We start from the raw sequence: 71,192 nt of genomic DNA on the forward strand, positions 1-71,192 counted from the left end.
GCTCTCCAAGAGCAGCCATTGCAGGATTTGGTTCATGGTACACATCCACCACCTCCAGCAGACAGCTGTGTGTTATGCTACTAACCCACAAACACAGTCTGGGGATGTGGGGCCATGCTGACCACCAATTGGCAGTGCCTCTGTTCCTCCATTATTCATGCTCTGCCTCCAGATAAGGGACCATGTTTGCTCCTCTGGGGTGGATGATCTTCCCAGGGTGTGACAGCTGAGCCTGGGGTGGCAGGGAGACACTCAGGATGCTCTGCCACGGAGCCCACTTGTAATGCAGAGCCTTGCAAGCTCTGCTTTGCCATCAGACCGCAGTGCCACATCAAGACTCACATTTTTTCATGGGAGAACAAAATGCCACACTCCCACACTCAGGCATTCATATTTGTGCATGCAGCTTTTCCCGTGTAATAGGAGCAAAGTCACATCAGCTGCCAGTGAAATACCCTTTGGACAGATGTTTTTTAAGTGGCCTGCTGTGTTGAATCCCTAATTGCACTAATGGACCTAATGAACCAAGACTTCTGGGGGAAACAGGGGAAGCCACAATGAGAGTCATTCAAAATTGAACCGAACTAAGTGCTTGGAAATATGCTTCTGGGAACAGCTCTGCCTCAGAGGCGGCAGTGGTCCATAGGTTCTCTTCACCTTCTGCTCGCTTTAATCTTCAAAAGAGCTTGTGTCCCCCTTGGTAGGAAAACCCAGATATACCTCACCTGGGACTGTAGAAAGCAATAGGAGATGGCTCTGCACCATCAAAGCCACAGTGCCTATGCTCTCCCAGGTTGCAGGAAGGGTTTCCTGCACTAGCACCCTCTTCTTCCAGGATGCTCCTCATAGCTTTATCCCATTTCACCCTAGCTATAAGGTACTGGTGAAAGACCAGGGCATTCCAGGTCTTGCCACTCCAAGGCCTGGTTCTGAGGAGATGAATCTGTACAAGTCTGCCTTTGCTGTTTCTACAGGATTTGCTACTGGCAGTCATGAATCTCTGCAGATTTCCCAGCACAGCTTTGCACTGGCAGTGCTCTCAGCCCCAGAGAGGTGTGTGAACTATGCCATTTCTTCATGTCAAAAACTGCAAACAAACAGAAAAATCTCTAATTTCCTAATATGCCAAGCCTGATGGTTATTAACCTGCTATTTTTAGTATCTGTTTTAAGATATTTTCTATAATCGTTCTGCCTGAAATGGGAGTGTATAGTACACTGCTTGGTTCACGGTCCTGAGGTGATTTTTAGTTGATGAGTGGCCTAGCACTCCTTGGATGCTCAGAGCTATCTTTTGATAATAAAACAGATTATGTCTGTATCTCCCTTGCTGTAACTGCCTGGCATTCATTTCCATAACTTTTTCAGTTCAGTCTGTTTTGGTTTTTTAACTTGGTCAAAGAAAGAAGCAGAACCAACTCATGCAGATGTGTGCTTTGGCTAGAACACTGGCAGCCACTGAGACTCAATGACTAACCAGCATTTCGGAGCTTGTCAAAGTAACTGAGTGGAAGCGGATGTGGGGTTTGTAGTGCTGTGGTTGCTGTAGAAATGTTTAAAAGGTATTTCATCCCAGGAAAGCAAACTTTAAAAGACAACATAAAATCACGAGTCTTTCACATTTTCTCCAGTTACTCTTGTTCCTGTTTGTAGCAGCAAATATTTATATGTGAGCCAGAATGGTTTATTCCTCATGCCTTCTTAACAGCAACAGAACATTACTTGGAGATCTTTCGGCCCACTCACACAGAGACTTTAGCCCACTTCAGGAAAGAAAGCTGTTAACCCTTCAAGAAGGACAGGAAATGTAACCTAATTACCTGCAGATAACACTGCTCAGAGCTGGCAGTGGAACCAGAAGTGGAGCTTGGGAACAGTGGTTGTGAGGGCTCTTGGTACAGCTGCCAGCCTACCTTCCTCCCACCTCATCCTGCAAAACAAGAAGGATGAAAGTCTTAGAGCCTCAACTGGGTATCTGCAATAACACAGGAAAGTCTCAGAACACAGCACCGGAAAAAAACCTAAGATTATTCTGTCTAAATTGATAAACCTAACCATACCTGGAGGCTCCACGTACCCACTCATCTCTTCTCTTTTAAAAACACCCAGTAATGGTGTTTATCCTCCCTTAAGGGGGGACAGGTATAAGTGCCCAGCTTGAGTCCTTCAGCCTTTCCTCATTGGTCCTATTTTCTACAGCTGCCAGGTATGTTGCTGTCCTCTGGACACCTCCCAGTTTACTCAGAAACTTCAACCCAGTGTCCTGGATGTGGCCTCCTGCTGTCAAGCAAAACAAGATACCCCATGCTGCGGGTGGGTGCAACTGTCCCATTAATGTAATTTCTTTTCTTTCCTTGCAAGAGTCCAACATCACTGTTATATATTCAGTTTGTGACCCATTTTTCACTGCCTGTTTTTTTGTTCGGGCTGGTTTTATTTTTTTTTGTTTTGGGATGTTCTTTGCTTTGTGATAGCCTTTTCTATTTTTGCACTCAATTTGTCTTCAAAATGCAAGGCTTCCCTCATCTTTTCACTATCCCCACCTGGACCAGATGCCCAAAGCCACTGGGGATTCACAGACAGGAATCTGAGGCAGACAAAGAGATGTGTGTTGGGGAAAGAAAGGGTTGCATGAAAATATGGTGATGGGAAAAGAAAAATCAGAGTCTGATGGAAAGAAATTAGAAAGAAGAAAAGAAAGCCTATACGCTTATAGAAGAAATTAAAAACTTGTCATGGGAAAGAAAAGAAGGGAAGGAAATGAATAAAAGAAAGGTACAGAGAATGACACTTGAAGATAATGTAGAAAAATTACACAGGGATCTTTGAAAGAACAATGCAGACAAAAAAGGAAACATGAAGTCTTACAGAACAAGAACTTTGTCTAATTTTAAGTTGTCATTAATCAACTCCAAACCAAATGAATTCTTACATCCCATAAACAGCTGCTAGCTAGGTGTGACCTGCCCTGGGTAGTAGAATGAGTCCTAACCGTAAGATGTACTGAACACTTTCCAAACCTACATGACAAAGCTGTGAATCTTAGCTCAGTCTGCAATGTTTTAATCTTGCAAAGAGAGGAGAGCAAATGGCCTGGCAATGTGCTTTACCATCAGTCTTGTTCTTTGGCTCTGGACAGCCCCTCCATGCACTAGTTGGGCTTCCCCACTAATCTGGAGTTGCTGTTCATAGGAGGCAATTTGTCTGCCTGGGTAGTTTATGCAGCCTTTGAGGATGCTGTGTACTGGGTGGACTTGCTTTGAGCTGTTGGTTGCTGCATCCCTCACCTCTCCACCTGCTGAATACAAAGGGAGCTACAGAGACAGCCTTTCCCAGGTCTGCAGTAATGCACTCCTTGACTTGCAACTGCTGCTCCGTTAGGCAGCATTTTCTCCCCCCATGCTTTAGCAACCTTATGCCTTGTTCACCATCCCAGACATCACCTCTCCCCCAAGCTTACCAGTGCTGAAGGTCTATGCAACATCACTTGTTGCTGTAAAAGATTAGCTGGGGAGGCACCTCTGCAAGTTCTGCAGCAAAGGCACATTAAAAGCATGCACAAAGGCAGTGGGGGGTTTGCAAAGCATTGCTCAGTGAAATGGAAAAAACTCGGGAGACAAAAGAAAATAATTAATTTTCCCAGCCAATGATGATGCAGCTCTGAGAAGATCCAGCAGACATTTAGACTCCAATAGGGAAGGAATCAAAAGACCTTCAGTAGTCAGAGGAAAGGAGCATTTAGCAAACACTGGTGATTTCATTCCTTTCTGTTTTATCTTCAGCCTCCTTCTTACAGGATTCCTGCATTGAGGTGCCACATTAATCGTACCAAAGCATTGTCCCTGGCAACTGACAGCAAGACTCACACACACCCTTAGCTCAAAACACACAGCAGCAGTCCCGAAGTCAACATTTCTACACTTACTAGCAATATCCCTGGGATTTCCTATTCAGTCCAAGTCCTCTGCAATAACTTGCAGCAGCTACTGTTTCTTTCTCAAGGACACTTTCACTTGTAGGAACATGTGGCACCTCACAATTACTGAAATTAGATAAGACAATCCTGATAAGATACAGTTTTATATAGGTTACAGTTTCCTAATTGGAAACCAGCCCTTTTATTTTTACTTCCCCTTCACTAGCATTATAAAAACTCCCTGCTCCCAGCATTTAGGTGTTTCATTTTAGTTAAACATACCTGTTACTTTCAAGTACAGAACTAAAGGCAGGTCCATTAGCCCACAGACCCCTCTAAAGCTCTGGCCCTAAGGCCTGGGAAGCGACTCAAGGCAGCAGCACGGCAGAAAGCCAGCCTGGGCATGCCTGTCTTAAGCCAAAGTCTGATGTTCTCCCTTCCTGCCCCTTTGGTTACCATCTCCTTGAGGCAGGCACAAGTGGTTGTGACTTACCCCACATTGCAGCTTTACATCCCCTCTGCCAATTCAGGTGGAGAAATGAGCAGCAGGAGAAGGAGGACCCTTGGCATTCATGTTGTGCACCTATCCCCTCCAAAACCCACCATCAGGACAGGGCACAGTGAGGCCACCCTGGAGTGGCCCTGCTTTGGGCGAAGGGGGCTGCTGGAGGAGACGTGCTGCCAGACGTCAGTGCTGCGTTAGCCATTGCCAGGGGGACAAAGGCAGCCCAAACCTGCAGCTGCCTGCCCTCACCCAGAGCTTAATCTTTTTTAAATAGGGAGGGTGAATGCCATGACCTGCAATTATTCATCTTTTGTGTTGGTAGCTACAGCTCCTTGTGCTGTGCCAAATCACATGGTTCCAGACCGGTTTGGTGGTTGAAGCTTTATCAACAGCCCCCATCTTCCCACTGCTCTGCCTGCCCTCCCCCTCAACTACCCCATCACCCCACTGCCCAGCACCCAGTGAGGGGTTTGAGGCACTGGGCAGGATCAGTGCTGTATGGGGAAGCCCCCAGGGTGGAGAGGGAGCCCTTGGGGTGGCACATGGCCAGTGGGCACCAAACCATGACACTGCCGAGGCACTGGGCCATGCCAGCAGGCCCAGGACGAGGGGTGGCCCGGGAGCGCTGTGTACTGTGCAGGGACATGCTGTGCCACCCTCCCAGCGCAGCTCCTGCCGCCCGCCCCATGGCAGCAGCAAGGGTGCTAGTGCTACTGGGGAAAAGGAAAGAAGAAACAAACCCCACACCACAAAAGTGCCTTACCTGGCAGCAGGTTGCAGTTGTTGCTACCAGAAAGAGCCCACACCCCAGCACAACTTCCTCCCATGTTAGCCCTAAAATGTATTTCTTCTACACAGTGTTTATACATCCCCGATTTTGAGCATGGAGATGCCCGTGCAGTGCCAGGAGAGCTGCTGGTGCTGCCGATGTGTCTTCCAGCTGCTGCAAGGCACCGCTCACCTCTGTGCCTCCATGTGGAGCATGCCAAGGGCACCTTGTGGGCACCACAGCATCACCTCTGCGCCTGCTGGGCTGTGCTCAGAACTGTGCTCTTCAGTAGTTTTCCAGGCAGGTTGAAGGACCAGCAGGTGCCGAGCTCACAGGGACAGAGGTGCAAGAGCAGCCACAACCATGGAGAGGGTGCCCAAGCCTCCTGCAGACATACAGCTTGTCTGTGTGCAGCACTGCAGAGCTGCAATGTTGCAGAACCTCTTTGGTTGGTTCCTTGTGTCAGGCTGAGGCTGGGAGGCTCCCCAGGGAAATACAGTCCATTAGATGATGCTTATTAATGGGACCCCTGACTTCAAGAAGTCTTCAGGATGACTCAATTAATATAAACAATGCTCCATTTAATTTGTTGTCCCAAGTATCACTCATATTTAAGTGCACTATTCTCTATGGAACTGTAATTTTCACTTCTAACTGAAACATAGGACTTGGTTAAGGATATCTCCTGCTTCATGAGCTATGCTTATAGTATGAGTTTTGCATTGTCATGAAGTCATTTGGGTTACACAGACGGTGGAAGATGGGTTTGACTCAAGCAACATTTCTTTATCCTGTGTGAAGCAGCCTGGTCATAGGTGCTGTCACTCAGATTTAGGGAACAACCATGCAGAATGCCGAGGCCGGATTTACACAGAGGGCTATGTATTTGTACACAGGTTATAAACAATAATGTGACAGTGTTTAAACCAGGAATAAGCAAATAATTGCACCTGAAATCATAGATGTATACAACCGCCCTCCTATTCAGCAGTAAAAAGCCAGGGTGACTATAAATAGTAACATTCCTAACATCACATCCAAAGAAAGCTTTATCGTAACAAAACTTGGCTTATCTTTGGTGGTATCAGGTTTTACCACTTTTTGAAGACGACTAAATAAGACCTTTGACAGCTGCTACTGTCAGACAGTAGTATTTTTGCTGCTGGAACCATGGCATTTAACAGATGGAAAAGCAGATAATGTAATAACATAGCATTCACAAGTAACATTTCAGAAGTGGTAGTCGTGGTCTTTAAATAAAACTGGGCAAAGCAGAGCTGAGTCAACTTCACCCCTGGATCAAAGCAAGTTCCAGTTGCCTCAACTTTGACAATGCCAAAAATGTTCCTTAAAAACGAGAGGCACAAACCCCCCCTAATTGGAAAGATGTGTTTGTGGCTGCGGGCTCTCCAGGAGAGGGCTGGTGTGGAACCTGCGAAGACCCCACATGTGGGTGGGAACCAGACGCTGAACGCTGGCTGACCAGGATCATCAGTACCCCATCAGCACCCCATCAGCAATGCCACCCACCAGCTCTCCTTGTCACCTCCAAAACACGGCAGGAATTGTGTGGAGCTCCCAGCTGCACTTGATGGGCAGGCATCCCAGTCACTGCGGCATCTCCAGAAGCCTGAGGTCCTCCTCACAGCTGCATCTCCCACTTTAGCCTATGCAGAAGAGAGCGCACAGAAACCAAGTGAGCAGAACACAGAAGTGCCACCCCCTCACAGAATGGTTTTAGTTTACTGTTCATAAAGATAACACACGACAAGAACATTGCCTGTCTCCCAGCCAAACATGGGAGACCAAATAAAGCATTAGCAAAACCCCATTTTGCTGGGCTGGGTGAGGCGCTGGTTGTGTCATCTTTGGCATGTTGATACAAATACATACTGGATCCAGCTTGACTTTTGAAATAATAGCTCACTCAATCTTCATTGTGGGACTAAATGAATCAACAACCCTTCAGGGCAGATCCTGATGGAGCCTGTTTCTACCATTTGTATCAAACCAGTGCATACCAGCACACAGGAAATTACTGTAGCAAGTCAAAATATTCCGTGCGGCTGCCACAAGGAAGGACGAGCTGCTCCTACCAAATCCAAGTGTTATCTCATCCCTGGCACCTCTTCTGATCAACATTTGGCTTTACTTGCTGAAAGCTCTTTGCATTTCAACTTTGCAGCTTTTGCTGCTGCTGCAAAGGGTGAGAAGGGACAGAGGGCAAGAGGAGATGGGACAGAGAGAAATGAATTGTCATCCATATCAGATTCCTGTCTGGCAACCCTCAGCAAGTCATTTGGGCTTAATCCCTAAGGATATTGAGGTGTCACCTCTTATTATTCCTATAAGCTTCCTACCCTCGTGTCTGGGTGCTGAATGACAGTACCTGGTCCTGCCCCCCCTGAACATGGCAGCTGAGGCTGTGAACACCCACAGCACCACTAGGATGGCCTATTCCCATTCAAACAAGAAGGGCGTACAACCATAGCTCTTTTTCAGTTGAACAGCCCAATGAAGAGGCAATAGCATCAGGTTTAGTTAATAAGAGTAGCCCTCTGCACTAACCATCTCCTACTTCACCTCAGTAAGTCCTTCACAATTTCACTGGCTATAAAATGGTGTAAAGACGGCATATTTTGGTATTTTCCTGGCACTGACTGGGTGAGAAGATGAGTAGAGGTACAGAAGTGGTGGGATATCTTGGTGCTGGAGATTTGCTGTGAAGCAGCTCTGGGGATTGCCTTCATCCTCCCCCAAGGAGCCCTCACCTATGCAGAGTCAAGCATAAAATTACATTCACAACTTACATAGCTTGAACCAGAAAACAGTTTTATCCCTATTTCTGAATGGAATAAGACGTGCAGCTGTATTGCTTTTCACCTGACTAGTCCCTCATCATTTCTGAAATCAGTCACTTCCAATAAAGCTTGGCTGAGAGGAAGAGATCTAAAGGTATTGCCTCACCAACGGGTTTTGGGAAAATAGGTAGTTGGGTAGAGGAGAGCCTGCTTCTGCCTCCAAGGAAGGAAGGAAGGATGGATTGTGGTGCAGCCTCAGCTGCTGTGGGGAAAGGGGATACACGCACTTGCCAGAATGTCTCCAGCCAGAGCTGACGCCGTGTTCAGCAGCTCCTATATCCTTGGGCTTGGTTTTGTTTCCATGAAGACAGAAATGTGGGCCTGCCTGGATGCCCTCATGTGCTTTGCTCCAGTTCAGAGAGGAAGTAAGATTTCTTCAATTCTGCTGTTCAGAAAACTCACCAGTTCACAGTCTAGAACTCCCAACTCCCATTTTAACTGCAAAAGTCAGTCACAAGCTTAGGGTTACTTTTCTATTGCCAAAGTATTATTCTCCAATGTTTTAACTAATTCATGCAAACGTAACTTTTTTGTTGTTATTGTTGGTATTGTGACCTTGCAAAAACCCAAGACTAAAATCTCTGCTCAACCATATTTATTTCTTTTTGTGGCTCTCCGGTCTGTGAAATTAGAGGGTTGCTCTAGGACCCAATACTGCTGGAATTTATCTGTTTCGAGAGAAGTATGGTTTAATCTGTGCTTTGAAGAACAAAGCAGAACACACAAAAAATTACATGGACTGTGCAAAAAGATTATAAAGGACAAAATAGGACAAAACAACGTGGGTCAAATCTGGGACATAATCCAACATTGTAAATATGTGCTTATGGGCCTGAATGTTTCCTCTTTAAAATCAACAATTGTGTCTGGGAGGGACTGGTGTGTGAAGGAAGCCAGCCTGCTGCAGCTGCGCCTCTTGGTAAAGGGACAGCTTCCCATATAGCAGAAACTTACAGTCTAAAATGCGACATTAAGTGTCTTCATCTCACAAATGCCAGCATAAACAGGACTCCTTTCACAGAAGGGGGTCTACTGCAAGCAATGCAACTGTGCAGAAAGTTAAAGCTAAGCACGTGGGGTAAGCAATTGCGAGTTCAGAGTCTGCAGGCCCTTTATTCCTATGGCACAAACCCTTATGCTTCTAATTAAATTAACACTTTCATACCTGTGGGAAAATCCCAGGCCAGTATCACAGAGTGCCCTGCACTAACAAATACACTGGCATTCCTAACAACTGATGCGTTAACATGGGTTTGAATAGAATCATTTAAGCATTAATAACAGTTCCATCACTCCTGTGCATTTTGACATCCATTAGTAACTGAACATATTCCTAATAGAAACATAATTATTGCCAATACTTCAAACATTTGTTTGCATAAATACAAAAGGAAGCTGAGATAAAATTAACCCTGCAGTACTGCAAGAGTCTAGTATATGCAGGAGAATCTTAACATTAAGGGTCAAAACATTAGATATATATTCCTAACCATTACACATATGGAATGCAATAATGGGCAAGAACAACAACGATGGCTCCGAGCCAGTATTCTATCTGCTTCCCCAGCAGCTTTAGAGGAAAGCTAAAGAACCTCTCTAGATAAGAAGCACATCCCCAGGAGATCACCTACTGAAACCCCAAACAATTATTTCTGCTCAGAAACACAATTCCCTTACTTTTAGATATATCGGATCAAGTCAGGTAAACTAGAGGTTAGGGAAGATAAGCATGCTTACTTACTCCTTGCCTGCAGATATTCAGAGTTGTTTTGGGGTTGGGTTTTTTTGCTGTTTTTTAGGGAAGTCAGACCAGATCTACGGCTTCAATGGAGTTAACATTTAAGATACAGCTATTGGTGAGAAGAGATTAGTAAATTATTTGTACTTTTCTTATTCTGCGTGTTGATTTTCATATAGGGCTGTACATCAGAGTCCTAAGTGCACCACTGGGATACAAGTAAAGGTTAGTTCAGAAAAAAAAGCAGCTGTTCCTAGCACATTTATCTGTCATAAATATAGCAGAGGCTAGTTTGAAAATTAATTTAGTTCAGCACATAGAGGAGAAGATGCATAGATGTATTTACAAGACAATTCAAAACAGCATACCTATAGGCTGCAAAATAGCACTTCTAAGTAGGCTGGAAGAAAAGAGATGCTTCTGTCTGATACAGTGAAAAAAACACCCTCAATATTAGAAAAAGATGCATAAAAGAAGCCCAGGGACTGATTACTACTTGAAAGATAAGCAGGGTGTTTGAAAAATGGCTCAAAGCATAGAAATGTCTAAACTCCTTATCTTCCAAAAGACCTTGGCGGGGGGGAAGACTATCATGACCTAATTCCTTGTTTTCTAGATGGATTTTTCTTCCTTTTCCCCTGATAGAAGCATGCCTAGTCACTGCAAAGGGTGGCATTCAAGGAGGACTATATTTTATAGAGATTTCTAGAAAACAACTCATCTGTGGGACTCTAAATAACAAATCAAGGAAATAACACAGCTGCTGATTCATAGCAAGTGGAAAATCTTCTCTAGTTACTAGCAATGTGTATCATCTAGGGCTATTTTTCAGACCCTCTACAGTTCACCATATGGTCTCACAAATGGCTGCACCAGCATGAGGGAGTGGGTGCAAAGGGGAAAGTAGGATCACTTCTAAGTGATTTAAAACCTTCAGGCTTTAAAGGCTAGGATAAATCACAGCATTTCCCTGCCTCCTTCTTTTCAACGTTTCCATGTATTTTCACTTTTGGGCTCTATACTTGTAAGCAGCAGTTGCTTTGGAGCAGACAAAAGGGTGCCCGTGCACTGCATCTGCTAGGATAGTGGCCAAGAGCCAGAACTATAGGGAAAGAGCACAAGAAATACGACAAGTTTAAAATGACCCTTCCTCCATCAGCTTCCAACAACCAATAGTCCAGAAATGTCCATGAAGAGTTCACTAAACCCATGAAAGGATTATAGCAGAAATACTGCTCCTATAGTTAACTGCTACTTGGAAGAGAGTTTTAAGTTTAAAAAAAAAGAAAAGGAGGTAAATATATAAAAAATATAGATCTGGTCAGAGAAAGGCACCATCATGTCACATAGGTGCAGTAATTATTGTAGGTCACAGATACACACACAGGCTGTCCTATGCCCTTATACAGATGTATTCCACCAGTCTACAGTAACTGCTAAAAAAAACCCAACAAAATAGCCAAAGAGCCCCATACTTAGGGAACAGTAGTCATGGTAAAGCAGCCCCAAAGCTGTGGAGCAAGCCATGCCTCAGAGCTACTGAAGCTGTAGCTGTTTGGCTGCTCTCCCAGAGAGACTCATCACCAACTCCGCCTAGGTCAAACTGATAGCACAGATGTTAGAGAAACTTCTCTCCCATACACACAGTTATTAAACAGTGATCAGTCCACCTGCTTATCAAGAAAGATTCAAAAGATCTATCACGTAAAGTAAAACCCCATTGTTCCTGACTTTTAATAGCAGTTCTTTCAAAAGCATCTCTAATGATTGTGACCACACAGGCTTTATGAGAGAGCTAACCGCAGAGGACAGACCATACATCTTTACCCTGGGAAAAGCTGTGGAGCGTTTCTTCCTGACCACGCTGATCAACTGGAAGAGCAACTTTGGTTTGGGAGACAAACAGCTGGAAAGGTGGAAAGGGGGAGGGTATCACAAAGGTTTTCAAACCATAATTTCTGTGAAGATGTTGAATTAGACGCATCTGCTTGCTACTTACTGCAATACAGCAGCCTTCGAGGCACTCTCAGAGACAGAAAGGCTTCCAGCATCAGCAGGAGCATGCAAAACCTTGTAACTATCCAGATTAATGCTAACTCTACCCTTGCCTTCCTCTGCCTCCTAGGAATTAATGACCTCAGGTTTCTGTGAGTGTTCACCCTAAGGCCTTCCCCAAAAGAATGAATTTCATCTTGCACATCCATATATGAGCATACATAAATAGAAGCAGGCACATGCAAAGTCAACAGATACTGTTGTATTCCATTCTGGGATATTAGTGGAAACAGCAACAGGGAAACCCCATAGAACTTGCCTTCACTGTCTGCCCTTTCCTTTTTACTTTACTCAAATACAAATAGTGCTTTAATGTTTTTCTTGAGACAAACTATTCTGATAAATGTTTATGGAGTTAAAAAGGAACTCCCCACTGTGAGTAGCTGGATGTTTGGACAGTTTGGTATAGGAAACATTATACAGTCTCTGCTGTAGCAGTCTGTAGGAAAGTTTGATGCAAGATCAGTTTCCTGTTCCAGTTATGCCACATCGTAGTTTATAGTAGTAGACAATAAGGTAGCAGCTCTGAGGAAGCATCATGCCAAAATAGAGGGCAGGTCATTGCAAATAATACCATTCACAGAACACCAGTTTGCAAGCTTTTGGGGGTTGGTTGGTTGGTTTTATTGGGTTTTTTGTTTGTTGGGGTTTTTTGTTGTTTTATTTTTTTATGAGAATCACAGAATCATAGAAAACAGAAAGAAAAATGCAGATCTCAAACCTTCCCACTTACGTGTAGCAAAACGATTGATAGCACTTCTCAGATCTTAATCCAGACCAGAAATCCACTGTGCGAGGAGCTCTACAAAGCACACAGTCCTTAACCTTTACAGCAGTCACCTTTTCCTGCTTACCTGGAAAAATCATCCACATGTAATTATTTTGCAGCCCAAATCCCAGACTCTGCAGGAGAGACCCAGTATTTTCTTCACTGCCGCAGATGTTCCAGATCTTCATCCAAGCTCTCCCCGAATCATGCCAGCTCAGGGCCTGATTCAGCCAACTATGACACTGCCTTATACCACTAGTAAACATTAAAATCTTACTTAAACATCCCTCCCCGCACACACTCCATGGTAACCTGAAACAACACTTCCCCATCTTCCCTTTTATCTGCAGTTTGATCAGTTTTAACTTGGATGGATCTGTGGAAAGGAGTAAGAGTAACAGCGGCCATTTACTTCTGACTGGAGTGCCAGGTACTGTCCAATTAACATCCAAACAGGAAACAAGTATTTTAAGTAACATTTTATTTTCCATTAGCTTTGCATATGGAGCTTCAGCCTAGCTAACACAAGCTGTGCACTGCAGGTAGCTCTAAGGACAGGTATGCTTGAATACAGTGCCTTTACAATGCCACCTCTACTGCGTTTGCATGGCAAGATTTTGGTAGTGGGAGGGCTACAGAAGGCGGCTTCTGTTAGAAGCTGCTGGAAGCATCCCTTATGTCCAATAGAGCCAATGCCAGATGGTCCCAAGACAGACCCACTGCTGGCCAAAGCTGAGCCCATCGGTCCCAGTAGTACTGCCTCTGGCATAACGTGTTTAAGAAGAGGAAAAAAACCTGCACAACATGCAGCCAGACAGCATAGTGAGAATATGTGAGAGAAACAACTCTCCAGGTACCAAGGTCAGCACCTGTGGCAAAGACCATGCTGGGACAGGCTGATGCCCTGCAGCCATGGAGGTCCGTGGTAGAGCAGATATCCACCTGCAGCCCATAGAGGACCCCACACCAGAGCAGGTGGATGCCAAAAGGGGGCTGTGATCCCATGGGAAGTGCATCCTGGAGCAGCCTCCTGGCAGGACCACAGAACAGACCCACTCTGGAGCAGTTCATGGGAAGGACTCACATTGGAGAAGTTCACGGAGAACTATGTCCTGTAGGAGGGAACCCACACTGGAGCAGGGAAAGAAATGAGAAGCTCTCCCCGAGGAGGAGGAAGTGGCAGAGACAACCGGATGAAGTGACAGCAACCCCCCTTCCCCGTGCCCCTGCTCCACACTGGGGGAGGAGATAGAGAAAATCAGGAATAACATTAAGGCCAAGAAGAAGGGAAAGTGTTTTTCCTACTCTAATTGGTCATAAATTAAACTCATTTTTCCCCAAGTTGAGTCTGCTTTGCCTGTGATGGTGCTAGTGAGTGATCTCTCCCCATCCTTATCTTCACCAACAAGCCTTGTATTTTATTTTCTTGCCCCTGTCCAGCTGAGGGAGGGAGCAATAGAGCAGCTTTACTGGGCACCTGGTATCCAACCAGGGTCAACCCACCACAGCACCAGTTCTAGAAAGCACCACTTTATGTACTTCTCAAAACACCAAATGAAGTCGTATTTGCAGTGAAGTAGTATTTGCATTGTAATAGCAAAAAAACATGTATAAACCTTTTCAGCATTAGTCAAATACAGCATTCACCTTGAATTTTAGGCCATATGCCTACATGGCAACTTGTGCTACAGGAGAGCTCTCTGAAGAGGGGCTTCATGTGTTTGTAAGCTAAGGCCTGCTGTGAAATCCCACAGTGCATTCTACAAAACTGCAACTTGGCCTTTGAGCCAAGTGTTGGTTCTGCTTTGACCAATGCAATCCAACACGGAAGTTGTACCAAAGGAGGAATTTCCCTGTGCCACAGCCAGTCATCTTTCAGCCTCATAGAATATGCTCTCGGTGGTGTTCTCTGGCAATTGCCAGTGGTCAAAACTTCCCAACATAACCACTGGTTGCAATCACTTACTTGAATACCGGGGATCAGACTTTCTCTAGGACATAGGACAGACAGTTCCAAGGAGACTTAAGACAGGTAGCAGGGGGCTCACTGCTGCTGAAACAAGCCCGCAGGAGCCAGGTTATTGCAAGACTGAGAAATCTGCATTTGAATTTTTCATTTTGAAGTTAAATTAAAAAACTTGACTCGAGCTCCGAATTGCTGGATCCTCCATTAGAGCACAGTTTGTTAGCCAAAACTTCAACACTTTGGGCTGTGGCTGCATCAACACTAGACTTGATTAGTCATAATGCTGAAAGCCCTTCTGTTTCATGGCCTCTTCCTCAAGTATCCTGTTTGCAAATCAGAGGTTAAATGTGGCCCAGACAAGATCAGACAGTCAATGCGTACTGTACTTCTGTAGTGATTTTGGTTGGTTTCAGGTTTTTTTCCTGTAAATTACTTTCTATTTTAAATGGCTTTATTGAACCTGTATACATGTATATTTAAACTTCCTTTAAAAGTTCACCCTCTTAAAACAGAGCTTGGATTTCATTTCTTTCAGTGGCATAGCAGTTAAAGAGGAGTGAGCACACCCATTTGATGTTATCAGGTGAAGTAAGGAATGAGCATAATGAACACAGCTATACTGTCCTGTTAATCTACCCACAATGTCTGCCTAGGCAATAGCAGCAAAGAGTGCAATGTATCTCCTTGAGCATTCACTCCACTGTGGAAGTAATAATGGCTTTTGTGCTTCTTGTACTGATTCTGACAATCCACAGTCAGACTTGCTCATGTACACTGGTCTGGGCTTTTCATCACAGCCAGGTTTCTGGCATGGCTTTAATAAACCACCAAACTGCCTATTCTGAAAACAAGATAAGGAGGAGGAAGAGAGAAGGTAAGTATGGCCTATTTCACGAACTTTGTCAACCAAGAAAACAGGTCAACAATGTCAGTTCTGACCAACCAAGCCTGCAATCCTCCTCAAGAAGCACAGAAACTGTTTAATGCATAAATACTGAATGAGTGCTAAACCTGCACAGTGAGGCAGGCTTAATCTCTCTGTAGGAGTTTAAGGAGGGCCTCGCTATGCGGCTTACATTTTGTTTCCATGCAAAAGAAGTCTCTGAGGTGTATTTATTCCATTCATACGAAAAAACAATTTTGTGTACTTAAAAGAAGAAAAGGAGAAAGACGGCAGCACAGAAAGTTTTCTTCATTACAAAGTGTTTTTCCATCAGGCAATTATTTATAAGAACTTTTGTTAACACTGGAGTTTAGGCTCTGGAACAAAGTGGATATATTGTTTACTGGCTTTGCCAGTCAATCTCTTACAAACCTCTCCCTTCCCCCTCTCCTTTTCCAGCCAAGTCAGTTTCTCGAATAGCTCAGGAGTTTCCTTTGTCACCAAGATCTCCTTTTCCACAAATTGTCCCTTGAATAATGCCATCTTCAATGAAGTGCCCCGAGGTATCCATGCTCCTGCAGAGAACTGCTGAGGGGATCCGTGAAGAGCGTCTGTCCTGGCTCTTATCCTCAGAGGAGCAGCAAATCATCTTTTTCATGGTACCCCACATTTCATCATCTTTATATGAATAAATTATTGGGTTCATAACAGAGTTCAAGAGGGCTAGGAGAAGAAACCACCTCTTAACATTCTGAATCCCACAGTAGGTGCAGTTCAGACCATCCAGCAGTAAGACAACCAGGCCAGGAGTCCAGCAGACAACAAAGGCACCTAGAAATAAAGGAGAAAAAAAAAAATACTTTAAACTGGTAAGAGTTTGGGATTTTTTTGCCTCTTACAAGATTATTGGATTCATCAAAATTCTACAGAAAACTATAAAACCAGGAGAGGACAAAATTTTAATGACAGTAGCAAAATCCTATCTAATACAATTTCTCCATCAAGCCCTGAGTATAAGGCAGAGCAGCTCTCTCAGAAGGCTGCAGGGAGCAAGAATCCAGCTGCTGACAGCATCAGCTTGAACACAAGTGGGGAAAGGTCATCACAACAGTGATTTCTCCACACTGATAAATAAACAAGAGCTCTGGAGTATTAACAAGCAGAGAACTAGCACTCTGAACTCAGACTTCCTCTCCATCCCTCTTGCATGCTGGAGGTGTACATACCAGGTGGCTCACTTCCACCACTACCGCAATATGACCCAAAGAAGGGACACGTCTTCTGTCACGCTACAGCTGACTCTGAGACCTATGGGCACAATGCCCAATTCATAAAATAGGAATCATAACTTAAACACATCCTGGGTGGAAACCCCACAGGATACATGCCATTGCATGTGACACACAAGCACACTGCCAGCGCCTGTCAGGCCACCAGCCCACCTCTCTCCACCACTCCCTCCTGGCTTGTGCGTGTGGGGGACTTGAGACAAAACCACTCGGATCCAGGAAATAAGTCCAGTTGTGAATGAAGAGACAAAGAAACCAGATGAGTTAGCAAAGAGGAATCAAAGGATGTAAAAAGTGAGGGCAAAGAAATGAAGCAAAGAACAGAATAAAAAAAAGAAAAAAGACAAAAAATGATGAAGAAGTAAGAATGTAGTGATGGGGAACAAGAAAACTCTGTAGTGTAGCAAGAAACTGCAGGAAAAGCCCAGGAGCAAGAGTTCTCCTTGTATTTCAAAGCTGGGTAGGAACAATAACAGCACCTGTGAGGAAGAAGTGAGATACATGGTGATAATAAAAGCTGAAACACAAAGTAGGACAACACACTCCATTTCCACCAGAAAGAGGAAATAAGGGAGAGAGATCTTAACAGTGAAGACAACATGAAGAAATCATAAAAAGATTAGTTTAGGACAAAGTTCAATATAGCATTTGCATCTCTCCATGTTACTGCACATCCCCACCATGAAGGCAGGGGTATGGGCAGCACGGGTGGGGAGGGGGAACATGGCAACCAAGCGCAGCCCTTGGCCACAAGCTTGGGGGGTTCCCTGAGCTGCCCTATCTGCCCTCTTGTCTTCCCCATCACCACAGCCTGTCAGCCCTCGCCTCGAGCCCAAGGAAGGAGCAGCCATGTGCATGATAATGCTAACTTAGCACAAGCCACAATTGCTGTCTGACATACAGAAATAGAAAATTACAACTCTGCACAACAGTCACAGTTTGAACAACGTACTGAGGAAATTCCAATCATTTATAACAGCAGAGTTTCCCCTTTTTGGGGATTAGAAAAAATAGACAAACAAATAAGGATGATGGCAGCTACATGCTAAAAAGCTCTCCTGGGAGTGTTGGTATCTGTTCAACAATGTTTGTAGGGAAATCAAGTCCAGCTCACTCTTTTTAAAGCTGCTGGTTTTCCCATAGCTGAATTGTACAGGCAAGCACTGGGACCCAGGCAGCACCAGAGTCAGGATTCCACAGCACATGGGCTGGTTTCAGCAGCACTGGACACTTCTCCCCACCAAGGAGTTTAATAGAGTCTGTGCCATTCTGATGGGCAAGCCTTAATGGTATATAAAGTTGAATTCATGTGATTTATTAAGCATTAGGATTACTGAAAAATGTATCCGGGACAAGGTACCACAGATCTTGCTGCAAATCTGTGCTCCTGGGGACCAAAGAAAATTCAACCTACTTATTTACTATTTTCCAGGCAATATTTTACAGGACAGAAAGGCAAGAGACCACCTCCTTCAGAAACTGCACTTTCTACTCTGCTGTACCAAGATTTCTGTGATGCTAAGTACTACTTTCATGGTGTTAGTTTTGAGATACTGAGTTACATCAGTAACATTCCTCCATTGCCCGCTGGCATCAGGAGCTGCAAGCTTCTACCACAACACTTGTTTTCTCTGCTCAGTCTCTATATTACTGGTTTGGCTCCAGTATGCTGAGTAAGCAGTTGTGATACCAACTCTCTCTTACAGTCTACAATGCAGAGAACACTGTACTAATTTATTGCCCTGGGGTTCACCAGCAAAGCCCTGGAACCAGACCACCCAGACAACAATAGCTGAGTGTCTCGGTAAGTATTTGGACAGGGTGCTTTTGCTGGCCACCAAGGGTCACTGGCAACGTCACCAACACACCAGCTCCATGCAGGAATTAAGATGGTAACAAACGCTCCTCAGAGCAAGCACTGGAAGCATTGTGACCACTTGTTCCACAAAGCATGCAAGGTCCAACCCTGCTTTCATGGAAGTCAGCAGGAAATAGACCCCAAAGCCACATACAACAAAAGGCACAGAAATCTCCCCTTCAAACAAACCCCCAGGATTGCAGGGGGATTGGTCTGCAAACTCCTAGGATATATCCCTGTCTATCTAAACCCTAAAAGGTTTCAGTGACAAAAGTGAAGTTAAGACACCTGCAGACAAATCTCTGCACATTTCCCCCAGCCCATGACTGAAGATAAGGACAGGAGGCAATGCAGTGACAGTGTCAAAGTTACTGGCTGATGCTTCCATGGGGTGTTGCTTTCACTCCATCATGGAGACAGCACAAGCGATTCACACCCTCCTCTTAACACCGCAGAGATGAAAGCAAGGCATGGTTCATACTCACAGCCTTGCTTGGATTTTGCTATTTTTACAACAGATCTTCCAGAGGGAACCATGGTTCAGTCTAAATGCATATCTTTGTCTTGGCCCTTCAGCGATTCTCGTTTGCAGACATTATATCCCATGGGAATTCCTGTCCCTGACAAAGTGCAACACTCCAGGAAAAGTTTAATTTCTGTGTCTCTCTAAAATTCACAGAAGTGACTTGAAATACAGCCTGGCTGCAACATGGATCAGAAGAACAGCTCTGAGTCTTCCCACCAGATTACAGGAGATCAAGTGCCACAGTGACTCAAGGTTAGTCTAAGGATTTGCCATTAGATTTAAAATAGTATTTTCTTGCAGGCTACATTACCTCTGCTTGAAAGTGAATTCCTGCGTACCTGGAAGCACTACTGATGCTTTGACAGCACCATGTCATAAAGCTCCACACATCAAAGCTGTCCCTGAGCATGCCAACGCTGAGAAGCGTGCAGTAGCTTCCAGTTGCCTTTGCCACATGCACACCCGAGTTAAAACAGTAAGTTACCAATTAAACTATAAATTCACTGAAACTGAAAATCATCCGCCCCAAAGCAGCTATTTCAGCAGGAATCTCACTGCCAAATTCAGATGAGCTACCATATACAGACCATCTGAAAAATCATGTACCCGCACACCTGCAGCCACCCTTCTTCAAGGCTATAGTCACAGGCTTAGCTAGGACTATGCCACAAAGTCAGCCTAAGAGGATTTAGCCCCCTTTGCTAGGTTTCTTACCTTCCAGTTTCAATCAGATAACCTCCTATGGTTTAGCACACCAAAGGGAAAAAGCCTTGCTCCTATCCTGTGATGGACCATTTTAGGAGTTATGGTAGAAAAAGGTAAATGGCAGGGACCTGGGTCCCAGTCTCTGGAAGGTGTCATCCAAGGCCAAAAAGCCACCTTGAATCCACGAAGTCACACTGAAATTCCCTCAACTCTGAAGTGCAGGACCACAGGAGGAGAACACCCAGAGAGGACAGCCATGCTTTGCTGGAGGGGCAGCCAGACACAGGCCCAGGCTCCCCACAAATGGAGGTGGAGGCAGACGGGAGGAGCAGTGTGCCAGCAGGATTTTGTCCTGAACCTCCCATGAAACCAACAGAGCACATTAACAGGAACTCTGGTTCCCATAGTGCTTCATCCAACAACAGAGTATCTTGGAATTGCTTTTAGTTGAGACCGTATCAGGCATGTATTCCAAAGCATTTTCAGATGTTCTGGAACAAGCCATTAGAAATAATTGCCTTGGTCAAAATCTACATGTTGCATACAGCTGGAGGTTATTGCATCAGTGCACGTAAGCAAAATTTTGGAAGAATCAATTTGGTCACTTGGTAACTTCTTTGATAACAGGGAAGCCCAGAAAATGTGCTGTTCAGTTTCTAATACATTCTGCAGAGTGTGCTTGAATGACTTGGCTATGAATGCACATTTCAACCTGTTTCATAAAATAAACTCTCATTCCTAGAAATAAATGTTTATAAAAAAGCCTCTCAGAGTCAAAACTGGGAGAACTGATATGAAGGAACATGCCAAGATATGCTTTCCCTGACACAGGAATCTGAGATAGATCTTGCACCCAGCAACACATGCACTGAGTCCACTTCTTTGGAAGCAGGCTCTTTTTTGGTGTCGTTTCTGACTGACAGTATACAAAATTATGATCTCTAAAGTAGGACTCAGGCTTTCTAAGTTAAATTTGTCTGGCCCAGCATAGTAAATCACTAAATGCCTTGCTCAAATTATAGTTTAATCTAGCATCTGAAAAGCCATATTCTGTGAGTAAGAGAAAGGTAATGCTGACCTTTAAGTCAACCCATAGTCCTAAGGCTCCTCTCCCTAATAAAAGAAAGACTAAGTTGAAAATGAAGTTTAAAGTGGGGTTTATTTCCTCACAGCAGCATGGCCATGGTGAGCACTGAAGATCTGTCACATGCTAAAGGACCACAAGGGATTAGCAAAGAGCAGCCACCACTGTCCTTCCAACTCCCACCACACTAGGCAGTTGGGTGTCCTCCAGCACACAGAACACCTCTGCTGCTCTGACCTGCAAACATGCACGGGTGGCACCGAGAGCCAACAGTGTTATTCCAGCATTCCCTTAACACCCTCCATCTTCACCTTATTCAAAACCAAACTATATAAATATACATATAAATTAGACAAGGCTATGCATGATGATTTATTTCCATGTGACTTCCCAGAAAACAGCCTGCAGTTCTGCCTTTAATAGAAATGCTCAGAGAACTGCTTTTTCAAGCACTTTTTATCTCTTTCCAATGCAGCAGTTAACTAGAGTCTCTCCAACGCTTATACATTAGGGCATGGTCATATTTGGAGCAATTCAGAGCTTTTCTACAGAAATTTTCTCCTTCCAGATCCTGGTTTAAGTTTCACTGCATGAGAGCTTCAGGCAGGGCAGAAGATCAGATCTTGCCCTGGCAAGTCAAGGTGGGGGATAAGAACAATCACCATCTTGTCTCTCTATAGGTACCATAAAATCAAGGGGGGAAAGGAGTACTGGGGAGCTCTTTAGAAGGGAAAGGCTCTGGCAGTGGACAAGCCAACTTCAGAAGACACAGGAGCATAAGCGAGAACCTTGTATTTACTTGAACCAAGTAAAGTTCTTTTCCAAGGTCAGACACTGTAATATTTAACTGATCTCAGCTTCTAAAGCATCTTAAAACATCACTTTGGTAGACAAAGGTGTTGTGTACTACAGCACTGTTATTTTGGGGGGTGCGGGGGTAAGAAGAAAGGGAAGCAGATACCAGACTGCGCAACATCCATAGACCGCAAGGGGAAGGAAGCGTCCTTAGCCAGCTTCCTACCCTGGCAACTGCTGCCTCCATGAAGTGACACTTTTCTCTCAGACCTCTCTAGTACTACCACGTTGAACAGTTGTCAAAGCGGTAAAGCCATATTTGTGGTTTAGAGTTCCCTACCACCTGAGCCCAGCTTTACAAGTGTCCCACTGTCCCCGCAGTTCCATCCACAGCGAGCTGCACCAACCTGGCTTCCAGAAAACACCTCAGGCAGATCCAAGTCTCCCTGGGGAAAACTGACTTCTACAGCTAGTACTCCCTTCCAATGATCAATCATCCTCCCTAATGCATCTCTGATTTAACTAGCAGCTACATCACAACCAACTGATGCAGTGATCTGAGCTGCCCAAACATCAGCAGTGTCTCTAGTGCAGAATACAAGTCAAATTTTGTGTTATGATCTAGAAATCCAAGGCCAAAATGTATAACCACCTTAAAGTATCTTGCCCCATGCAATCTTCACAGAATGAAGACAAATTTTCCCCTTGCAAAGCAAATCTCTGTCAAAGTCACAGACCCACCAGGCATCAACTCCTTTTCCCAGGGAGGATGTGTTTCAGGGGAGATTAGTACATTTAGGACACACCATGAAAAGGAGCGTGACCAACAGGTCGAAGGAGGTGATCCTGCCCCTTTACTCTGCTTTCGTGAGACCTCACTTGGAGTACTGTGTGCAGTTCTGGTGTCCTCAACATAAAAAGGACATGGAACTGTTGGAACAAGGCCAGAGGAGGGGGTCACGAGGATGATCAGGGGAATGGAGCACCTCCCATATGAAGACAGGCTGAGAAAGTCGGGGCTGTTCAGCCTGGAGAAGACTGCATGGAGACCTCATAGCAGCCTTCCAGTATCTGAAAGGGGCCTATAGGGATGCTGGGGAGGGACTCTTCATTAGGGACTGTAGTGATAGGACAAGGGGTAATGGGTTAAAACAGGGGAAGTTTAAATTAGATATAAGGAGGACATTCTTTCCTGTTAGGGCAGTGAGGCACTGGAATGGGTTGCCCAGGGAGGTTGTGAATGCTCCATCCCTGGCAGCATTCAAGGCCAGGCTGGATGAGGCCTTGGGTGACATGGTTTAGTGTGAGGTGTCCCTGCCCATGGCAGGGGGCCTGGAACTTGATGATCTTAAGGTCCTTTCCAACCCTAACTATTCTATGATTCTAAAAGGAAGAAGTGCAGAGGAAACTATCCACATCCAGCCATAGGATTCATGACCTTGGGCAGATATTCAAGAACATTATTTCAGAAACATTCTTCTGGATAGCTGTGAATGTTCACAAGCCTTCCTCCAAATCATTTTGTATTTCCCCCCTCCCCAAACATACCTGTAGACAATTTATGCTTTTAACAAGCTGAAACAGAGACGCATTTCTTCTGCATATTGATTAGTCTTCTACTTATTTCTGCATGGTGCAGCAGTTGTTTCATTATCTAAAGCAGACAGAAGCCTAAATACCTCCAGCACTTAGAAGTTTGATGAGGGTTTTTTTGGTTTTGTTTGAGGGCAGTACAATATGCTTAAAGAAACCTCAACCAACAAAACAACAAAACAAACAAACCCCACAAACCCATTCATTGGCACTGCCACCCCTGCATATCGTGTGTTGTAGTCTCTTACCTAAGAGAGTCATGACAGTCTTCATAAGCTTCACAGGGGTTCTCCTACGGCTAATGGATCCACTAGTGTGCGATGATAAGACATTGGTTTTCCTCTGGACGTACATATAGATTCTTATGTAAACCACCACCATAATGAAGAAGACAACCAGGTTTAAGACACTCCAGAACACCAAGTAACTTCTGCTATAAATAGGTGCCAGGGATGAGCAGGCAGTAATGTCACAGAGGCAGTTCCAACCCAGGGTGGGAACAGCACCCATGAAAATAGCAATGGCCCAAATAGATATAATTAAAAAGGTGACTCTCTTCTTCGTAAGATTGCTGTGGATCTTCATCCGCATTATCGACATGTGCCGCTCAACAGCTATGACGAGCAGATTCACCAGGGAAGCTGTCAGGCTGGTGTCCAGAAGACCCTGACGCAAAAACCAGCGGTTAACAGTTAATGTCTTAGACACTGGGCCAGTGTTGAACATCAAGAAGACATAGGCAATTCCAGCAAAAAAGTCTGCAGCAGCTAAGTTGGCCAGAAGATAGTAAAAGGGAAAATGAAACCTCTTGTTCTTGACCACAGCTGCTATGACCAATGAATTTGAAATGAAAATGAAGAGGCAGAAAAACGTCCCAAAACACAGAACAACAATAAGCTGTGGCCCCGTCCACTCATCTACCGTGTCTGTGTTTGTCTTGTTATAGAAAAAGTCCATGCGCTTATCATAGTAGCATTCATTCATCCTGGATTAAAGCCCCTGCATCCTGGGAAGAGTGGAAGGGAAAAAAGAAAGAGGGATTAAGAAAACCCCAGCTATTGCTTCAGTCACCATACCTAACAGGGTGGGTTTTTTTGAGGGAAAAGGAGATAGAACATGGACATGAGAGGGAATGTATTTGGAGACTTTAGGTAAACATTCATGTTTTACACAGTTAATGCAGAAGGTGATATTCTGTCCCCTGGAGGACTCAGCACATGATGCTTGGATGATGAGGAACTTTTATGAGACTTACCTGCTTACAAAACCCCAACACAGTCCCTTTGCACTAGTAGCCATAGTGTCTAGGCAACAAAGTGGAAGTTAAAAGAGTTAGAAGTGACTGTCTGAAGGTCACAAAGAAAATCTGAGCAACAGCCAAGCCATTCTTGCCATGAAATCCTATGTCTCAGCCACAGCCCCATCGTTATTTCCATTTCTCAATGTACCCAGTCAGGACAAGGAAGCATAAAACATAACTTTTCCATTTTACTGACTAAGCAATAAAAGGCCTAATATTGGGGGGAAAAAAACCAACCAAAAAACACAAACCCAATTTTTTTTTTTTAATTATAAACTAATAATGTAAAAATATAGGAATATAAATTGCTACAGGCATATATATTCTGAGCATATGCCTGTTACTTGCTACTACAGGATTTAAGCGTGATGAAAAGGAAAAACATTCTACATATTTGACTATTTTAAAGCCAGGGATTCTTTTATTGAGCTGTCATCCCAGAGCCCTGTGAGCACCACATAGCCCAATTATCTTCAAAACCAAAACACGGCTCCCTATCCAACCACAGGATAAAGCAAGCCCCAGCAACAGCAGTAATACTGGCTTTTTTCTTATACCCACTCAGCACTATTTTGCACACAGGGCTATTAATGATGATGGAATGGGAGTCTGTGTTCCAGATTACATCACACTTCAGCTACTCCGGTGAGGTCAATGGCAGCTGCCTTGGCAATTTCACTGCCTTTAGTATGAATCAAACTAACTTGAATTAATTTACACAGGCAGGTCTGACAGCAATTACTCATGGTGACCAGATCCCATGCAGGGTCTCCTGCCTGGTAGGGAAAGTTTGTGTCTGATCAACACTGGAGCTCACATTTGCTGTCAGTATCTGAATAAGGGGGTCAACAATGACATTATTAATAGATATGATATATTCATTAATAGATTTAGCAAAACTTAGGAATCCAACCATAGCACAAGATTCTAATCACATTAGGTATTATACAGAGTGGCAGACCGATACCTGACTACGGACAGAGAAGAGGAAGTACCAGGATTCAAAGCTGCAGGAGAGGCAGCGGGGTTAATAACCTTTGTAAAGCTCCTTGTGAGCCCCAGGCTGTCATAGGTGCCAGTGACAGACTGAGTGGGGCTGAAAAGAAAAAAACAACAAAATAATAAAACCCCACACCTCGAAGCGGTTACAGGCAGAGAGATACAAAAAAGAATAAGCTTTTCATCTACAGCTAAAATTGATCACAGATAAAGATCAGGTTCACTTTGTCTGTTATTACCCTGTGGTTGCCTAACAGCTATATCTCATCTCCCCAGGGACTGGGAAGCAAATTAAGCAATCCCCAGCAGGCTGGCCAAACAAGCCACATTTATATTAAAAGGTTCCTTCTGAGTTTTAAGGTTAAAAGGTTCATCTTCTGCCATTTAAGTTAAGATACTTGTGCCATTTCTCTCATGCAGTATTTGTATTACCCGATTTGAAATCAACCTGCACTATTCTGTGATTAATTCTTTCAGCAGTCTTGGGTTGGGGGGGTTGCTTTGGTTTTTTGATTTGTTTTTAATATTTTTTATTTTCTGAGCTACTGCCTTGGCTCCCATTTCCCACCCTACATCAAGCAGTCACCATGAAATCAGATCACTTGACATTGTTGTCCATTTTATTACCGTCAAGAACCTAGGCAGCCACTTTTATAAAAGAATGTATAATTAAAAAAAAAAAATCGAATTCGAATACATAAAACTAAGGGCAATTACTAAAGGACAAGAAGCAGAAGGAAACAAGTAAATCAGCCCTTCAAATACAAATAAAAGAAAGCCTTAGCAGCTCAGGTCCACCGTAAGGAGTCAATCTGAATTCAATGCCTACAGCTTCCTGTTCGTGGCAGCAGAGTTGGGCAGCTGATACATTCCCCATCCTCACCTAGGAAGTACTCAAGTCCATAAGCGACCAGAGTTCCACGAGGAGCTACAGAAAACAGCTCAAGCAGCAGAGTGCTGGGAACCCTGCCAACCAAGATGGCTCTGCTCCTACCCACCAAGGCAGTAAAGGACTTGCTGAGCTTGACATGAAGCTTGTACAGAGCAGCCCAAATGCCTGCAAATAGAAGCAGCGTTTTGGGCAAGAATGGCAGGGGAGGGGAGTGTAGAATATGTGAAAATTACAGGGAAAGTTTTCTGAACATACTGCATGTTACTGTGTAATCATCTCAACAGATGAATCGCTCTTATTTGCGGTGACAGGAGAAGAAAGAAATCTGCAGATACTTTTCGCATCTCATCTGGAAAGCAAGCTTAAAAAAATATACAAAATATCAACTATGAACCTAATCTAAATGCTTCATCTTATTGATTCCACCCTCATTTTCAGTACTACCCAGAAAAGGGGGGGTTGTCAAAATAAATCACATCTAATGCTCCACCAAAATAATCAAACACTCACTGTCACACAGCAGAGCTCAAATAGCAACCAGTTTTGAAAGTGGTGTCTTGAGGTGTTGAGGTAAGATGGGAGGGAGTAGAAAAGCATCCAGCTGAGGTCTCCGGGTCAAAGGGCAGACTTTGGAGATGTCCAAATGGAAGCTGCACCAGAGTAGTAGCTGAAGTGGAGCTAGTTTGCATCCCAGTCCTTCAGAGCAGAGATGTAGCACTTGGCTGGCTGTACCAGCTTATGTACAAAAAGCACTTGTCACAGCAGGGTCCTTCCAGACAGTGGTTTATTTCACACCTTCATTTTATTTCAAGTCCTCCCAGCAGAACCAGCCTGGCCTCAGGGGAGCTGTGCAGCTGTGATAGCACTGTGCAGCTGGATCCTCAGCGGTCCTGCCCCAGTCCACATCAGGTACAAGAGATGTATGACAGGGTGTGCCATATCTCCTAGCATGTCACAGTTCAGTACATTGCAGACTTTGGTATCCAGGTCTTCTCCTCTGTATCCAAATCAGAGATGTTTTTCTTAATCAGGGTAGGTTTAAACTTAAAAAGAAAAAACACACCCTTCAGTATTACATATTTCAGATTTAAGTACATATGAATTTGAAGATTCAGGTAAAATATTGTTGAAAATTTAAAAAATAGAAACAAATAGTAGAAAACAGGTCAGCCCAAACTCAGACAGTCGTCTGGAGTCTGCACCAGAGAGCTCCCAACTTCTGCTACTCACTTCATGAAGAATTGCCCTCTTCTGCTTTGAAAGTGGCACTCAATGAGCTCCAGACTTCTTGTTTTTTATGGGAAAGAGCAAACAACACACATTCACCTCTTCTATGCCACTCAGTATTTTATACCCCTTCATACAGATCACCAAAAACTTGACAGCAGTAACCACATATTACATATGCTACAGATGGGCTGAGGTATTAGCTTGCCACAAGTCACTTGCAAGCAAAAACGTCAAAGCTTTGCAACTGCCAAAAACACACCCTTGTCAAAAAGGTTTTATTTCAATACAATAATTACTTCAGTTCAGCCGACAGTGGCTACAAAGATCAGAAACTGACGGCCTGCAGAGTGTGTTTTCCTCTACAACTCTGAGTAAACATAAAACATCTGTTCAAAAGAACTCAGTGGATTCAGTTCAATTAAACTGCTTTCAAATGCAAAAGCATACATTAAGAATCCTTTCCGATCCAGCATATCTGGAGCTCTGTTTGTCTCAAAGACAGCTTGTACATTTGAGTTGATTTTAAATTCCTATTTGTAAGTGCAACTTGTATCAAGTCAGAATATATTTTACACCACTCTTGAAATAAAAGTCAAGAATCTGCATGGGTAGACAGGAATATATTACACTAGCTACCGAAATAAAGAGTTAGTGAAATAAAACATCACCTAGATAATGTTTTGGACATTGCGAACTAATATACTTTAATAGTTATTCAATTAGAAATTAGTTTGCCTCAAGTTATTAAATTTCAATATACAGATTTTTAGTATGTTATTTAAATCACTGCTTCTGCTCAATTCAAACAGTGATTAAAATCACTTAAGTCACTTTGATTCAAAATAAAATTCAGCCTGTAAATCAGCTGAAGCTGAGTCACTTGTTATTAATGCAGACATCTCTGAAGGAAAAACTCAGTGTTTTAATGAGAAGGTTATAACCAAGTTTAACCTGCAAGCCATAATGTGATTCATGTCACACCACGCTGGTTTTCTGCCTCTTTCCTGTCCATTAAAACCTAAGCTGTTTCAGTACATTGGCCACAAGTTTATTGAAGGGTTGGCATCAATTTGGGGGACTTTGACAGCTTCTACCTTGCTCCTGTAAAATGCAACAAGCCTGGGCTGGCACAGTCAGCTACCTTGAGAGGATTCAAGGCATATTTGCAGCTGGACTGGGAGGTCCATGGAGCAGGACTGAACCTACAGACTACAGCAGTGAAGTCCTATAGCAGGACTGAAGGTTAGCATGGGAAAGTTTGCGAGGCAGAACCCCAGCCTGGGTTAGTGCTGGTCCCCCTCAGCTGGCACAGGGATTTCTGTGCAGAATTTGGCATGGTTCAGCATCCAAAATAATACACTCCAGAACAGGAGGACAAACAGTGAAGCCAGTACACTTCAGGCAGGACCATGGCATGGCACAGAGGAGCAAGCTGTGCCTAGGCACATCCTATAAAGTGGGCAGGCTGCTGCACTTCATCTCCCTGCCTCTCCTTGCCCATTACAAGAAATGAGGTATCAAATACAGATTTCCAAGATATTTTGAAACTTATTACAAAAGTTACTCTTCAGAAAGCAGAGTTTATCGTACTGACTTATCACAGGCATTGGTGGCAGAGCAAAGAGGCAAGAAGAAAGACTCTCCTTGCATTCAAACCATTACTGCAGAGAAATATTAAGCCACAGCAATTGCCTTTCTACAATTGTTTAGGTGTTTTAGACTTCTACAAGCAGCAGTCAGCCCTGGTAAAGCACCACAAAAGGAGCATCTGGAGACTGGCAGGCTATACATACCCTGGCAAGGGCTCCCCACTGCAGCACTCCTGCTCCTGAAGCCTGTGCCATAGGCAGTCATGAACTCCCTCTGGCCCTTCCTGCTGTTCAGGATACAATATGGTGCTGCTTCTCTTTTTCTTGTTACTGAAAACCTCTCTCTCAGCTCATTCCCATGAGGAAGGTGGAGGCAGCAGTAGGAAGCCAGAACACCAGGCAGCCAAGCTATACATACAAGTAATACCAGTTCAGAAAGGCAATTGGTCCCTTGTCCCCCTCCACACCCTGCATACATGTATGGCCACGGAGGAAAACACAGCCAAATGATTGCACAGTAACCCAAGAAACCCATTCAGGTTACCTCAGCTTAGACAGAAATACCAGTGCAGAAAAGGGTGTGTAATACAGCAGAGGCCAAAAATGTTAATATGTAACTGTAAGAAGGACTTCTGTGAGGTAGCTATTCTGGTTTGCTTTTAATTGTCTTTAATAGTTAATTGATATTATAAGCAAAAACATCAATTTAGAAAAACAAACTGAAAGGTGGCACACAAAGAACTAAGTTATGCCCAAATATCTCAGTCTAAAGCAAAGGGTTGGGGTTTTTTTCATTTGGTACTGTCAGAGGATGCAAAGGAAGCTGACAGTCACTTGGCAGGTTTTACAGAGACAGATTATCTCAGAAGCAACTGATTTACATTTTGTGTAAAGAAACTCTGTGGGCACTGCCTGTGCTTGGAACCACACGCTGCATGCTCGTCTTTAAGGAACTGAGAATATACTTCTTAAAAGCCATTGTTTACATTCAGCTTTACAGACTGGAAAAAGGTTGCATTTAAAAAAGAAATCTAAGGCTCAGTGAGTAAGTTTTTAGTCCAGAGAACTGGATTATTAACAACAGAATCTGCTTCTGGTTGTGTTTGGCTATATTTTGTTTCTTCAATATTCCCAATTTCACGTAACTGGCTGAACCCAAATCAAGCACCCGCAAGCAGCATTATCGCATTATCTTGATCTTCAATACCTTTTAGATTAAGATGAGCAGAGCATGACAGTTATTTCCACTCCAAGTGTAATAGCCTATTTTAATGGCAGCATCTTTTGGACTGGAAAGGGAAGGGAGTGGAATGAAGGGGATCAAGATGATTCTTTGGCAACATGTACATACTGGTGGCAGAAACATTTAGGGTTTTATTGTTTAACCAATATATCCCGTGTAAAACACCAAGGCTATATGGTCCAAATAAAGATTCTTAAGTGTTAAACCTACCAAAACCGTAGAACCTCAAGACTAAACATTTAAGTTGCAGAGAGAGGAAGCAGCACCGCCAGCCACGGCCCACAGCACTCTGGGCACACAGACTGATAACAGGCTTAAAAGAAAAAAACCACCATGGGGCACAAAGTGTCACCCTGTGCATGTATGCGACAGGTCTGCTCCTCTGCGAGCTGCTGCAGCTGGCACGGGCAGTGGAACCGTGCAGCACAGAGATATAGGAGCACCTACATCAAAGTATTACATAGTTCATGTGCCAGCTCCTGAAATCCCATCAGTTTAAAGCTGCTTTACCACACTAAATTGCTTTTTAAAGCTCGGATCCCTTGCAGAAAGCTGCTAGAGACATATTAAAGTAAGTCACTAGTTACCACAAGTTTAGACTTCAGACTTCGGTAATTTAAGACTTTCTCAAATTACGGTTTACTAAATCTATATATGGAGTTCAAACTAAAAACTTTACTGCAAAGCTTTCATTTAGTCTCCTCAAGTGTGGTTCTGGAAGGAGCTGGTAGGTCATCCTATGATGCGGAAACAGACACACCATTTAAAGTATTTAAAAGCCATTCAAACAGCCTGTACATTGTGAAATATGCCTAGAAGAAAGTACCTGCTCTGCTTCTAAACCAAGCTTTCCATCTCTGCAGAACTTCCAGGTCTGTTCATTGATCGCTATCAGCTCCATTTTACAATTCAACAAAAGAGATTTCTTTCACAAGACCTATAGAATGCAAACAGACTGTTTCAGCAGTCACAACCAAAGGGAACTGCTATTGTTTATTTTCAGCACATACCTGATGAGGACCTGAATCACACCACTGTCGATTAAAACAAGCCACCTGACTGTATCTGATCTGTTAAACAGATTCAGGGCCCTGGTTTGCAAGCAAACATTTCAGTGGAACTGGTAGAAATAATGGCCTCTGAGAAAGCCATGGAAGTGAAACTGATTAAAAGTAGAAGCCAGACATACAAATCTTTAAGACTAATACCCAAGAGGAATAGATTCTATGATGTCAAAACCTACACATCAGAAATTATTATCTGATAGCATAAAGACTATGCTGAAGGATATTTGTCAAAGCTCACAATAAGACAGTAGGATAAGGATACAATCAACCCAACTTGTCTGAAACTATAGTCTAGCATGCTGCAAAAAGTCAAATGCATCTTTCAGCTTTACATGCCAATAAAAGCTGCTGCTTTACTGTTTGTACACATTTTTTAATTTCACTTCATTTTCAGCACCCAGATAAATTTGACAAAATCAGATTTTTATCATATGGCTGGATTTGAGTTGTGCTTTCTACTACACCTCTTAGAAGACCATAAGCACAAAAGACCATGCATAAAACTACACACTATGCAGAGCATAAAGAACAAAACTACAGCAAAGCACCTTACCAACCTGTAACAAGAAATGTCTTTCTAGAATTACATTACAGAAGGGAGAACAGATCTACCCACACAGCTTCTGGAAACACACGCATTACTCTCTCTCCCCCCTCGCCTTTTTTTTTTTTTTCTTTAAAAAAAACTAATCAGCAGATATAACGCAAAAATATGTCGTTGTACTTGTCCATGTATTGCACAGATTAAGACGAGACCTTACAGAAAACTTCATAAAGAATCTGTGCCACGCACCACGCGGTGTAAGCTCCCTGCCGGCGCCTCGGCAAGACACGACACACAAATCCAGAGGTGTGCTAACTAACCTTGAAGCGTACAGACGCTCACATGAGTACATGTAGGCAATATCCATACCTTGCATATATTTAAGCACACGGAGAGGCGCACAAGGTGCGGAGCTGCAGCACCTGCACTGCCCAGGGCTGCGGCACCGCAGGGCCGGGACCGGGAGCCAGCCCCTCGCCTTCCTGCTCACCGTCACCGGGCAGCTGCTGCCGGGGGGGACCCTGGGGAGAGCGGCAGTTTACCAGAGCTGCAGGAAGTTTCGCTCTCCGGGCTGCCGGCAGCACAGTAACTCGGCCACCGCTTTCACCGCGCCCGCAGCAGAGGTGCTCCCACCGCCGGCCCTGGACGTGACGGCCCCCACCCTGCTCCCGGTGCCGGGGGCTCTGCCCCGTCCCCCTTCTCCCCCTTCCCCCGCGGCCCCACTCACCAGCAGCCTCCGGAGCGCCGCCGCTGCCGCCGCTCGGGCCCGCCCGTCCGCCGCTCCCCGCCCCGCTCCGCGTTAACCCGCCCGGCGCTGCCCGGCCCCGGCCTCGGCACCTGCGCCGACGCCAGCGGGACAAATTGGTTGGGTGCGTTTGCCTGCTCCCTGGTACCAAGGTTTGGAGCTTCCGATGCGGGCAGAGAAAAGGCACAGCACACAGGACCCTGGAGCACCTAGAGCTATGCGAGTCTGAAGGACTGTACTGCCTAAAAAGCCTGTTCGAAGGTCCACAAGTCACACTTTGGTAAGCAAAACCCAAATAAACCAGCAATAACTTCCATGAGTAGATCAGGACAGCACAGACAGGTACGTGTGCCACTTCCTTCCAGCACCACAGGCAGCTGTTCTTTCAAACATGTTTGATTTTTTTGCACTAAGAACCACCTCACACCCAATGCTGATACAGAAACATTGAGGCTTGTGTCATCTCCAAAGGGCAGGACCAATCACACACAGCTCTGCTGTGAAAGACAAGCTGAACTCCAATGTAGGAGATGGTACACAATCAAATTTAGCTAAAGATCATGATCAGATGGATCTGACCCATTGCTACCTACCAGAACCATTTACTGAGACCAGGCATATACCCAAGGAGTACAGAGGTACTCACAGGTCTGCTAAGAGCTGGAGAACTGGCAAAAGAAAATCTCAGCAGAAAATCTCTCCTCCACTTCTCAGAAATCCTGGTAATGATTACAGCATGAAACAGAGACACAGTGTTAAAAACTAGGTGGAGCCTTGCACATGAACATTATACATGAAATGCTAAACAAGCCTCCATGCCAGCAGCTTTTTGCCGGTTTATCCATAAATGGAAGTTGTCCCCCCCCAGAAAGGAACCCAAACTCTTCACCACTCTGTCCCCCTCACTTGAATGCTCACTTTACAGATGGCTCGGGAAGCTTTCTTCTCCTCCTTCTGCTTGTTTCTAATGTAACTTCATCACTGCCTTTCCATCCACTTCTGTCCTCCTTTTTAAACTTCTATGAGCAATTAGCAAAAGCTTGTTATTCCCAGGGAACATGGCAACCAAACAGCTTATCTTTCAGAACACTTTGCAAAACCTTATGCTCCAGTTCTGCTTCCACTACTGTGCATCACTTCCTTAGCAGCTGGAGTGGGACCACCTATTGTATTCCAGTCTGCATTAATGCACAGAATGAAGAGTCAACACATGTCAGATTTCCTGTTAAATTTAACCTCTATGGAACACAGAGCCAATCAAAAGCTCCAGCAACTAGCTCTTATCTTTTTTCTAAGAGAAAAAAAGCCTACCATAGACAGATGGTGAAGACACAAATTGGTTTCTGTAATACGTTAATGACCTGCTCTAACATGGTAGGGCCAAAGCGGGAATCCAGCTAGCAAGCAGCTCATATGATAAAAAGTAATTTAAAAATCAATAACAGTCAAGAAGGCTTTATGATACAATTATAGAAATTAACTCCTAAAATCAGTGAGAATTCTAAGTATTTTCTATATTCCTTTGGTTGACAATACTTTCCCTCATTCCCCAAGGATTCTCTCACAAAGTATTTATCTGAGCAATGGCTTTGACAGGTCACACTCAGTGTCCTACTAAATCAGAAAGGAACAGCTTGAGTCAGAGCCTCTGGGCTCATTCACCAGGGCCCCCAGTACTAAGTGTCCAGGACGTACCTCACTCGCTTTAGGGAGGAGAGCACACTAGATCTCAGAAGGCAATCAGCCTGTCACACTGTTCATAAAGCAGAAAACACCAGTATCTTACACATATCAAGATTGTACACTGCATGGGACAAGAAACTTTATCATCAACCAGTTAACATCTTTTGCTGCCTGCTTAAAGAGCACTTTGTTTATGCAAGACCCCAGAGCACACACTGAAAAACTAACAGTGACCCCAACAAACTGTACGTGTGAACACAGAGAGTAAAACTGGCATATCCTGAGTGGAAAGCAGTAATCCCCTGGTTCTAGATCACACAATTAGCATCTGTTTGATGAAGAGTTACAGAAATCTTTGCCTGACAGTGTAAAGTCTTGGTTATAGGTAGCAATGTAATTTTTAGCCACAAGCTGTAGTGACAGCTCAGGCCACAGCACGGCATTGCTCAGACTGGGAACAGGAAGATTTTCTATCAAAGACATTTCATCAAGAGAAGCACCAAAATTTGCAAAGCCTGGCTACATGGCAACACTGAGAAAAAACCATCCCTCTCAGACATCTAGCAGCAGCCTAAGCAAGACAAAATGGCATCAATTTCCAGCAAAAGTACTCATTATCAAGAATGCAAACTCTAGGCAGGAAAAATTTGAGTAACACCACATCCTTCCAGAGCTCAGCCACCACCGCTCCCACCAGTGGCCAGAAATACTGCTGGAGAAGCTGCAAACCTCCCCTTTACACATCCCAGAGATGCGGACAGGCCTGTTAAAAAAAAAAATAAAATGATTTTCAACCTACCAGAAAAGGTGAATCCAGAACCCCCCCCCCCCCCCCCCAGTTTCTTATGAGGGAAGAAAGAAATAAATTAAGAAGCTGCCATTCACCTTACTCCCACCAGGACAGCATTCCAAACTGCCTTTGCCATCTGAAGCACTAAGAAGCCAGAACTTCCCAAGTCAACCCCTAGCAACTAAAAACACGTTATCAACACCAAGTTCCAGTCAACACACTCAGGCTGAAGTGAACATCATCTGCTACAGGAAGTATTTCTAGGGAGCAGATAGCCCCATTCAGACAAAGTGGAACGTCTAACATAATAGTCCATCCAACCCTGGGGCAGTCAGTACCACAAAGTTTTCCAGAGCATCTGGTTAACACCATGCAGTACTATACTGGAAGTGCTTTAAAGCTACAGGAAGTGCACTGTTCTCATTGAAATAAGTTTATAAAGATCAAAGGGTGAAATACAGTACTTCAGAGATGATCATCCCAAAGACACCTGACCAAACCAACTGCCAGGCTCAGTTGTTACATACTTTCTTCCAATGAACATGTGCTTGAAATAGAAGTAATTAGGCAAGTCAACTCCATGGCATTGTTTCTGCCCGAATTTGTCCTCCAGGTTCTGGCAGCACAACAGTGTAATACTAATAAATCAAAAGTAAGTTTAAAAAAAAGGCAACAATCTTTTCATCATCTTTCATACAATGCTTGCCAAGGAAGTTTCCAACCATGTAAAAACTTACCTATAGCTGAAGCAGTAAATTTAATTTGGACACAGTATGACAATATTGTAGGTATAACAGAAAAGACTCACAGACAAAGACAGGATAACAAACTGCTTTTGTTTTTAGTAAAGCTGTTAAAGAAAAGACTAATCTATAGATGGTTTGTGTTAAAACAATATACAAGAGGGAGAACAGCAATTGTTTTGCACTTTTGTGCAGCTCTGTAGTTGTACATAGATTTATTTCAAGGAAATTAATTGTGCCAAGTAGACATTACAGGCCAAATGCATAATTTTAAGTGGAAAACTGCTCTCTTCTTTACTGCCTTTTAGTATTTTTTAAACAAGGAATTATTTCTTTAAAATTATTTTCATGTAATTCTTATTAACAACAACAGTTCATTCAAGGCCACTTTCCTTCCTCCTAGAGGCAATTAGAAAACAGGGCTCCCACAGACAATGCTCAAGTATCAGTCTTCTCCCATGCGACAGAATGTAGGGCAAGAATACAGAGTCCTTCACAGCTCTCCTCCAGTTACAGGTTCTGGGCTCTCCTCCTGGTCAGCCACCTGAGGTCACACTAGCAGCTTTGCTTCCCCCAGCACCTTCAATTAGGTAAGATTAGGTTGTCCACTGTGAGGAAGGTCCAGATAGCAGGGTTTACTGCAATTTGTAGAATTATTCTTCTCCATACAGCTATTCTTTCTTTGCATATCCAGTGAGGAATTTCAACTTGTAATCAATTAATAAGTATCAAGTTGTCATCACTCTGGTGTCTGCAAAAGAAAAAATTTTAAGTTTTAACTCAGCAAGAAATGCATTTACCCATAGAAAACCAAGTTAAAATTTGATCCTTCTGCTCTGCATGCTCCCATTTTAGCAAGCAGCTACAGCACTTGCATCAGGACAACCAAGCAGAAACTGCTACAGTAGCAAGAGCTCTGTATTTTCACTTCAGCTACCAGGCTTGCACTCTCAACTCTCTACAGTAAAGCATATTTATTATGCTCGAGCAGACAAAAATCTCTTATCCTGCACAACGACTTGGATGTGAAATCTGAAGCTGTACCTGGCTGGAGTTCTTGTAGTTAGTTGACTTTCAAGTGCCCACAGCAGCTGCTGGGATACCTGCCAACCCTGCCAACCATCATCTCGCATGCTCCCTTTTAGCCACGAGGCTTCCTTCTGTCAGAATACACCAAAAGTATAAAGATGCACTTCACAAACCCTCAGTATGTAAGTAGCAGTACCCCACTGCTAAAACAGGATTTGTTACATCAGTTTTGATCAAGTAAGTGCTCATGTTCAGCTCTATTTCTCCCAGAGCCTGGCTTCCCTACAAAACACCCACAGCTGTTCTGCACTCAAGCATGAATTCTCCTGAACTGCCTAGGGACAGCAACAAGATCTCTCCCCTCTCGATCAGGCATTCTGAGGTGTGTTAGGTTTCCTCAGAAACAGAATTCAAAGAATCTACTTCCAGACCAGCAAGCACAAAGCGAAATGCTCATCTCTCACTAACACCAGCTTAAAAACCACCACTAAGACCTCCAAGGGCCTGAGTTTGGTGGCATTAAATGAGTTTGTCTTATAGACACAGCCTAGTTTTGGGATCAAGTACTACTCCCTGGCTGAAACACATACTCTTGCTTTCTGCTACTATCCCCAGCCTAGTTGAAAAGCTTTGTAGAAAAAGCCTTGCAAAACACTAAGCAGGAGAGATTTAGTTTGCTCCTGACTCCTTGGCAGTTCCATGTTTTACTCTGCAGTTCTCCCATCAAGTTACACCAGTTTCTACATGGTAGTTTTCATATCAACAGAACACTTAAAACATGCATTTAAGCTCAGAATTGCCACCCCCGCACCATCGGCAGACTAGAGATCTAACAATGGGCAAAACCCAGGAGAGAAACCGTGTCCAAATACTCCATGGGATGAATTCTGGATGCTCCAGCATTTATGACACAGCACTTTGCAGTGAGAAGCTAGCTTATGTACTTCCCAAAAACACATTGAAAACGCCCTACCCACCTCCCACAGCAGCAGACAAGTGGCATGGAAGTCCTTTCTTTTCTGTAACCAGCACTGCCATGGTCTTTCAGAAATTCATGGAGATCTGTTACTGGAAACCCATTTTGCTGGTATTTCTGGAAGAGAAGGCATTTTATTTACAATACATGACAAGTTACTGCACATGAGGTGTTCTAAAGTTTCCTCTAGACTGTGACAGTCAAAGTCAGTCTATTTGGTTCATTTGTTCAGTATTGTTGTCTGACAAAAAACCTAAAATCCCACCCTAGAAACGCCACATAGGTAGCTGGTGGAACAAAGCAATCTAAGTGACATAAAATTGACATTGCTCACAAATTCCTTCACCTTTCATTTGCTGTTTATAAGAAACCAAGCAGCTGATCTCAGGTCATACTGGCAATGTTTCTCCCTTGTTCACATCAGCTGCTGTACTCACTGCAAGTGCCCTGGGCTCATTTTTCCCTAGGATCCTCAATGTTGGATTTGAAGAGCCCTAAATGTGAATATCCAGGATTGCCATGCTTATGAAAAGCTCTGTGTAACACCAGTTCAGCACACTGAAACGGCTCCCCACTGATCTACATGCAGTGCTCAGAGGGAACAGTAAAACACCATTTTGTGGGTCTGACCATCCAATAAGCATAGACAGGCAAGTTGTATTTTGATATGCTCAGGAAGTGGAGCTCTTGCCTGGTGTGGAAGGTGTGGTTCATGTCAGACCAGCCTTATTCTGATAGCCTGTTTACCTGACACTAAGAGAAGAAGGGGATGCGAACTAAAGCATGATCCACATTGCCTTCCCACTGGTTACTGCAGCTACCAGGAGCACAAATGGGAAACAGCACAAGGACAAAAGGTAACTACTAGAAACCTCATTTCCGTTTCTGCCAGTTTATACTGGAACTGGATGGCACAATTTTAACTTGAGTGAGAAGTACTGGGTCTTTTAGAAGATACTTCCTTTTAGACACACATTTCCAAACAGCACATTAAGCAAGTGTGGACACCTAAATGAGCTTAGAGTTATCTGCTTGGCCCTTGCCACACTCCTGTCAAGGGGATATTTTTTAGGAGGCCAGCAAAGTCTTCTTGACCTCAGCTTCTGAGGCCATGAAAAGAAATGTTCACTTCAAACAAGCCTTACCCAACTCTGTATAACTAGACATAAAACTCTTTCCACTCACGCTTTCATTAACTGCTACTCTTTTGAAACCAGGTGAAGCAGCAGAAAATATAAACAGGGACACACACTGAGGATTATTTTCCAAACCAATCATTGCTTAGCCATTTGGATGACTACCCAGCCATCCTCCCAATTTCACCAGAGATTAAGCTAAAAGATGTTAATAGTCTTACCAGTCATCATGCCTAATGCTAGGTACTATGGTGTTGAGTGATTAACAAGAATGAGTACCAAACTGGTTAGAAATGTAACAGAAAACAACTGTTTTACCTTTATGGTGTCATAAGAGTCAGTAATGAGTGCAATAAACAGGCTGAGGATCATGTATATAAACAGACTGATGAAGGAGTACAGATACAACCGACTGAACATCCACACCAGCATGCTCTTCTGCTGGATTTGAGCAAACGTGGCAAACATATCATCACCGTTGACCAAAGAAAACAGACACTCAGCCACAGTGTTCAGATCTTCAAACTAGAAAGTGAGTAAAAATTATTACTAGAATATGAAGAGCAATCAGCTGGATTAAAGGGCAAGTGGGGGGAAAAAAAACAAACCCAACCAACCAACCCACCCAAGCAACACACAGCCAAATCAACCTTTTCTACAACAGAATTTTACTTAGAGAAAGCAACCAATCCAGTCAATCAAACGCTACCACACTCTTTCCTGTACATACAGGCCAAAGCATACATGTCAGTAATAAACATTTAGAAAATAATCAAGGGCTAAGCATTATATATCAACAGCAGAATTAAGATTATTTATTATCAAGAAATAAACTTCTGATGCTCAGTGGCAAAATAGTCAATAACTGACCACCACAGGAAGTTCAAGTTATTGAATTTTAATCTATTTTAGACCTTCAGGAAGATATAATTTCATTTGCAGATAAAGTGATTTCACAGAATCTATACAGTAAATCAGTGGTATGCTGGAACAGAATCCGCATCCTCTGGTTTCCCAGCTCTGCAGCATTACTGCAGTATGGGTAATTAATATTGTATTAAGCAGTTAGAGATAGCATATAACCTTCAGAGTTCAAGTGGTCTAAGTTAAATTTCTTGCAACAACATCATCATCTATCTGTCATTCAGAAAGCCCTCTCTGAGCTGTAGGTACAACCTATAGCTGTACTGTGAAGCTACTGAAGCATACCCTGGACAAAAGCATGTATTTGTTTCAAGAACATTATCTTAAATTCCTAACTCCACTTCCCCAAGCTGGAATATACCCTGAGGCTAAATTCCATTCAGCCACCAGGTGAGCAGATTTTCCTCTCTTGCTCTGCTCCCCTCCCCTCCTCAAATACTGGATTTGTTAACTATACTTTATTGAACAATATGGATTGATGCACAATGTTTTAATGTGGGTATTAGCAATGAAGAAACATGAATACACCCACTTACACTGGGCCCTAAGTTGAAAACAAGATGTCAAGAAGCGTATACTTATATGGAGAACATACTGTTGCACAGGAACAGTAGGTATGCTTTTACCTATGGCTTATAATTAATAATGTTGAGGCCATTATGAAACCCAGCAGTACATTATCTCGTAAGAAGGGAGACATTGGACAGGTAAATTCTGAGCAACCCACAGTTTTGACACACTGGCACAGCAAGTCCCCTGCTAAGGACTGCTCACCTGCAAGACTCTGCACTGACAACACAAAATGCGGGATTCCCACTCCCTCTCTCCTGCTGTAGTAGAGGAAGGAAGAGCAACATTGGTATTCCCATGTTTCTGAGCACAAGGATCTCTCTCCTGTGCACCTGCTCATTAGGAAACGCTCTTCCCACTTCTCAACCCGGGATAACGGAGCGGCTCGGGGCTCGTCCGGCTGTGCGCGGAGCCACACTGCCTCCCAGCGGGGAGAAACGGGAACCCCTCAAGTACAGCTGCTTTTCCTTCACGTTGGTCTGTGGCATTTAGCAAGAGCTACGATTTTCATAGAAAAGCGTATTATTGACCACATATCCTTTTGCTCAGATAATTAATGTACTTGCTGCAAGGATGCTACAACAGTATTTATGCTGTGCCCATTATAATCAATTGAGCCTCTAGTATGACAGAGGATCCCGCTGCAGCCAGCAGCCCACAGAACAATGTGGTGTCATCAATTCAAAACATGGGCAGGCAGAATGCCTACATTTCTCAGAGATTCACATTGCATTAGAGGAATCCCAGCTATATACAGTGTATATATATATATATATCTATATATCCAGTATATCCAGTATATCATTGGAGATCAAGAATGAGAATTTATACATTTGTAACTCATTAATGGACATCTAGAATTTATCACAACAGGAATCTGATTTTTTTTTGAACTGTCATATACTGCATCCACCAAGAAAACACAAAACAAAACAAGCTTTACAGCTGTTTTGCTGGTGTTTTGGAACATACAAAGCCTTACTCCTGTACCTCTCAGACAAGGCAACACACCAGGCACACAGTCCAATACTGACCCTAAGAAAACCCCACAAACAAACCAGCAAACAAACCACAGCACAACAACAAACCTAAAGCAGCCAAACAAGAAACCCACAACACACCCACACACAGGAAGCAAATTAAACAAGACAAGCATTCATCCACCCCTTTACGAGTCAAGATTCAAGAGCTGGAGTTACATGGCACAGGAAAACTTTGGAAAAACAAAGTCAGAGCCAAGGAGATTCCCAGAAATGTCAACAGTGACCTCAGTCAGTGCCTCTTCAACTCAACTGAACTGGGATTGCCAGAAGAGGGCGAAAGAGATACAGACCTTTGCCCTCGCCTTCAGACAGACATTACCCAGATAGACCACTCGTTCATCACAAACACAGCCTTGTACTGGAGATTACACTGAGTTCAAGCGCACAGTGAAAGCAAGAATACAGTTCCTTTGTTAAAAGGGCGGGAGGTACACGTGGAAGGAGAAACACTCCCATGTTTGTCACATTACAGCTGTTAAACACACACATTAAGACCCATTTCTGTTGTTACAGCTAGGAGCTATAGACAAATACTTGCACATCATACTAGGAAAGGAGTAACACTGCTGACATACCTTTTCATGATAAGGTCCCAAGACAATCCAACCACAGAAAGTATAGCCAAGATAAATCATCCCAGCACAACAACAAAACCTTAGCACTTTGGGTAATGATGCCTGCATAGTTAAAATAAGCACCTACAAGTTAGGGTGGAAGAAAGAAGGGAAGAAATCCACAAGTTAGAGACGTGAGTAAGTGACAAATATAAATACATGCTTTGATTGTTAAATATTTGGTTTCTGCCTTACATTGTAGGTTTGAAAATATCCCAGGTATCTGATGACTCCAACCCAGACAAACAAAGTTGATGTTCCAAGTAAAATGCTGCAGACATCGTAACTTGCAAGGTTCTGAGGGATCCAAACAGAGCAGGCGGTCAAGTTACAAAGCAGTAGGTATGTCAGCTTGATAGCTATTTGAGTTCCACCAGTTCAAACAAAGCAGGGCAGTCCAATATTGAAAGGATGTTGCTACATCACAAAAATCAGACCAAAGTGAACTGCAGTTACTTACTGAGACCACTCAAATGTAACAGTGCTGCAAAGGAAAGCACATCTGTGCTGATACTCTTCAAGTTTGATCATGCAAAGTCTGGAATAATTACAGCCCTTTCATTATAACACAGACTATAAATTAGCTTTAATACCTCCCAGGTTTTGCTTATAAAAAGCAGTTGTTAGTGAATGAGAGCTTGTTTGCCTATTTAGAAAAACACAAGCCATCATTTAAATGAAAAGCAAGCCTCGGGACTACAGCCCTTTCCATGCTACTACACACATTCACATCTCTGAGCAGGTTACCAGCTGTTCAGAGCCTGAACATCATTTTTACTACCCGTGAAGTTTATAACCAATTCCATTTACATTTTACTTTACAAGGCTAGAGCTGGTTACAATAAGCACAAGATATCTATCTAGATCAAGATTTCCTACCCTCATCCCCCACCTTGCCATACAGCTGGAGGTTGTCAAGTGCTTCCTATTAGGGGCACTCTGGGCATCTGCCCTTTGAACCTTAGTACACACTGAGCAGGAGCAGCACAGTACCTAACCCTGTTTTTCCCAGAATACAAGGTTTTTTGAACATGTGAATTGTTGACATACAGCTCTATTGGAGGAAAAAAAAGGCAAGTAAACAAAACTCCCAAACCAAAATTCCCTTGCAGAGCTGCCAGCTGGACAGATACTGATTTCAGCAAGCCCAGTCTAGGAGGGTCAAGGACCAGCAGGTGCCACTGTCTGTGCCTGTAGTTTGGACAGGGCAGGAAAGCAAGCTGTAATAGTCATGATTCTAACAAGCTGTCAGAGCTCTGTTTTATCCCAGGGTATGACTCTTGTTTCCCTGTGCGGTAAGTACTGCTAATTCTCTCAGAAACAACAACCCAAGTTGTTTTAGGGTTTTTTTTTACTTGGTTGATTAGGAACTGTTCATCCACAGGCCCTATACCAGGGTGAGCACTGTGGAAATAAGACGTTTAAACAGCTTACATGGTCTTACTGAAAGATTTTGGGAAGAGTGACTGAAACCAGTTGTTAGTCCAACAAGTGCTAAGAAATAACAACTAGCAAAACCAAAGAAGATTACTAGTGACTGTGACAGCTCACTTTCACTTGTCCCCAAACTGTCCCCAACATTACATATGTTCGTAACCAGCCTAATATTTTATCTGAAGTATTAAACTCTCACCTTGGCTTTTATTTCCATTTTTAGGATTGACCCAATGATTGTCATCACATCACTGATAATTACCAGGACATACCATCCATTTATGAACTCCAGGCGATCAGCATGACAGACACGACGCTTGTATTTCTCCAAGAAGAAGTTCACAAATCTCTATTGACAAGCATTTAGGTGTTAGTTACAGGTCATCTTAGATGAAAAATATGTACAGTTGCCCAGTAGTGTAGCAGTACTCAACTTTGAGATACCCCCTTTTCCTATAGTGCTTGCTGGAATAATAGCTTTAAAGTCATTCTCAATAGCAAAAGAAATAAATGGAGAAAACTGAAGAACTGTTTAGACCAGTGACAACCAATTTCCACAGAACAGCTGACTTCATAACAAACCCCCACTAGCCTAACCATGGCTTGTTATCTGCTCTTCAGCCCTCTTTGCAAGAGTTTCTGTCCACCTCCAACAGAGCAAAACCACTCAACAAACAAGTGGAAAAGAGAATTAATAACTCAAGGAGAGCTCTAAAGCAAGAGCTCTCACTTCCAATACAGCTAGCAATATTACTTCCCACACCCAACACTGCCCATCTGATTTCACTTGCTCTGTTTGCTCATGAGTAAATGCTGATGGCCCTATTGCTGACATCAGTTTGACAATGCCTTTACTGAGCTGCATTATCTTCACCTATCTTGTTCAATGTAACTTCTTCATAGCTTTTAAACGAGACAAGTATTAGCGCTTTCCTATCCTACCTATCCTGAACTCTTTTTCCAACTCTCACAAGTCACATGCTTGTGAAGTTTTTATCAACTAGCAGTTACAGGCTGGCACATCTCAGGGACCAGATTGTGTTTTTGCATTAGCATCTGGACCAGAAGAGCCAAGTCTGCTGATACGCAGCTGTGCAAACAGCTTGAGAGGGCTAGTCTCAGCCTGCAAATAAGGGCAAGTGGGGAAGAAGGTGCCAGCAGACTGATCAGGGATTTTTTGGGGGAGAAGAAAAAGAAGAACTGAAAAAGGGTGGTTCCAGCCCCAGAAAAACAAACACCCAGCCAGTTAGACTATGTGTTACGCTTCACATTTTCTCCAGTTAGAGCTGGCTTGAAGGGATGTTCATTAAAGCACTAATTGGACAAAACCTCTATGGGAATTCTGCTCTGAAGCAGGGAAGGGAGAATTCATGTTTTGGAAGTGCAGGATATGTTGGTTGTTTGGAGCATAAAGACCTGGAAGCCTTGTGTAAAATCCTGGACAACAACAACAAAAACAAGAAGAAAAAACAGAAAAAACTTACACCAGCAAACTACAAGTCTCCTTTTTTTGGCCTTGAGAGATACAACAAAATACTTCATATTACAGCACTACACAAACAGCTAGCAACTGTTCACCACAGACATATATACATCCTCTCTAGAGATAGGGATAACAGTAAGAGAGCAACACCCTGCAAGGTATTTACTACTTTATGTTTCAAACTGTATTACTTCACAAGACCAGCAGCAAACAAAACAGACAAAGCAAGCATGGAGATTGTGAGCACTGAACTTACCTTTTGTAGTTTCATGGCAAGAACAATAGATCGTGTGCAAAGGATGAGAGAAGCAAAGCAACTTAAAATGACAAATCCATCAAAGGCTAGAATATATTGAGTGTTTTTCTGGAGAACTGTATAGTCAAGGAAAGGAAGTACAGTTAGTCTCCTCATATCCGAGCACAAATTGTTATGAGATGTCCCCTATTTTGCATTTAAACACTCTTACCCCATAAATAGATAGGTTATAAGAAATATTCTTCCTAGAAGCCTATTATAAGCACAACTGATCAGAGAATTACATGAAAACAGCTACAGACTGGACTACAAGAATGAAAAGTATGTTCAAGTTCTTCAAAGTAAAACCAATAAATGGGCATATTAACACAGGTGTCCCTTTTTTCCTGTAAGTTTACCTGTCCATTTGTGCTCCAACAGTGTTACAACTACACAGGCTAAAAGAAATGCAGATTTTGGCCTGTATCAACATTAAATTAAAAAGTAAATAGATAAGTAAAATCCTGCCTTGTTTCTCATTCCTTGACCTGCAATCACAAACTTGTTTGACTTTCTGTACTGTATTCTTTTCCTCCACAGCTTTAGAAGCCCTCATGGGAACTCAAGCCAGGTGTTTTCCTTTGCTTACTCATATCAATTGTCCCTACATCTTTCATCAAATAGATTTTAACTATAGAAAACTAAAGGGAAACACTTAATTGTTGCAGTAACACTTCAGTTTACCACCTTTATTACAGAATACTGTATGCTCCTTCTGCTAATTACATGCAAAATAAAGAACAGCTAGTTGAAAGACAGCCGTAAGAATTTATTGTATACAGACGCAAGGCAAAATACTTTGCAGTTCTTCAGAATGTACTATAAGATACCACTTTAATATCAGTACAATATGGTATTATCAGATAAAAGCTAGCTTTGCCCAAGCAAAAGGCAGACCATCTGACACATTTGTTAATCAAGATACTATATAGCACAGTGCTGTAGATATACATATATATTAAACTATCACTCCACCACAGTCCTTTACAGCAAGTCAATGCATGGGAGAAGCAGTTGCAGTGTTCAGTCACAGCTTCTATTCTTCTGAGGGGGCCTTCAAAGCATATTTCTTAGCTGTCAGACCAAGCCCTAACATTACAAATACAAGGCAGATACCACCCTATGCTCATGCACATCATTAAACCTAACAGCAATGGCACAAAAATAAAATCCTTACTTTCAGAAAAAGAAAGGCTCAATTATAGGGAAAGAAAGGAAAGCTGCAGAAGGTTTGAGTTAGGAATTCACCATTGTTAATGCACTAAATTATCTGAGCAATCTCAGAGCAGCAGAACAATTAAAAACTATAGAATACATGCTCATCCTCCTTCCAGTTACAGCTTGCTGCTAATACACACCAGCATAACAGAGCTACCCATGTCATCTCACCTCAATACCCTCACAAAAAGGAATTATTTCCCAGCTGATGACTTGTGCAAGACAAGCTGTATTGTCTTGTTTTAAGAGCTGGAGGAGGATGAACAGGATGGGGAGTATCTCACTGGACAGACTGTTACAGAGCAGGGGAAGTGACAGGAGATGCATAACACTGCTATCATGCAAACACACATGCACCATACTTACCAGAGCTAACTATGTGCCAGTCTTTACATTCTTGAATATCAGTGTCACTATCAAAATAGATTTTGATTTTCCCACTGTGGGCTCTGTTATTGAAAGTTATCTGGAAACACAGAAGTGTATCAGAAACAAGACTAGTAAGATTTCCTTCCAGAGAACAAATCCTGCTAAGTGCTTTGACATAGTATGTATTAATACTTGTTGGTCAGGTAAGCTTTGACAAAGCTGTCAGCATACATTGTGTGTAGGCATAATTTCAGAATATGTCATGTATTGCATAAAAGGTAGCATTTCCAGAAGCCAAACTTCGAGTTTAACCTTTAGAAGAGCAACAATTATTTATATGTTTCCCAGGTTATGAAGTTATCAGCTGGAATATGTTACAAAACAATACTGTCCCATGGAAACACTATTTCAGCAGCCTTTGGGAAGTAGGGCTGAGGGCCAGGACATGCTCAACTACTTCTCCCTTGCAGCCTTGCTGGGAGGATGATGCCTGCCCCTTAGCTTTAGCTCTTATATATCCAGTGTTGGAAGTGCAATACCTCGTATTCACTTACAGTATTTTGAAATGCATAGCAGTCAGGCAGTTCACGGGCATGGATGGTCTGTAGGGCAATGCCTTTCAGCTTGAAGGAGATTTCAACCTGTATAAGCCTGGGTGTTTTAAAAAGTATATTAAATACAAGACAAACACATATATGCATATTGCATCAGTCAGAATCCACCATATTCATGTGAAAGGACAAGTTGAAATACAGAAAATCTCCACCACCACCTTACCTGTAAAATTCAAGACTGAAGAAAGAGGAGTTCAGCTTCAGTTGAGCCTTCTTACCAGCTAGCTCCTGTGGCTTTAAAAAGATACATTCTGGAAAGTAAAGAGGACAAGCTGTAATCTTAAGATTTTTGTATAGAAAACATAATAAAACTGAGCTAATCAGACTGAAGGGCAAGTCCTGATCATGCAGAGTGTTAGTTTTAAGCCAAGCTATCCATACAGAGGCCCAGTTAGCGAGCTCAGAAGCAGGTTCATGTATGATTTTGTGAGCAGTTAGCAGCCAGGACTCAGCTCCAAGAGGCAGGAAGGACACCCAGCCACTGAGTGCGCAGAGTGACCAGCATCCAGAATCCTGTATTTGAACCCGCTTCTTGGAGAGGGGGAAACAACCAGAGACCTCCACAATCCACTAATGACAGGAGTTGAAAAGAACTTCCTATAACTCTACACAGCTGTCATTTCTAGGCAGGTACTAAAAACCAAGGGAGAAATGGGGAAGAGGAGTAGTAATGTTCATGTGATTGCCATGAAAAAAGCTACTGGTTTTAAACTTCACTGCATTAGCATTAGAATATAAGTACTGCACAGCAAGACCCTTTTTAGTACAACAGTACCATACCTGTTTCAGTAGAAACATCTATGTTCAGTGAATCATTGGAAGGGAGCATTGTGCCTTTCTTGTACTGTTGTTTACAGATTTTTAAACCTGATCCTTCATGTTCATAACCAAGGGTCCCCAGGGATACATTCTTTAATTGCCTGTACTGGTTTAAAAACAAAACAGAAGCATTAAGTTAGAGATAGCTATCTTTTTTACATTAAACAGTAACTTGTAATCTCAAAGTAGTATGTATCAATACAGCTTTTTACATTAAAAAGCTAAAAATAAAAAATCTTCACTTTCACATAAAGTCTGTAAATTGAGAGTGGACCTCACATGGGAAGCTAAGAAGGCTGCTGGCCATTAATTAGTAGTGATTGGCATCCTGGTGACAGTGACTTGGAGCCCAGTGCCCACTGGACTGACTGCAAATGCTTACCCACATGCCAGACAGCAAGCCAGCACACAGCTTTTAATGAGATGCCCGGCAGCAACTTCAATGTAGTATTGCTGCTAACCATACACGCTCCAGGGATATCTGATGTATTCATCTCATGAAGGTGTTAAGTTTTCACACCACTTGAAACTCTTATTGCTTTGTGTACAATCCAAGTCACAGTTCTTATCAAATCCACCCCCAGAGCAACACCAACCTGCTCCCTGTGCAGTGACAGAGGCGGGAACCACGTGTTCACCATATAACCGGCAACCAAGGAACACACACAGAGCTTGGGCAGCCTCCAAGAGTAATTTAACCTGCCTGCTTTACACAAGCATACAAGTGTCCTGGTTTCAGCTGGGATAGAGTTAACCTTTTTCTCCAGCAGCTGGTGCAGGGCTGTGTTTTGGCTTTAGTCTGAGAACAATGCTGATAACACACTGATGTTTCAGTTGCTGCTCAGTAGCACTTACCCTGATCAAAGACTTTTCACTCTCTCATGCTCTGCCAGTGAGGAGGGGCACAAGAAGCCAGGAGGAAGCAGAGACAGGACAACTGATCCAAACTAGTCAAAGGGATATCCCATACCACAGCACATCATGCTCAGTATAAAAACAGGGGGCAGTTACCTGGAAGGGGCCAATTACCACTCAGGTTGGGCTGGGTATCATCAGCAGGTGGTGAGCAATTGTATTGTGCATCACTTGGGTTTCCTGGGTTTTATTCTCTTTTTTTTTTTTTTTTTTTACTATCTCCCTTTTCATTACTATTACACTTGACTTTATTTCAATCATTAAACAGCTCTCAACTCACAGGTTTTACCTTTTCCTAGTTCTTTCCATCCCACCAGGGCAGAGGGAGCGAGCTAGAATCTGCATAGTACTTAGCTGCCAGCTGGGGTTAAACCATGACACAAAAACATGTCTGTGAGAGTGTACTTTCTTTTTCCCACTTACTCTAAATACATCATAAGTCACCTTTTTCATATGCAAGACACAAATTAAAAGCAAGGGCTAGAAATGGAAATGAATAAAGTTATGCCAAGCCAAGCATTAGCTACTCATGGATCAGCCCTGAGCACCACTAAGGAACTCCATTCATGGCCAGTCCTCTCACAACTTGCCTTCCAGATGCTCAGTGTCTGTGGAAGCAAGATACATCCTCTGATCCCTGGGGTCACACCTTCCAGTCCTGCATAAGTGAGTCAAACCCCTGGGGCACAGCTTTCCCCACAGCTCTTGGCTCCTCAACGGCTGGGGAGATCAATGACCAACCATGAAGGTGAGGCAGCTGCCTGCCAGCTCAGCTTAGCACCAGTGAATGTTGGTCAAGAGAAGCCAAACAGACCACAGCTCTTTGAGAAATAAGGCATAAACATCTAGTAATTCATTTGGGGTTTTACCATTACCTCACCTAGCAAAAGAGCTCAAGGCAACATACAGCACTGGTCTGCTCGGAAGGAAGCATTCAGTTCCCCAGAATGCCTGAAGTGAATAAACATGGGAAGCCACACAAGGCTTCCCCATTCCTAATTGAAAACAATTGGTCAGCTGTTTTTTCTCCCTTAAACATGGATTTTGCTATCATGAATCATTCAGTGTCATCCTATTTCCTCCTTCCTATGGGTATTAAGACCACTAGCCATGTTGTGGGGTAAAAAACAAATCCCAGCAGTCATTAGCCACCACACACTCCACATCCAAAAGGAACTGCAAGAGGAGCTCCCACACTTCCATCCAAAGGGTTGCCTCAGTGCCCGTTCAAGTCCTCACAGCTGAGCTTGCAACAAGTTTAGACAGCCTGGGAGAAAAGTACAGCCTCCAAACCCTGTTAAGAACTAAGTGAAGAACATTATCTCAACTCAGGAAATTAAGGAAGCTAAGCCTGACTAAGGCAGGTCAAGTGAATGGAAACAGTCACTAGTCACAGCTCCACATCCCTCTGAGGACATCTCTAGAACACTGCATCTAACAGCCATTGCTCTGTCCACGTGTGCTTTCAGCATCTGCCCTCCTGACAGTGGAACCCATGGCTCTGGGTTATTCACATGCCACTTTCAAACAACATTATGAAACAGTAAGAGCAAAATCCCCATGATACATTTCTAAGCAGCCCCAGACAGGGCAGAGAGCAGAACATCCAGGTCCCACAGACTCTGCCAGGGGGCAGGTACGAGTGTAACAACTCCACACCCCTGCTTTGTAATAGAAACTTCCAAATTGGACCCAGGAGAGGAGCAAGGAAAAGCTGCGTGCTCTTCAAAGTGGAAAAGAGTGTTTGGGGTTTTTTGCTGTTGGTTTCTTGCAGAGGGAGGAAGGGGAGGTTTGTGCCCCCAAAGTGGGAAAATACCCCAGTGGTACATTACACAAAGCCTAAATTTAGTTTTTACAACTCCAGGTTTGCTGTGCACTATTACCATCTTCTGCAATACCATATTCTTCTGCTTGCCCTACAGCCCCCCCACCAACCATGCAGTTCAAATTAAAACACCAAGGCCTATGTCTTCTACCTGCCCGTTCTCAGAAAAACCCTTGCTTTTAGACTAGGAATCACCAGGGCTGGCTCTTCCCAGAGGACATCCTTTAGAAACAGACCGACAAACCCCAAAAAGCAACACCAATCATAGTGTTCACCTGGAGGCAGGCTCTATGAAGTCTTACAAGAAACAAAAAGCTTTAGGAACTCCATACAGCACTAAAGCACAGATTACACATATTTAATCTCCTTTAAGCATATGTCTACATTTATACACATAGACATTTTATGAAGAGACCTTTTTCTGATGCCTGTATCACACATCGGCTCATTCTTGAGGATATAAAGCTATTATTTCTCTATTGTCTTCTATCTGCACTTCACCTCAGCCTTAGTGCCTACAAAAGAAGGAAAGGGAGACAAAGCAAGCAAGGAAGAAAAACAAGCACAGATTGTAGCAGAAATAGTGGCAATATTGAGAGTTCAAAGGAGGTCTGAGGAAACTACTTCAACACTCTTTTAAGGTAGCAGGAATAACAGTCCTGGCCTTGTCCAGGACAGCAGAGACAGCACATTTGATCTGCTGATGGCTCTGTTTAGAGCAGATGGCAGAGAGCAGCAAGCCCCCATGTGAGTGCTGTATTTAAGTATAGCCTTCTTGCCTGTGAGGATCCTGTGGCTCCAGGATGCCTGCTGGGCATAACTGAAGGAGCAAAACTGCTTTAAATCTAATGTCAGAGCTGATGTCCTGAGGTCAGGGAAAATGAAAGGTGGCTTAAAGCCATTCTCCATTTATCCAGTGTGAATTGTTTCTGGGCTTATACCAAACACAAGAGACACTTCATTTTACACAAACACAAAAACCTCCCCTTTCAGCTCGTGACTTCTGAACCTATTAATGTTCAATTAAATACAAAAGCTTTTACTGAATTTTCATCCTAGGTTTCCCCCTCCCCCCCACTTTCCTCCCATGATTGTAAAGGGACTGTTCTTTAAAATACCATCCCTAAAGCAGGGTGAGTGCCCCTCCATTCCTGGAAGTACCATATTCCCCATCCTGAGGCCTCTGGCACTCACTACAAAGCTGCAATTCAGTGTAGCTGCAAGCATGAATTTTCTGAATACCATGCATAGGTATATTCAGCCCCACAGGTCTTCAAAGTAAGACCTAAAGAAAGGTTCTAGTTCATGCAAGATGAGCGATTTTCTGACTTTCTGGATTTCAGTACTACCCAAGTAAGATTTCTGGTTTAGTTTTATCTCCAAGAGATGAAAATGCAGATGTTACACATGAACTTCAGGACTCCTCACTGATCCATTGGAACACCAAAACTGGAATCCAAGAATGGAGACAGAAAACTAGAACCTTAGCAGGAGTTTTTAGCTATGTCTTTGGCTTTATAAACACATCATAAACACATACACTTACCTGGTTAATAACATAAAAAATGCTATCATAAGCATCCTGTTGTGTATATATACTGCAGCTGTAGTCATCTTCATCAACTCCAGAGTAGCCTTTCAGGAAGAGGTGTTTAAAAGCAACGGTGTTTTCTTCTTTGAACGAGACCACCAGCTGGTTACTCAAACCAAAAAAAACAAGCTGATAAGAAAAAAGAAAATAAATCTGAATTTTGAACATTGGTCAAGAAGCAACATTTAAGAAACAGCTTTGAATTGTAATAAACACAAGACAGAAAGGTGCCTGCAACCCTGCTACAACAGGAATGAAGAATCTGTTAACTAATGCCATAAGAATACTAAAAGTTACCAAAAGCGGGGTTATGAGAAACATTAAACCAAGCCTCCCACCGATTCCAAAACTTACAGTGCAGGAACTAACCAGGCAGATAGATCACTGCCACCTTTCATGTGTCCTGGACCAATCACTCTCACTAGAACGTGCCAAAACTTTCATTAAGGATGCAAATGGCAGAAGAGTTAACAGCACAACCTGCTACACCAGAAATGCCCTCCTTTGCTATGGGACAGATTCCTCTACCTTCTTCCTACCTCTGGCATGGCACAGGATTAGAGCAAACCTATGTGGGACTCCACAGCAACAAAAAGCATCACCTGCCTGCCCTAGGTGCCGGTTAAGGAGGTCATAATGAGAAGCAGAAACAGACAGCAGAATTATTACTTAGGATTTGTGTTACCCTACCCTATGGATGCTCCCATTCCCACCACCAAGGAAAACATAAATGGAGCCCAGGAGCTGAAAAATAATCAAGCAACAAGAGTTTATTCACAGGCACAGTAGCATGAAGATATCCCAAGCCACAAATAGCTAACCATTCATCCTGCCTTTAAACTGCTTACTAATAGCAAGCATGAAACTCCCATTAGTGCATGGAGTTTCCAAGCTCCGAAAGACACTGGCAGAAGGGAAGAAGCAAGAGTGAGAAACTGCAAGCAACAGAACTGTGAACTTAGAAATCCCCCACAGCAGAGGCTCCACTAATATACAAATTCCTTCATTCAAAACAAGAACTGGAAAGCACCCCTATTACTTTTTACACCTTCACTGGAATACATCATCTTTCGATCTAGAACATAATTGCTTAGAGCTGGGGCAGGCTAAAAGAACATATGCAGCAGGATCATTTGGTGCAAGGCTGGCTGTACAGCAAAGTCACAGCCAGGAAATGGAAAAGGGGATGTCAACTCTGCTGCGCATATGCAGTCTTCAGACTAAAAATTGAATCTTCATGCTTTTAGCCATGTTTTAAATCAACTATTTGTATTTTCAGCTGACTACAAAACAAAGAATCACCAATTGAATGCTACAAGTATTGCTGCAGCACTGTAGCTACTATCTCTAAAAAAAATAAATAAATAAAATCAGGGATCTTCCAGCTGCAATACAGAGAAATAAAACATACTCAGCAGCGCTTCCCTGAGGGATTTCAGCACAGTGTTGGAGTAAGATTTACTCCCCACACTGGGACAGAAGGCACTTCTGCTTTCCAGACAAGCAGATATCCCAGCTGCTAGGTTGTCTTTCAGAGTGAGGGCAAGACTCTTGAAGTAGAGAGATGCTTATTGAACTTGTCTGTCTGCTATTGGCTCGCATTTGAGAGGTCACTACAGAGCAGCAACACATTTTCCTTCAGACGCTATTTTCCTTCTTTTGTCTACTTACCTGCTTGGCATCTGAGCAAGACCCAGGTCTGACAACAAAAATGTTAAGTGGTAACCCAGAAAAATCTTGTAGCCTTCAGAAGCCAAGCAGCAGAGCATTGCACCCCTTCTGCTCACAAAGCACAGTGGGAGACTGGGAGGGCAGACAGAAAAAGCACACATTCAGTGATTCCCCCAGGAATTTAAGTCAGGACAGAGTGAAAGTTCTGATGCTTTTCAGAGCTGTGTGAAGCTGTAGTTTGTCTCATTATTGACACATAAAGGTTACTGCCCTGTCTTTGAATAGAGGGCAATAATCCACATCCAAGGTACAGCTGCCAGTAAACATGGGGCACCCTTTCCTCTTAGCCTACACTGTGCTCACACTGTTCACTCTAACTCATACCCCTCCATGCACCTTAATACGCTCACTGGTCTCAGCAGCTCTGTCCCTGCAGGTCACAGCTGTGCCAGCACTAGTGTATGTAACTTATTTTAGCTAGCCCTGCCTAGAGAGACCGATCATTGCATCCCACTCTTGCCTGCAGACAGAACCCTGTCAGGACTGTGGCACACAGACTCTCTGCCAAGTGGGGCCCAAGAGCCTGCCACATTTCCAGCAGGGAGATGAAAAGCAGGAACGGGCAATAAAACACAGGGACACCCAAGCTGGAGTTATGCTTCCTTCTAGCAGGCAAGTCAAACTCAAACCTGTAACCCTGCAACTCAGCACGCTTTCAGGAGCTGTATACTTGCTGTTCTTGCAAACACTCAAATGTCAGAGGCCTGCATTTCAAAGGTCCAGAAAAGCAATTTCTACTTATACATGCATCCCATTTTGCTTCCCTCAATCCCCAGTCACCGTTTCTTAGCAGACTGTAAAATAACCACCTACACTGTGTTACCAGTGCAGTTTAAATACTCCCTCTTCTTTGCCTCTACCAGGCAGGTACCTGACTGTTTGAAATGCATCATTTGAGGACAGAAGCAAGGGAAACATCTGATTCAGCCCAGTCATTCCCATCATCACTAGAGACCATAGCATTTTCATTGAACTATAGCATGTACATGGAACATGTACATTTCAAGTTACTGATTAGATTTCAAGAAATACTACTATTGACACAGTCCAATCTATGAATGTAACAGGAAGCAGAACTACTGTGACAGCCAGCCTGAACAGTGTTGGATTTAGTGGTTACCACTAACTAATTTGCATCATTTGCTTTAAAGTATTACCTTAAAACCAGCAAAATACCTGGCCAAATACTGCCCCAAAATCTCCAGGAAGCTTTTGAAATTTAGTTTGTGTTGTTCTTCCCCTTCAACACACCTTTCCTAGTATTTTTTTTTCCTCTCTGGACTGAAGCAGAAAGTTCAAGTCAGTAATAAATATCCAGGGATGGCAAGGGCCCAGAACCACAGACCTCTTTCCCCTGCACATCACTGCTATGCTTTCCAAGAGTAAAAGCAGAGGAAGGATTACCTGTGTAGTAACCATAAGTATCTTCAAAATCTGCAAAGCCAGTTTCCATGGTATTTGACGTCTTGCTCTGTATTTTTCACATGGGTTCATGAAGTAGAACTTCAGATCCTCTTTCAAAGCGGTCTCTTTTAGATCTAAATCTGACTGAGCCATCATATTTCTGCCACAAATAATATGTTAATTAGAAACCAATAGAATGTTTTAGCAATTTCCTCATACTGCAGTTTCACCTCAAATCACCATGTGATGTAAGAGGTCTGTAACAGTTTTCTGTTTGTTTTGCAACAAAATGCAAAAACTATTTCCCTATATCATATCATTGAAAACAAGAATCATTCAGTTGCATTTTATCATCGAAACACAATATCCACACAACTATTTCTCAGTAAACAGGTATCAAATATGAGGATCTGTAATAGTAACAGCAAGTACACATTCAGCTCTTTTTTAAAACTAAATGTTTGAAATGGGGGTCACTGTTAACACATTTCTGTGAATAACCCACATTCTACCACCAGAAAAAGGTTTCTTAGAGACTAAACAACCAGAGCAGGTTTCATAGCACGCTTCTGTTATGAACAGGCAGCTTTACAGGCTAAACTCATAGGCATTTATTTATTCAAATAGCTGAGCATGTAAAAAAAAAAAAAAAAGAAAAAATCAGAGGACCAAGCACAGAGCACTGCTGTTGTAGGAGTCTTAAATCACTCCGAGTTTCTCCCTCTCCACTGAACGGGACATTGAAAACTTTCCCCTTTTCCCGGTCTTTTTAATCCTGTTTTCCATTACGGTAATTGTCAGAACTTTCCTACTTCACACAAAGATCAGAACCAAGCTTGTAATTTTTCTCCTCCATGTGTTAAGACAGAGCAATTGTATCTGAAGCCAATTATCAGTTAGTAACATATCATACCTGAACCTGGTATCAGAAACCAATTATCAGTTCCATTTACCATAGAGAAAATTACCCTCCACGTTCTGAATTTTGTAAAGGACAACATTTTCTCTTAAGGTCAAAACCAAAAGCATAGTTTCTAAGTTTTCAGATGCATTCTTACTTCTTTCGTGTTCCGTTGTCTGAAGTGTACAGGTATTTAAGCCACAAAGTACATTTGATTTGCTACAGCCAGCTGTCTCACAAGAGAAATGAGTTAAAATACTATGATGTTTTCTCATAAGAGGAAGTGAAATAACCCCAAAAATCTATTTTAACATTAGGATCTCAAAGGTTCTCTCTATTGCACAGCCTTAAATCAATCATTCATGAAGATGATGGGACGCAAGATGATTCTAGTTTTGAGACAAGAAAAACACAGCAAAGTTTGCAATAAAAAGAAACCATGATGCACTCCAATTTAGATTTATAATAAAAACATACTAGAGTTGTTCTAATGATGTTTAAGACAAAAAAAATTAAACACATCTGACAGAAAAGGATATGATAATTACAGACATGAAAATTCTCTAGGGAAACAGGTACATATGTTCTTCAATCCTGCACTGACATCCAAAGACATTGCTGCTCCTGTAACAGCTTCCCGTGAACAGGCAGAAGCATTTGTGTGAGTACACAGCAAACAAGATCTAACCCAGAGTAAAACTCATAGCAGTGGTTGAGGAAGAAAGGGGAAACAGCAGGTTTAAGCTGGATCTGGTCAAGACTTAAAGCACAAAGGTATGCCATAAGAACCACTCCAAGACCTCAGCAAAATCCTCCCCTAAGCTTTCAGTATCAGTAGTGAGAGATCTTAAAAATCCAACAGCAAACTTTATAACAAACACCATTTCCCTTAATACTCAAATATACACCACAGAAGACATGGTGGTTCTTATTCCAAAGCTGTCTTTCAAGCCCTTACTGTTCTAAGAATGTGATGCTTACTAATAACAATACTTTCACATTTACACAACTCTCGCTTAACTCCACTGGCTAGGGATTATTTCCACTGATGCCTTTAGCTTCCTTTATTAGTTAACTGTAGAAACTGTGAGTAGGAAATTCAGCCAAGGAAAGCAACATACTTTTCCGGTGTAAGAGGAAGCCACGAGATTCAAGCCTGTATTGCTGTTGGGCTTTGCCAACCAATATAGAACAGGCATTCTCCTGTGTAGTATTTAAGAAATAATTTGTCAATAGGTGAAATACAGCAACTGTTGTGTAATACATTTGTTACTAGAGCAGATTCAAAGTAATATCCAAATAAACTGTGTTAAATCTGCAGAACTTGAACCTTCAGCCAAAGCATGAAAAAGCTCTGATTAACAATGACTTACCACATTTAAAACAAACCATCTAATTCTTACCAAATGTTTATTAGCCAAATAATCCATACAAAACACCCAGCTCAAGGCAGAGTAACAGCTCAACTCCATTCAGACACAGTTAACTAACACCTTTTAGTAGGTTTCCATAGTATGTTTTGTAAAGCACTGATACAAGCAAGTTTTGTGAATAACTACTAACTCTACTAGGCACGTTTACATGTATATCTAACTGCCATTAAGTATAATGTGTCACAAATAATAATTGTTACCAATTCAACTTTAAAATTTGCATTACTATAGCCACCACTGCAACGCTGTATCTGGCAGGTCAATGTCTTATTTGGATAAGGTTTTGTAGTGAGGCATTTAAAGCTCAGCATTCTCTTCAAGAAAAAGGTTTCAACAGTAATGATTACAGTGTCTAGTTACCTACTTGTGAAATACACTTTCAATACATAGCTCTTCACCCAGCAGAAAAAGCACCATTCAGTCAAGTGCCTAAAATGTTTTTAAAAAGTGGATCTGAACTTTGTAACAAGTAATTCACTACAGGAGCAACACCAACAGTGTCCATCACAGCTCCAGACCCAGAACATTTATAGAATCCCAGAACGGTTTGGGTTGGAAGGGACCTTGAAGCTCACCCAGTTCCAACCCCCTACCACAGGCAGGGACACCTTCCACTAGACCAGGTTGCTCCAAGCCCTGTCCAACCTGGCCTTGAACACTGCCAAGGATGGAGCAGCCACAGCTTCTCTGGGGCAACCTGTGCCAGTGCCTCAGCACCCTCACAGCGAAGAATTTCTTCCCAATATCTAATCTAAATATCCCCCCTGTCAGTTTAAAACCACTCCCCTTGCCCTATCCCTACATGCCCTTGTAAAAAGTCTACTTAAGCTCCACGAGAGGTATTCACAAAATTGGTGGGGTAGGAAGAACAAAAAGAATAAATCACAGAATTCTACATATCAGACTGAGCAACCCCAGCCTCACCTTCATGTTCTTTTACCAAGCTCACAGCTCGCCCAGAGGAGGGCATCGCCTAGCACTCCTCAGGAAGGTGAACACTAAGAACCTGGGAGAAAACCCACTCCTTTCAAAGGGCTGCCAGCGTTACCAGTCACTAAGCTGCCGCAGGAGCAGCACCAACAGCCTCCGCTACCAAAGGCAGCAGTTAGAGCCAGGGGCACACGCCGAACATTCAGCAGCTCCCCGCCGCCACCGCGGGACCCGCATCTCTATATGAAGGAACCTACCCCTGGGGCTACCGAACGGCCGGGCAGCGCGGACCCCAAGCGCCCAGGCGGGTCAGACCTACCTTGTGCCGCAAGCTAAAGGCACGGCTTCAGAGTAACCCCCCCGCCTGCGCGCTGCTCGCCAGGTGGCCGAACGCTGCGGGGCGCGGTACCAGGCGGGCGCGCCCCCCCAGTGGGTACCCCATACCGCCATGCCCCGGGGCAGAGGGACGCGCCGGTTATCGCGGCCCCACACAGTCGCTGTGACCCGGGGCGCTCTGCCCCTCATGCAGCCGAAGGAACGCCCTGAGTCCCGCTCTCCGCCGCGCCGGGCGGGAGGACCCGAGCTTCCAGCACTGCCCCCAGCCCCGTCCCGTCCCGTCCCGTCCCGTCCCGTCCCGTCCCGTCCCGCTCACCCGCTAGCGGCGGCCCGCCCGCCGGGCAGGTATTTGAGGGAGATCTCCATGGGGCCGCGGGGTCAGCCGCTGCCCTGGCGGGGCTCCCAGCAACCCGCAGCAGACGGGGAGAGCCAGCGCCACGATCGCAGTGGAATGGGCCGAGCGGCCCGATCCCGCCAGCGAGCCCCACGGCCCGCCCTGCCGACAGCGCCGGCTTTATGGGGCCCGGGCGGAGGAGGGCGCCGGCTGCACACGTGCCCGCCCGCCCGCCCGGTTGCAGCAGGTGGAGTTGCCGCGGCTCTGCCCCGGCTGAGGGACTGGCGCTGAGACGCTTACTACGGGATACAGCGTGCGGGGCAGATTGTTAGGTTAGGTTAGGTTAGGTTAGGTTAGGTTAGGTTAGGTTAGGTTAGGTTAGGTTAGGTTAGGTTAGGTTAGGTTAGGTTAGGTTGGTTAGGTTAGGTTGGTTAGGTTGGTTAGGTTAGGTTGGTTAGGTAGGTTAGGTTAGGTTAGGTTAGGTTAGGTTAGGTTAGGTTAGGTTAGGTTAGGTTAGGTTAGGTTAGGTTAGGTTAGGTTAGGTTAGGTTAGGTTAGGTTAGGTTAGGTTAGGTTAGGTTAGGTTAGGTTGGTTAGGTTAGGTTGGTTAGGTTAGGTTAGGTTAGGTTAGGTTAGGTTAGGTTAGGTTAGGTTAGGTTAGGTTAGGTTAGTTAGGTTAGGTTAGGTTAGGTTAGGTTGGTTGGTTGGTGGGGGGTTTGTGGTTAGGTTAGGTTAGGTTAGGTTAGGTTAGGTTAGGTTAGGTTAGGTTAGGTTAGGTTAGGTTAGGTTAGGTTAGGTTAGGTTAGGTACTGCAGAGCAAGTCGTTCTGCAGCCGAAAAGGTGCTCTGTTCCACAGAGGATCTGGTTTAAAGTGGTTACTGCAAACCAGGGTGTTTAAAAAAAAAACACCTAGGGTGTTCTGGGACTCTTTTCAGTGGTGCCCAACAATGGCACAGGATGAGAAGCAATGGCCATAAACTAAAATGTAAGAAGTTTCACCTCAACTTTATGTTGAGGATGGCAGAGCACTGGAACAGGCTGCCCAGGGACATTGTGCAGTCTCCTTCTCTGGAGACATTAAAACCCCACATGGATGTGTTTCTGTGTAACCTGCTCTAGGTGGGCCTGCCTTGGCAGACTAGACCATCTCCAGAGGTCCCCTTCCAGCCCTAACAATTCTATGATCCGGTGTGAAAACAGAACACAGACTCACAAGAGGCTTCATCACAGCAACTGTGAGTTCTGCCTGCCCACGCGGTAGGGATGGGCAGCGTGTGGCTCTTAAGTAATACTCTCAGATGATGCTGTGTTTGGTTACAATCACACAGTTTAAGGGGGAAGCAGGAGCAGAAGCCCAGACAAACATCTGTATGCAGTTACTAAAAATTAGCTGCAAGAGCATTATGGAAGCTATTGTATGGGAGGGGTTTTTTTTAAGGCTTCCACTGAAGTGGAATCTTCAGGCAAGATGATGGTCCCAACATAATGCAGTCACAGGTTTGGTCTTTTACTGTGGCATGTGTTTTCCCCCCATCTGCCAGACATAACTTATGCCTTTACACATTTTCTTTTAAATTGAAAAGATACGAACATATATGGATTTGGTTTCTTCCTCTTTTGCATGCATACTTTTTACCTTCCCTTGAGAATATGCTTTGATCCATCATGGAAACTGGCACTTAGAAACAAGTGTGGCCCCCACCTCTCTCTTCCCCTCAGTGTAACTCCATTCTGTTACAATCTCTGAGCTCTCCTTGAAAACAAGTTTTCACTGCTGGAGCATGAAATGGCATTGAAATGAGCCTTGGTGGGAAGCAGCTTTTACCCAGGTTTAGCACTCTGCAACTTATTTTCATGAGGAAATACCCACTGTCAGTACTGTTTGAGCGACTCTTTCCACAGGCAGTGAGAGCTAAAACAGAGGAACTCTCTTACCCCTCCAAAACTTCTTGGACAGCACCAAGAGCCTTGTTTTCCTTAGAATTGCATTTTTAAGCATAATGAATTTTATCTGAAGCTTTATCTGCTTCTTTGCTCTCCCCATCTGCATTTTACAGTTCTGTCTATGCCGGCTTGATTGTATCAGCATAAAGATACCGATGTCTCCAGGACGCAGTTTTACATGTATTACTAGCTTTACTAATATTGAGATTACTGATACTGTTGAAGGCACAAGGGTTTCTTTCTGAATAAGATCTTGTCTCTGCAAGGCCATTACAAGCGCATCATATATTGACACAAAGTAAGATTTAAAAGCCCCACCACCCACAGAACAGCAGCAGCCACAGATCTCCTGGCAGAGCTGCTCCTCATCTCAAATGCAGCCAGTAGGCTAGAAAACACAGCATTGACTGGCTTCTTCTCAGGTGGGTGCCATACTTGGGCAGATGAAGATACTGAACACCATGGATCAAGGCCAGAAACCTGAACAGCAAGCACTTAAACTGCCAGCAGCACTACAAGGTGAACAATACATGCTTGAGTGTCTGGTATTCTTAAACAAAAATCAGGTAGATAGGAGATATGTAAGACAAGCAGTGTTGGGTTTTTTTGCAGTCATGACTGGACATTTTGAGGAGGTGTGAGCCAGTAACCTTTCAGGGAACTGTTCTTTCATGTAACAGCCTGCAACTGTTGCTGTGCTATCTTCATAAGCAGTTGTCCCTTCTTTCCCTCCCACCCTATCCGATCCTTTGCTTTACACATCCTTCTACTCCTTTTACTTAGCCCTCCCCTCTGGCTTCATACTGTGATCCTGCCATTACTATTTGAAGGCAAGTCACCATTCATCAACCCTTTCCTCCCCAAACCCACACAGCTGCCAGCATGCTAAATTAGAAGCTGTGTGCTCCAGCAGGAGTAGCAGAGCATGGTTTTCCATTGAATTTCTGTGTCTCAGTTGATTGACTTTTTAGCTGTAGCACAAGCAGAGGTCATTACTTAAAGACTCTAACAGGGATTTAACTGCAAAACAAGCTTCACAATGAAGTTTGTCCTTCAGGTGACAGAAACCAGTCTTCAGTGAAGATTCCTCCTATTAGGAGTTGAATGAATCTCTATGCAGCATCTTTTCCTGCTTTTGGAAACCTGACTTCTCCCTGCTTCTATAAAGCTGTATAGGAATCTGGTATTTTAGAGATCTGTCAAGTGTTGTTGAAATTTGTTACCAATTTCATAAGTTAACAGTGACATAGCATATGCTCTGCCCACTTCTGAATGAAATCAGACTACTACTTGCCTTGTAACTGTATTTACAAATAAGTCCACAGCTGTTTACAAAATGCACTTGCATTTTGAGCAAATTATTAATCTTAGCTTTTTCTTAACTCTGTATGAAAAAGCTTTGCTAATAAGTCAGCTGCTTGCATTTGAGTGATCTTAAAGTGCTTGCCATCCTTGTCAGAATTCCTTGCACAAACTATTTTATACAATAGTGATGTTCACATTATATATATTGTGTGGTGTCAAAGACCCACAAGGAGTTTAATGCGTTGACAGAAAACATAGCCCCTTAATAGTTGCTTTTCAAGGCCAGATTGTCTTGAATCTTCTTGAAAAGCTTCAAAACTCTTTGATCTGAGGGGATTGTTGGAAGACAAGGACTTTAATACAGAAAACTCTCAGATACCGTGAATCATCTGTTCTGCCCACATGTTGCATTTGTTTTGCTTTTGCTGAATTTCACATAATGTACACATAATGTAAGGTTTAACACTTGCTTATTTGTTTCTATGACAAACTCTGAAATGCCGTTGAACAAGATCACACGGGAACAGGTCCTCACCAAGGTACACGGGAACTATGTTATATACAGGAAATGCAAGCTCACATACTCCACACACTGTTTCCTGACAATTATTGCATACTGCTATAAAAAAAATGCTCCTATATTAACCTCACAAAATATTTACTCTGAAAATGAATACTGGCACACCCAGTTCATACTGCAGCTGGAACTGTTTATTGTAGCACATTTACAATGTTTAAACATTCAGAAAGAACATGTTTAGTGTCCTCCACTTTTGTGCACAGCATTATACATTATCACACACTGCTACAGGAATGTTGCTCACAAATGTAAGTTATCTAAAATATGCTTCCCTTTGGTTTTCTGTTCTGCTCCCAGAGTGAATAGACTATAGAAAATAAGGCATCCATTAAATGGTATCACAATCAACAAGGTCTATAAGTTGTGAAAACTGAACTTTCATAAGATCTAATGTCTAAGACAGCAACCGACAGTACCAGGTTATTAGGTTGGTAGGAAACATCCAGTTTCTAAAGCATGGAGAGATATGACTCTCAGAGACATATCTTCTATGTATTTAAATTAGTTTAGACTTCAGGTTTACAGACTTCTGTACCAGAGGAAGATTTCAAATTAAAAAAATAGACATTTTTAAAGTGCTTTTGTCTGACTTTTCCTTTAAAAATGTAAGGTCAGTACACTGCGAAGCTGAAGACTGTAACTGATCCTACCCAGCTCTGGGTATAGGAGAACATCTACATTTCTCCCTGCAACTCACCCCTCAAGCTTCAGTTCTGGCCTCTCATACTCCTGGCCTCTCTGAGAAGAGACTGCTACTTACATCAAGTGGTACTTATGCTTATAAAAATACCTGGTTTATGCTCTCAGCTGTATTTGAATGGGTTGTGTATCCATTCGCTGTAATGTCTCCAGAACCAAATTATACCAAACTTCATAGCTTTCGTTTATTTGTACTATGAGTGCAGATAAACAAAAGATGCTGAGAGCTCTAGAGTGAGCTTTCACGTATTCAGTGATGTGTCAGCCATAGCCAAATAAAGCCTGCAGTACTGAGGGCTACGCTGATGTTCAAAGTTGCAGTTGTCTAGCACTATTTTTACTTGTTGTTGAAAGTTAGTGCATTTCTAGTCTACTCACATAATCTAGCCAAGTCTCTGAACACAAGACAGCTTTTTAATGCCCTCTGTGCGATTTAACTGAGGAAACAAATAGAACAAAGCTAATAAAAAAACAACCCCCCAAACCCCTGAACTATTAATGAGAGTGCCTAATCAGAAAGTTTACCATAAGCTTCTGCCACAGGCTTACACTGTTTTATGAGAAGAGCAAATTCAGGCTTTAGGTATAAGGTTTTCCACAAGCTCCACTTTACAGTTCTTGCAGTATGTGCTCCTCTAAAGGCTCCATGATACATTCCCACAATCCACTACATATGTTCACTACAACCTGTACAGGAGAGGGGGAAAAGTTGTCAGGTACATACATCAAAATAACAGTTTCATTGCACAAAAGACCTTAAAAATAACTCTGAACTATTTAATTACTAATTTGACATACCCTGATCAGAAACTGCTATGAGTCACCATAAAACATTTTGAACATGTGAAAGAATTGAGCCTTGTATGTCCTGTAGGACCATATCACTAATTAAGGAACAGAAGCCATAATGCAACTCAAGATAAATACTTCTTCCTACAGATCATCTGTCTCAAAGTCAAACCAGACTGCCACAATAATAGAGCTAACGGAGCAATGTCCGGTATTTGCAGGCAACTGCAAAGTCATCCCCTGATCTAGCTTCTAGAGAAAGAAAAACACTATTTCCAGACAAAAAACCAGTCTGTAACATTATCATGCATGGTATGAAGCATGCATGTGGATCAAGACATTTGGCACCAGGATAAAACAACTGAAGAGCAGGTAACCCATTTAGGAAACAAGCCTCTGAAATGTAGCACTTAAATGCCTGCAGCTCTGAGCCCACAGCCTGCAGCTGATGGATGCCCAATACTCCTGAAGAACAAGTTGCTTGAGAGTACCCAAGTTTTCCTTTTTGAATGCTCTTCTAGAGGTCCATTCCCTGCCATACACTCAGTGGGAAAAGTACATCCCCACCCTGTCCTGCCTCATGTTGGGTTTCTTGCCTGGTTAAACTGAGGTGTGTGCAGAAAAGGAAATATTAACATGTCTGTGCCCTTTACCCAGGAGCAAGATGCCCTGCTCTTCTTCATCCCACACTTTCATCTCCAGTAAGGCTCTGTTTTCGCCCTGTTCTGAAATATATCCCCATCTCCTCCCCTTCATAAATATAACCTATCTGGCATATAGCAACAGAGCACACCAGAAAAGGCCAGTACCAAGGAGCCTCAAATGTCTTTGATCTTTTTAACCAAACTGCAAATATTTTAAGGCTCCCCCACCAAAGGACCATTCAACAAGCAAAACTCAGAGTTGCTGCCAGGCAGGTTAAATATAAACCACATATCCTGCAATCAGTACTCCTGAAGAAACAAAGCTTCGAATAACTGAAGCATTAAGCTCTCCATAGTGGAAGATAGGCAATGCTTTTCCAGGTGCTATAATACTATCTTAACCTGCATGCTGTCCTGAAATCTTGGCAAGCTTTTCTCCCCAAGTTTCAGGCCCACTATCATTTAAGTTAGGATACCTTACTGCACAAAGCATCATTTAAAAAGTGGGTAAGAAGACACTGAATGAGTCCTGTCTATTGCAGGGAGTACAGGCAATGTTAATGCTTTCACATTAAGCATATGGGGTTCCCAAGCTGCTGTATGCACTGTCTAACCTTCTGTACTGTTTTTCATATTAAGCAATCCTTATTTTACAAGTTTCCTCACCTCTCCTAAGGAGTTTTTTGGCTGTGGACATTTTGCTAAAGTGCTCCCTTCTGAAGTTTTAGAAATAGTTTAGGATTTTTATGTTAGGGGGATGCAGGGTTCCCCCTCCACCCACCAAAAGAATTAAGTGCTCTTCATAAATATTGTAACAGGGACATGTTGTGGCATGCTGCCGTTGCATATACCTTAATGTATAATTTTAATACAGGTACAGGTACATACCATTGCAGCAACAGAAGAGGGATGCAGAGCTCTCCTCCTCTAACCTGTACCTGCCAGAGTTTGGTAAGTCTTTGCACTGTGATATAAATCTCTGAAGTTCTGTCTCTGGAAAGCCATCTTGCTGGTAGTGCTAGAAATTGATATTTAGTTAAACCTTTGACAAGGCTAAAACATAAAATATCCCAAATCTTCCCCAGACCGCTTTTCAGACATTGTTCAAGTCTGAAATTAGATTAATAGAACTAAATATGAAATTACTGCTTTTTAGTAGGTATTTAGCTTCCATTGGAGCTGGAGATCAGATAGACTTGTAAGAAAACTGAAGGAGGAAGAGATTTCAAGCCTCTCATCATCACTCTACACCCTCTAAAGCAGCCATCATATTTATCTTTTATATTGGCATGCACTGCAAGTCACAGTATTGAGGGGGATGACAGTCTTGATAGCACCAATCTTTCATTTTTATTCCAAACAAAGAGTCCATGCTTACCTTGACAGTTTCATACGTATCTGTAATGAGTGCAATGAAGAGACTCAGCACCATATAGATGAACAGACTAATGAAGGAGTAGAGGTAGATCCTACTGAATAACCAAACCAAGTAACTTTTCTGCTGCATTTTTGCAAAGGTAGCAAACATGTCATCTCCATTGATCAGTGAAAAAAGGCATTCAGAAACCATGTTCAGAGAGCGAAACTAGAGAGGAGGGAAGAAGACAAGCACATCCATCACTGCTTTATTTGGATCCAAAGGCTGTACATAGCGTGAAAAAAAATGCACAGCTGATGACCTGCTGCCTTGGATCTCTTTGTACACTCAAGAGTATGACCAGGTGCAAACAGTAAAACATTTGATGAGTGAGCAATATTTGGCACCTCCTGCACACATACACATTCAATTCAGATAAGCCAATTTCACTTTTAAAAGGGACAAGGACAAAGTCTCCAAAGCTTAAGTCTGACACTGGTGTTCTGCAATATGAAAATTATTTCTCAAAATACCAGCATGTGATTGGGAGTCACAGCAGCTTCCACTTCTGACTCAGAGCTTTCATAACTCAAGGAAAGTCTGACTGAGTCATGGAAGTCAGACTCCTCAAACAGAGCAGCATCATGTTGAGGATGCACTATTTTTGTATTAAGGGAAGCCTTGACATGGAAGCTTAGAAGACAACAGCAGTAATCTCTCATTTGTTTGGAATCCATTCTGTTATTCGAGTTGACTTGTTTCATGGTAAGTGTATTACCTTCACATGGTACGGTCCCAGCACAATCCATCCACAGAAACAGTAGCCCAAGTAGATCATAGCAGCACAACAGCAGAACCTCATTACATTTGGTAATGCTGCTCGCAGTGTTAGGATGAGAAGCTGCACAGAGCAATGCAAACAGTTAGAATTCAACCAGGCATTTCTTCCAGCCCTCTTATAGCAACAAACAGAATAAATACCAACAGCACGAAGATCCCAGAAGATCCTTACATTATACTTCTGAAAGAAACCTAGGTAGCGAATGACTCCAAGCCACACAAGCATAGTCGATGTTCCGAGAAGTATGCTACAAACATCATAACTTGTCAGACTCTAAAAAAAAAAAAAAGGGGGGGGAAATAAATAAAATATATATATCAAGTACTATACCAACTAAATTTAGAACAACAGGTTCTAAATTGCAACTCTCATTACTACAAAGATCTGTTAAGAAAGATAGTTTATTTTAGCAACCTCTCCCATTAAAATTTAGTTTGGGGCAATATGCATTAGACAGCTGAAGTCCCACCAGAGAGGAAGGGCATTTTCAAGTGTAACTCATTTCCCATGCCTTTACATATGGCTGTTTGTAAAACAGATCCCTACAAGACAAGCTTCATTTGCAAGGCCAACAGCACAGCAGCATGGTGGGTGCAGAGGCACTCCCTCTGTACATGGCTCACTAAGACCTGTGGAGTGGCACTGCAAATATTTTTATGCTGCTTCCAGGCCTGCAGTAACTGCTTCTGGAATCTGCATTGGCAGATTCCCCAGAGCAGCTTGGGAATCTCTCCACTGTATCCCGATGGACAGTGTAGATGTGACTTCAGAACAGCAGAACACAGAAGGTTCTTCCAGTACGCAGGCAAAGCAGTTTGTAAGAAATAGCGTGACTTGTCACCAGAGCTCAGATAAGTACTAAGGAGGACCTTGTGAGGTATCCAGGAACTGTGAGGCATAGACAGTCTCAAGGAGAAGACTAATCAGCTTCTAATTAATTCTAACCGGGACTTCATTTATATTTTATTGGCACTTCATTACCTTTTTCCACCTATACATACGGGCTGGTTTTCTCCAAGTTAGCATATACCCTGTTCCCTGAATTGCAGCTCTACTCTGAAATGGTTCATGACAACTTACTGAGTAAGAATTTTTCTCTATTTTATGGTTTTATTCCTCTAAGAGTTTTGTATTTTTTTATATTACCATAATTTATTTACAGCTTGACAAAACACAAATTTAGGCTACTTTAATGTGAACTTACTATTCAGCCACTAAATAACATGGAACAAGATCTTGTTATTAGGGTCTGCAAGGCTTGCAAAATGAAGCGAAATGTATCAATAGATAAGAGTTTTAGTAAAATACTCTCTTAGAATAGAAACATATATAGAGAGATGTATTTATAAGATACTGGAATCCCAAATACAAGATCTTACTCCAACCATGTTCTTGTCTTCACTTCTCTTGAAGCAGGATGAAGCTATCTCTTAGCCAACTTCCTCACAGCTTCTTCCTACTCTTAACAACTGAGTTTATAGTTCCTAAGGTAAGATAGGACAGTTTGTACAGGGCATTTAGGATAGTCAAGCTGTCACCAGATGGATTTCAGGCCCATCCTTTCATCACTACTGTCCAAAGTCTGCTGTGTTGCAATGTCACGCTTCAAAGTCTGCTAGAGATTTGGTGAACAACAACATTATCTAAATATTAGAGTGCTTCAGGACTGCATATTGTAATAGGTTTTCTTCCCTAATTCTGGTTCACGTAATATGGTTTTAAAAGTTGGCCTTTTTTTTTTTATTATCAAGTTTATCTTGGAATATTTTAGGCCTAGCTCCTGGCTGTGGCTGACTGTTCTGTACACGCTGGAAACTAGAAGCTGGGAAAGCAGTAAAGTGATGTTTAAGGAGAGAGTCTCTGTGCTGGTTAAACACTTGTTAAATAGGGAACAGAAAGTTAAATGCTAAACTAAAATAAAATAAATAAATCATCAAATTTGCAAATATAAGTGGTCCTAAGTGGGGAAGAGAGAAAGTCAACAGTCTCCGACTTCCAGAGATTAAGTTAATTTTATTCCTTGGTGTCACAAAGAAGCAAAGGTAATTAAAACTAAAATATCTAGAGATAATTGGAGTTTTTTTAATCTCTCAACTGGAAACAACACATCTCAGTTACAATTGCAGAGGAGAAGATGGGATTTTAAAACTTCGTGCCACTACAGGATGAAGCTTAGACAGCCTAAAGTCCTCTGACAGTTTTAAACCTAACTGGGAGAGTGACAATCAGTTTTGCTTCTACCTGACAGTGTAAAGAACTCACCTTGGCTTGTATCTCCATCTTCAGAGTTGATCCAACAATAGTTAAGATATCACTGACCATAATCATGATGTACCACCCATTGACAAATTCCATTTGATCACTGAAAGATACTTCTTTCTTATAATAATATAGGAAAAAGCTTACAAATTCCTAGGGGAAAAGAGGAAAGAAGAAGGTAACTCAGACTTACACAAGACATGAAGGCTTTCCAAGGAAAGACTTATACCCACCCTTTGGAGCTGAATTCCTTTAACCACTGATCGTGTGCAAAGGATCAGTGAAGCCAGACAAGTCAATATAACAAAAGCATCAAAGATCATCATGTAATGAGTGTTCTTCTGTACTGCAAGAACAAAAATGTACATACATATTCATAGTCAGATGCATTTCATCTTGTTGATTATCTTGAATATTGAAACAAGAATCAAGTTTCAATGTTGACTTTATACAATTTAATTAAGAAAAATGTTAACATTTTTCCCCCAGAAGTTTATCTATCTGACATATTTTCATGAGACACAAGTGCATCTGCACCATGGATACCATCCCTTCTGTTAAATTAGGAAGGCTGATACCACATCAAAAGTATACCAGAGAGAGTGCTTCTTACAACCCGGCAGAATCTGAGGTGCGAGCTGTCCGTTTTACAAGCACTGGAATGGCCTCTGGAGTGACAGAATGTGTCAAAACAATATCCCAGGAACTATGTATC

At 42.9% G+C, this 71,192-nt stretch overlaps 3 protein-coding genes and 1 long non-coding RNA gene across 14 annotated transcripts in view; all 4 read right to left on the reverse strand.

Annotated features, from left to right (window-relative positions):
• Positions 1-5,954: 5,954 nt before the first annotated feature.
• Positions 5,955-9,003, reverse strand: LOC133207653 (uncharacterized). The gene is made up of 2 exons (XR_009724109.1): positions 8,606-9,003; positions 5,955-6,856 (listed from the first exon to the last, which is right to left on the reverse strand). It is a non-coding gene; the product is annotated as an uncharacterized LOC133207653 (long non-coding RNA).
• Positions 9,004-15,225: 6,222 nt separating this feature from the next.
• On the reverse strand, positions 15,226-32,929 carry LPAR3 (lysophosphatidic acid receptor 3). 2 transcript variants are annotated; one of them, XM_061345220.1, is made up of 4 exons: positions 32,903-32,929; positions 27,013-27,545; positions 23,560-24,317; positions 15,226-16,292 (listed from the first exon to the last, which is right to left on the reverse strand). In XM_061345220.1, the coding sequence occupies exons 3-4, from the start codon at positions 24,293-24,295 to the stop codon at positions 15,943-15,945; spliced, it is 1,086 nt and encodes a 361-aa protein (XP_061201204.1). In that variant the 5' UTR covers positions 24,296-24,317; positions 27,013-27,545; positions 32,903-32,929; the 3' UTR covers positions 15,226-15,942. The 2 variants fall into 2 exon arrangements, with proteins under 2 accessions (XP_061201204.1, XP_061201203.1); XM_061345219.1 differs by lacking the exon at positions 32,903-32,929 and adding an exon at positions 32,545-32,666.
• Positions 32,930-36,208: 3,279 nt separating this feature from the next.
• MCOLN2 (mucolipin TRP cation channel 2) lies at positions 36,209-60,156 on the reverse strand. Of its 3 annotated transcripts, none has more exons than XM_061345225.1 (14): positions 60,043-60,156; positions 56,127-56,286; positions 52,947-53,120; positions 48,622-48,766; positions 48,005-48,092; positions 47,782-47,878; positions 47,225-47,324; positions 45,602-45,717; positions 44,062-44,211; positions 42,624-42,725; positions 42,390-42,512; positions 39,596-39,802; positions 38,143-38,258; positions 36,209-36,887 (listed from the first exon to the last, which is right to left on the reverse strand). In XM_061345225.1, exons 1-14 carry the CDS (start codon positions 60,090-60,092, stop codon positions 36,851-36,853), a joined length of 1,665 nt encoding a protein of 554 aa, XP_061201209.1. In that variant the 5' UTR covers positions 60,093-60,156; the 3' UTR covers positions 36,209-36,850. The 3 variants fall into 3 exon arrangements, with proteins under 3 accessions (XP_061201209.1, XP_061201208.1, XP_061201210.1); XM_061345224.1 differs by lacking the exon at positions 60,043-60,156 and adding an exon at positions 59,710-59,953; XM_061345226.1 differs by lacking the exon at positions 60,043-60,156 and adding an exon at positions 59,385-59,595.
• Positions 60,157-64,001: 3,845 nt separating this feature from the next.
• MCOLN3 (mucolipin TRP cation channel 3) overlaps positions 64,002-71,192 on the reverse strand; it is a 16,050-nt gene continuing 8,859 nt past the window's right edge. For 5 of the 8 annotated variants that reach the window (XM_061345228.1, XM_061345230.1, XM_061345229.1 and 2 more), the window contains 7 exons: positions 70,711-70,823; positions 70,481-70,630; positions 68,390-68,491; positions 68,156-68,278; positions 67,399-67,605; positions 66,909-67,038; positions 64,002-65,274 (listed from right to left, as the gene is read on the reverse strand). In XM_061345228.1, coding sequence (XP_061201212.1) covers positions 65,255-65,274; positions 66,909-67,038; positions 67,399-67,605; positions 68,156-68,278; positions 68,390-68,491; positions 70,481-70,630; positions 70,711-70,823 — 845 coding nt within the window. In that variant the 3' untranslated portion in view covers positions 64,002-65,254. The other 3 variants (XM_061345232.1, XM_061345234.1, XM_061345233.1) reach the window with 3 other exon arrangements.

Source organism: Neopsephotus bourkii, unplaced genomic scaffold (genome assembly GCF_033783945.1).
Source record: "Neopsephotus bourkii isolate Nb327-2 ecotype Australia unplaced genomic scaffold, CSIRO-AGI_Nbou_v1 NB_234, whole genome shotgun sequence".
In the NCBI taxonomy this organism is placed as follows: domain Eukaryota; kingdom Metazoa; phylum Chordata; class Aves; order Psittaciformes; family Psittacidae; genus Neopsephotus; species Neopsephotus bourkii.

Bases quoted from the DNA above. Each gene is read 5' to 3' on its own strand.
- LPAR3 (XM_061345220.1), bottom strand. From the start codon at position 24,295: ATGAATGAATGCTACTATGATAAGCGCATGGACTTTTTCTATAACAAG. The intron at 16,293-23,559 runs GTAAGAGACTAC...CTTTATTTCTAG, and splicing joins GACTGTCATGACTCTCTTAG to GTGCCTTTGTTGTCTGCTGG.
- MCOLN2 (XM_061345224.1), bottom strand. From the start codon at position 59,915: ATGAGGGGCAGAGCGCCCCGGGTCACAGCGACTGTGTGGGGCCGCGAT. The intron at 56,287-59,709 runs GTAGGTCTGACC...TATTTGTGGCAG, and splicing joins CCTTTAGCTTGCGGCACAAG to AAATATGATGGCTCAGTCAG. The intron at 36,888-38,142 runs GTGGGTAGGGCG...TTTCTTTTGCAG, and splicing joins CTTGTCTGCTGCTGTGGGAG to ACACCAGAGTGATGACAACT.